The sequence below is a fragment of the Salmo salar genome, chromosome 13, assembly GCF_965601325.2.
Source record: "Salmo salar chromosome 13, fSalSal1, whole genome shotgun sequence".
Lineage (NCBI taxonomy): Eukaryota > Metazoa > Chordata > Actinopteri > Salmoniformes > Salmonidae > Salmo > Salmo salar.
In genome coordinates, this window is record NC_138303.1 from 91,479,199 (window position 1) to 91,551,287 (window position 72,089).

The window sequence follows — 72,089 nt, forward strand, 5'->3', positions numbered from 1 at the left end:
TAGATCACTCCCAGATGGTCCTAGATAAATTCTTGCATGAGAAATTTCTCTTTGCTAAGAAGCTATTTTTGTTTGTTTTTGACTATTTTAAAACAATCACTGTAAGGTTTTATTTATTTATCCTTTATTTAACTAGGCAAATCAGTTAAGAAAAAAAGTCTTATTTACAATGACATCCCAGGAACAGTGGGTTAACTACCTTGTTCAGGGGCAGAACAACAGATTTTTACCTTGTCAGCTCGGGGATTCAATCTAGCAACCCAACGCTCTAACAACTAGGCTATTAAGGTACTTAATTGTTATCCAGAAATGATTTGATATTGCGATAAAACTGCTGCAATTTACCATTAAGTAAAGTGACATAAATTTGAGGTGTTATAAAAAAGTGTATAGCACAGGATGAGTTGAGAGTATCACAAAACTTTACAATTCATAGGATCTCAAAGAAACATGGGGAAACGAGAGTTGTACAAAGTGTACCACATCCAGATAATAAGACACATTATAATAACAACTAATTGCCAAAAAACAACAATTTAAATGAAATGGAAGCAAATAAAGTTTACAGCTAACTCAAGGTTGCTGCGGCATAACAGGATTTGTTCACAGCTGTGAAAAAAGGAAGATTTGCAAGCTACAGTAAAAATTACAGCTAGTTATATTATTACATTTTTTTAATGGGTGGTTGTTCAAGTACTTTAACTAAGTACTTCCTGACTGTCAATTTAATATGCACAGTGAAAATGACATATGCCATGATGACTCGTGTAGTCTCGCAAGGCCATCCTTCCAAATCTAGTTTTGTTGACTCGATTATTAGAAATCTGGAGAACTTCAGTATGGGACTTTGCTTTCTGGGACAGGTAGCACGTCCGGTGAATAGGTCAGGGTTCCAGCAGGTCTGGGACAGCAGGTCTGCAAAGCTTCATGGAGTAGGCAATTCAAGCAGTTGGCCCTTCTGATGTCATCGGCCATCCCCTTGCTTGAGGAGCAATAGAATATAGGAGCAATAGAGAACAAACTACTGTACTGTTTGTTGCTACTTGGCTACCAGCCAAACTTAATAACTATTTAATCAAACTCTGTATTTAACAAGTTTACCAAGGTTTTAGTTTTGTCCACATACAACTATTTCACCCCGGACACTTTATCTGGACATAAATCTGCAGGACCTCCTCCAGCCCAAAAAAAGAAACTAATATTATGCCTTCTCATTGCAGTCACGGTACTCTTAATATACAGGAGAACTATTACCTTATGGTGAGGATTGCCGAGTTGCAAGCTCGGCTTCAGACGCAATCGTTAGGCAAGCATCTGTGCCACCAGTTATTACAGCTAGTAGTGTTAATCCCCTGCATTGTCTCCTCAGCCAGACAATTTTCTCATGGCTTCTGAAAAGAAATGCTTGCTCAACCGGTGTCGCGCATTCAGCCGATATAAACTTTCAATCTGTTTTCGTCGCTAAACAATGAGTCAGAGTCAGAGCCAGAGCCTTCTCAGGTCTCTCCTCCCCCCATTACAGGGTTTGAGCTGCCAAAGCCTCCCACCATTAGCTCTGACAAATTGAAAACCGCAAGTCATTGGTGACTCTATTACCTGCAATATTGGACTTAAAAAATAATCGTCCAGCAATCATACATTGTTTACCATGGGTCAGGGCTACCGACGTCAAGGTTAATCTGAAGATGCTGCTTGCTTAGGCTAAGTGAGTTGGGTACGCAATTATGCAGGTACTTTACCGAAATGGATGAAGCAAACAACTGGATTCATTATGCCTTTCATGCCCTGCCTCCAGTCCACTTACCGATATCTGAACAAGAGAGCCTCATCCAAATTGCCACAAGCGGTTCTGTGAAAATTGTATTTAATCAGAAGCCACTGCCAGATTTCTGGATTGGGCTGTGCTCAGAGTATCCGGCCTTGGCAAATCGTGCTGTTAAGACACTGGTGCCCTTTGCAACCAAGTACCTATGCGAGAGTGGATTCTTGGCCCTCACTAGCATGAAAACTAAATACAGGCACAGACTGTGTGTAGAAAATGATTTAAGACTGAGACTTTCTCCAATACAACCCAACATTGCAGAGTTATGAACATCCTTTCAAGCACACCCTTCTCATTAACATGTGGTGAGTTATTCACAATTGTTGATGAACAAATAAGGTTTTATATGTAAGACGGTTAAATAAAGAGCAACATTATTGATTATTATTATTTGTGCCCTGGTCGTATAAGAGCACTTTGTCACTTCCCACGAGCCGGGTTGTGACAAAAACTCACACTCATTCTTATGTTTTATAAAAGTATTGTATAGTGTGTATGTGGCAGGTTTACAATCATGGCAAAAAAACAACATTTGAGAGTGCACTAACCCTGGTGCTAAACGGGGTACGCAGCTGGAGGTTGAATGTTTGAAGGGGTACGGGATTATACAAAATTTGGGAACCACTGCTCTAGTGGTATGGGGGCTGTGCTTCGGCAAAGTGGGTAGGGTTATATCCTGCCTGGTTGACCCTGTACGGTGGTATCGTCGGAGACGAGTTGAGACTGGCCGGGGGCCCTAAGCAACCGCTTATGTCGCTTATGCCTGTAGCCGGCTGTGGCCCGTCCCCCCCCACTTGTGCCATGTCAGAGCACACCTGGACAACCTATTGTGCATTTTTTTAAGTAAACAGGGTGATACATGAGCTGAAAAGGAGACTTGATCAGGTTGTAAATCACAGCTCGTACATTGCTTGCTGCCTGATGTTTAAGTTTCAGTCACTCAATATTTTGGACAAATACGGGCGAAAGTAAGGCGGGAATCTCAACACAATCAAACTAGCATGGGCAATGATCATAAATCATAACGTGGCTAATAGGCTATCTTATCAACAGTTTTAATGTATTTCTTGAGTACACTAAAAAAAGAGAAACCTGTTGTAGCTAGCTAGCTAGCTGCTGGGAGGATGTAATGTCATCACTTGGACGAGTGGCTAAAGCTAATAAGTTGTAATTTGGTCATTTGTTAGCTAGCTAACAAGAAATGTGACACACCTCTTGAACTATTGTTATCCATGGTTAGCATATGTCTTAGTTGTCAATCAAATGTATTTGGCATTGATCAAATTGTCAGGCAAGAAAGCTGGTTAATCCTATTCAGTTGTCAAAAACGTGGGTTATGGTACATAAGTAGGTATTTGAGGGCAGGCTGCAGCAGGGCTAGCGAGCAGGCTACTACAGTGCAATTACTCGCTGAAAAAGTTTGACAGAGTTTATCCAAAGATACTGGTTTGCCCTTTTGTCTGTGGTTTATCCCTCACTAGATTTCATTTGAGCTGTTGCAGCTCCCTGTGAAAAAATGGTTCAAAGTGAATTGCATATCGCCATATCGCAATGGCTTATTTCCATATACACCAACTGTAGCTCTGATTGGTTATGGTGCATCGTTCTGTTTAAAGACTGGGCATGGACAAGATTGACGCGTTTTTATTCATTTTTAATCGACTGTGGTGTCTATTAATTGTCCAAACGCACGGCCGCTTTCCCATTCACATTAATATAGAAATTTAACAAATACCCAATTCAACTTAATTCCCAAACATTCTATGATTTAAAATGTAAATTATAATAATTCACCATATTCTTCCCGAGGGTGTAAATAAACATATTTTAATTAGATTTAATGATGCTAAAACGCTGTTAGTTCTTATAAGGTTTTTGTTCACAGACTTTTACCACATTGTTTTCATCAAAGGATAAATGTGTGTTGATTCAGAATGTGGTGTTGATACAAAATTATTTGGCAGGATTGGATTGACTTGTTGATTGCAGAAGGCATAAACTTGTTTTAAAAGAGCAACCTGCAGTTCAAACAATAACAAAGTGTCTCATCTCGCCACCGTTTTGGCAAACGGCTAAGGGATGGGGCTGGAGAAATGTAACAGAAAAAGGCCATTTGAACCCGTGGCCCTCACCAACCTGCCACCTGATCCACGATGATCTTCTCATTCAAGGACTATGCACTATCATCCTAAAACGGCACATTGTTCTTTTTTTATTTATTGAGTCGGATGGGAAGGATATACTCCAAACACCCAAACAGGCCCTCGTCGCCGTCATTCGCTGGAGAAGAAAAGAGAGATTTTGCAGAAAGAGATCAGGGTGACTTGTGCGGATCAGGAGATGAGTGGATAATCTGCCTTTGCCCTCTGTACTGCTAGCTAACGTTCATTCGCAGGAAAATAAATAGGACGAACTGAAAGCACGTACATCCTACCAACGGGATATTAAAAACTGTAATATCTTAAGTTTCACTTAGTCATGGCTGAACGACGACATTAATAACATACAGCTGGCGGGTTATACACTCTATCGCCAGGATAGAAAAGCAGCCTCTGGTAAGACACAGGGAGGGGGCCTATGCATATTTGTAAACAACAACTTTTGCACGATATCTAAGGAAGACTCGAGGTTTTGCTCGCCTGAGGTAGAGTATCTCATGATAAGCTGTAGACCACACTATCTATCTAGAGAGTTTTCATCTGTATTCTTCGTAGCCATCTACACACCACCACAGACCGATACTGGCACTAAAACCGCACTCAAAGAGCTGAATACCGCCATAAGCAAATCGGAAAACGCTCATCCAGAGGTGGCGCTCCTAGTGGCCGGGGACTTTAATGCAAGGAAACTTAAATCAGCATGTTAAATGTGCAACCAGAGGGAAAAAACTCCAGACCACCTTTTCCCCACACACAGAGACGAGTACAAAGCTCTCCCTCGCCCTCCATTTGGCAAATCTGACCATAATTCTATCCTCCTGATTCCTGCTTAAAAGCAAAGATTAAAGCAAGTGACTCGGTCTATAAAAAAGTGGTCAGCTGAAGCAGATGCTAAGCTACATGACCGTTTTGCAAGCACAGACTGGACTATGTTACGGAATTCTTTTGATGGCATGAGGAGTACATCACATCAGTCACTGGCTTCATTAATAAGTGCCACAACCAGAAGCCAATGATTACAGGCAACATTCCCACTGAACTAAAGGGTAGAACTGCCGCTTTTAAGGAGTGGGACTCTTACCCGGAAGCTTATAAGAAATCCTGCTATGCCCTCCAACGAACCATCAAACAGGCAAAGCGTCAATACAGGACTAAGATCGAATCGTACTACACTGGCTCCGACGCTCGACGGATGTGGCAGGGCTTGCAAACTATTGCAGACTACAAAGGTAAGCACAGCCGAGAGCTGCCCAGTGACACGAGCCTACCAGATGAGCTGAATAACTTCTATGCTCGCTTCAAGGCAAGTAACACTGAAACATGCATGATAGCATCAGCTGTTCTGGACGACTGTGTGATCATGCTCTCCGCAGCCGATGTGAGTAAGACCTTTCAACACATCAACATTCACAAGGCTGAAGGGCCAGATGGATTACATTTATATTACATTCACATTTAAGTCATTTAGCAGATGCTCTTATCCAGAGCGACTTACAAATTGGTGGATTCACCTTATGATATCCAGTGGAACAACCACTTTACAATAGTGCATCTAAATCTTTTAAGGGGGGGGGGGGGGGGGGGGGGGTAGAAGGATTACTATATCCTATCCCAGTTATTCCTTAAAGAGGTGGGGTTTCAGGTGTCTCCGGAAGGTGATGATTGACTCCGCTGTCCTGGCGTCGTGAGGGAGCTTGTTCCACCATTGGGGTGCCAGAGCAGCGAACAGTTTTGACTGGGCTGAGCGGGAACTGTGCTTCCTCAGAGGTAGGGAGGCGAGCAGGCCAGAGGTGTATGAACGCAGTGCCCTTGTTTGGGTGTAGGGCCTGATCAGAGCCTGAAGGTACGGAGGTGCCGTTCCCCTCACAGCTCCGTAGGCAAGCACCATGGTCTTGTAGCGGATGCGAGCTTCAACAGGAAGCCAGTGGAGAGAGCGTAGGAGCGGGGTGACGTGAGAGAACTTGGGAAGGTTGAACACCAGACGGGCTGCGGCGTTCTGGATGAGTTGTAGGGGTTTAATGGCACAGGCAGGGAGCCCAGCCAACAGCGAGTTGCAGTAATCCAGACGGGAGATGACAAGTGCCTGGATTAGGACCTGCGCCGCTTCCTGTGTGAGGCAGGGTCGTACTCTGCGAATGTTGTAGAGCATGAACCTACAGGATCGGGTCACCGCCTTGATGTTAGTAGAGAACAACAGGGTGTTGTCCAGGGTCACGCCAAGGTTCTTAGCACTCTGGGAGGAGGATACAATGGAGTTGTCAACCGTGATGGCGAGATCATGAAACGGGCAGTCCTTCCCCGGGAGGAAGAGCAGCTCCGTCTTGCCGAGGTTCAGCTTGAGGTGGTGATCTGTCATCCACACTGATATGTCTGCCAGACATGCAGAGATGCGATTCGCCACCTGGTTATCAGAAGGGGGAAAGGAGAAGATTAATTGTGTGTCGTCTGCATAGCAATGATAGGAGAGACCATGTGAGGATATGACAGAGCCAAGTGACTTGGTGTATAGCGAGAATAGGAGAGGGCCTAGAACAGAGCCCTGGGGGACACCAGTGGTGAGAGCACGTGGTGCGGAGACAGATTCTCGCCACGCCACCTGGTAGGAGCAACCTGTCAGGTAGGACGCAATCCAAGCGTGGGCCACGCCGGAGATGCCCAACTCGGAGAGGGTGGAGAGGGGGATCTGATGGTTCACCGTATCAAAGGCAGCAGATAGGTCTAGGAGGATGAGAGCAGAGGAGAGAGAGTTAGCTTTAGCAGTGCGGAGAGCCTCCGTGACACAGAGATGTGCAGTCTCAGTTGAATGACCAGTCTTGAAACCTGACTGATTTGGATCAAGAAGGTCATTCTGAGAGAGATAGCAGGAGAGCTGGCCAAGGACGGCACGTTCAAGAGTTTTGGAGAGAAAAGAAAGAAGGGATACTGGTCTGTAGTTGTTGACTTCGGAGGGATCGAGTGTAGGTTTTTTCAGAAGGGGTGCAACTCTCGCTCTCTTGAAGACGGAAGGGACGTAGCCAGCGGTCAAGGATGAGTTGATGAGCGGGGTGAGGTAAGGGAGAAGGTCTCCGGAAATGTTCTGGAGAAGAGAGGAGGGGATAGGGTCAAGCGGGCAGGTTGTTGGGCGTCACAAGACGCGAGATTTAATCTGGAGAGAGAGGGGAGAAAGAGGTCAAAGCACAGGGTAGGGCAGTGTGAGCAGGACCAGCGGTGTCGTTTGACTTAGCAAACGAGGATCGGATGTCTTCAACCTTCTTTTCAAAATGGTTGACGAAGTCATCAGCAGAGAGGGAGGAGGGGGGGGGAGGGGGAGGAGGATTCAGGAGGGAGGAGAAGGTGGCAAAGAGCTTCCTAGGGTTAGAGGCAGATGCTTTGAATTTAGAGTGGTAGAAAGTGGCTTTAGCAGCAGAGACAGAAGAGGAAAATGTAGAGAGGAGGGAGTGAAAGGACGCCAGGTCCGCAGGGAGGCGAGTTTTCCTCCATTTCCGTTCGGCTGCCCGGAGCCCTGTTCTGTGAGCTCGCAATGAGTCGTCGAGCCACGGAGCAGGAGGGGAGGACCGAGCCGGCCTGGAGGATAGGGGACATAGAGAATCAAAGGATGTAGAAAGTGAGGAGAGGAGGGTTGAGGTGGCAGAATCAGGGGATAGGTTGGAGAAGGTTTGAGCAGAGGGAAGAGATGATAGGATGGAAGAGGAGAGAGTAGCGGGAGAGAGAGAGCGAAGGTTGGGACGGCGCAATACCATCCGAGTAGGGGCAGAGTGAGAAGTGTTGGATGAGAGCGAGAGGGAAAAGGATACAAGGTAGTGGTCGGAGACTTGGAGGGGAGTTGCAATGAGATTAGTGGACGAACAGCATCTAGTAAAGATGAGGTCAAGCGTATTGCCTGCCTTGTGAGTAGGGGGGGGAAGGTGAGAGTGTGAGGTCAAAAGAGGAGAGGAGTGGAAAGAAGGAGGCAGAGAGGAATGAGTCAAAGGTAGATGTGGGGAGGTTAAAGTCACCCAGAACTGTGAGAGGTGAGCCATCCTCAGGAAAGGAACTTATCAAGACGTCAAGCTCATTGATGAACTCTCCAAGGGAACCTGGAGGGCGATAAATGATAAGGATGTTAAGCTTGAAAGGGCTGGTAACTGTGACAGCATGGCATTCAAATGAGGAGATAGACAGATGGGTCAGGGGAGAAAGAGAGAATGTCCACTTGGGAGAGATGAGGATTCCAGTGCCACCACCCCGCTGGCCAGATGCTCTCGGGGTATGCGAGAACACGTGGGCAGACGAGGAGAGAGCAGTTTGAGTAGCAGTGTTATCTGTGGTAATCCATGTTTCCGTCAGTGCCAAGAAGTCGAGGTGCTGGAGGGTAGCATAGGCTGAGATGAACTCTGCCTTGTTGGCCGCAGACCGGCAGTTCCAGAGGCTGCCGGAGACCTGGAACTCCACATGGGTCGTGCGCGCTGGGACCACCAGGTTAGAGTGGCAGCGACCACGCGGTGTGAAGCGTTTGTGTGTCCTGTGCAGAGGGGAGAGAACAGGGATAGACAGACACATAGTTGACAGGCTACAGAAGAGGCTACGCTAATGCAAAGGAGATTGGAATGACAAGTGGACTACACTTCTCGAATGTTCAGAAAGTTAAGCTTACGTTGCAAAAATTTGATTGACTAAAATGACGAAGATGATACAATACTGCTGGCTGATGAAGTAGGCTAGCTAGCAGTGGCTGCGTTGTTGACTTTGTTTGAACGTGTAGCTGGCTAGGTAACCTCGATAGTTTCAGTACTACACCTTATCATGATACAAAAGCAACTATGTAGCTAGCTAACATAGCACTAATCAAGACGTTCCTTTGTAATGTATTTAGTTTCTACAATTCTGCTCGTCGGTAATAGTTGGCTAGGTTTGGAAAAATGGCGTCGCGGGGGACGAAAATAGCTGGCTAGCTAACCTCGATAATTACTCTAAACTACACAATTATCAAACTATGACAAAGACAACTAACACTGCACTAGTCAAATCGTTCCGTTGTAATGTATTAGTTTTTACAGTGCTGCTAGTCAGTAAAGGTTGGCTAGCTAGCAGTGGGTTTGATGATGACTAGGTGTGTTGACTAAGTCTGGAGTCTGGACAACGGCATCGCGGCGCGGCTGGCTAGCTAACCTCGATAATTACTCTAAACTACACAATTATCTTAGATACAAAGACAGCAAAGACAGCTATGTAGCTAGCTAGCACTACACTAATCAAGTCGTTCCGTTGTAATGTAATAGTTTCTACAGTGCTGCTAGTCAGTAAAGGTTGGCTAGCTAGCAGTGGGTTTGATGATGACTAGGTGTGTTGACTAAGTCTGGAGTCTGGACAACGGCGTCGCGTCGCGGCTGGCTAGCTAACCTCGATAATTACTCTAAACTACACAATTATCTTAGATACAAAGACAGCTATGTAGCTAGCTAGCACTACACTAATCAAGTCGTTCCGTTGTAATGTAATAGTTTCTACAGTGCTGCTAGTCAGTAAAGGTTGGCTAGCTAGCAGTGGGTTTGATGATGACTAGGTGTGTTGACTAAGTCTGGAGTCTGGACAACGGCGTCGCGTCGCGGCTGGCTAGCTAACCTCGATAATTACTCTAAACTACACAATTATCTTAGATACAAAGACAGCTATGTAGCTAGCTAGCACTACACTAATCAAGTCGTTCCGTTGTAATGTAATAGTTTCTACAGTGCTGCTAGTCGGTAGAAGTTGGCTAGTTGGCTAGCTAGCAGTGTTGACTAAGTTAGGAGGACGAAAACAGCTGGCTGGCTAGCTAACCTCGATAATTACTCTAAACTACACAATTATCTTTGATACAAAGACGGCTATGTAGCTAGCTAAGAAAAAATTGCTCAGATCAAACAAATAAACCGTTGTAATGTAATGAAATGTAATATTACCTGTGGAGCGAAGCGAAGTGCGACTACCCTTCAGGACGTGTATACTGAGGTATGCGCTGACGAACTGGCAAGTGTCTTCACTGGCATTTTCAACCTCTCCCTGTCTGAGTCTATAATACCAACATGTGTCAAGCAGACCACCATAGTCCCTGTGCCCAAGAACACTAAACTAACCTGCCTAAATGACCACCAACCCGTAGCACTCACATCTGTAGCCATGAAATGCTTTGAAAGGCTGGTCATGGCTCACATCAACACCATTAACTCAGAAACCCTAGATCCACTCCAATTTGCATACTGCCCCAACAGATCCACAGATGATGCAATCTCTAGATTATAGAGATCTGAGGACCCATGCCAAATCTTTTCAGTCTCCTAAGGGGGAATAGGCATTGCCGTGCCCTCTTCATGACTGTCTTGGTGTGTTTGGACCATGTTGGTAATGTGGACACCAAGGAACTTAATTAGGGATAGGGACACCAGCCAACAACATCCGGTGAAATTGGAGGGTGCGCAATTCAAATAAATAATCGTAATATTACACATTCATGAACATACAAGTATCTTATATCATTTAAAAGCTTAAATTACTGTTAATCTAACTGTGTTGTCCGATTTACAATAGGCTCTACGGCGAAAGCATACCATGCGATTGTCTGAGGATGGCGCCCCACAACAACGTATTTTTCAAACAACACAGGCTTCATAAAATCACAAATAGCGATTAAATAAATCACTTACTTTTGAAGTACTTCCTCTGTTTGCAATCCCAAGGGTCCCAGCTACAACATGAATGGTTGTTTTGTTAGATAAAATCCTTCTTTATATCCACAAATGTCTGCTTAGTTGGCGCCATTGAATTGAGTAATCGACTCGTTCAACATGTAGACGAAGGAGTCTAAAAAGGTACAACTAAACTTCGTCCAAACAAGTCAAATTACGTTTCTATTCAATCCTCAGGTACTCTAAAATGTAAATAAACTATAATATTTCATACGGAAAGTAGTATGTTCAATAGGAAAAAAGTATTTGATCCCCTGCTGATTTTGTACGTTTGCCCACTTACAAAGAAATGATCAGTCTATAATTTTAATGGTAGGTTTATTTGAACATTGAGAGACAGAATAACAACCAAAAAATCCAGAAAAATTCATGTCAGAAATGTTATAAATTGATTTGCATTTTAATGAGGGAAATAAGTATTTGACCCCCTCTGCAAAACATGACTTAGTACTTGGTGGCAAAACCCTTGTTGGCAATCACAGAGGTCAGACGTTTCTTGTAGTTGGCCACCAGGTTTGCACACATCTCAGGAGGGATTTTGTCCCACTCCTCTTTGCAGATCTTCTCCAAGTCATTAAGGTTTCGAGGCTGACGTTTGGCAACTAGAACCTTCAGCTCCCTCCACAGATTTTCTATGGGATTAAGGTCTGGAGACTGGCTAGGCCACTCCAGGATCTTAATGTGCTTCTTCTTGAGCCACTCCTTTGTTGCCTTGGCAGTGTGTTTTGGGTCATTGTCATGCTGGAATACCCATCCACGACCCATTTTCAATGCCCTGGCTGAGGGAAGGAGGTTGTCACCCAAGATTTGACGGAACATGGCCCCGTCTGTCGTCCCTTTGATGCGGTGAAGTTGTCCTGTCCCCTTAGCAGAAAAACACCCCCAAAGCATGATGTTTCCACCTCCATGTTTGACGGTGGGAATGGTGTTCTTGGGGTCATAGGCACCATTCCTCCTCCTCCAAACACGGCGAGTTGAGTTGATGTCAAAGAGTTTCATTTTGGTCTCATCTGACCACAACACTTTCACCAGTTGTCCTCTGAGTCATTCAGATGTTCATTGGCAAACTTCAGATGGGCATGTATATGTATTCTTGAGCAGGGTGACCTTGCGGGCGCTGCAGGATTTCAGTCCTTCACAGCGTAGTGTGTTACCAATTGTTTTCTTGGATGACTATGGTCCCAGCTGCCTTAGGATCATTGACAAGATCCTCCCGTGTAGTTCTGGGCTGATTCCTCACTGTTCTCATGATCATTCCAACTCCACGAGGTGAGATCTTGCATGGAGCCCCAGGCCAAGGGATATTGACAGTTCTTTTGTGTTTCTTCCATTTGCGAATAATCGCACCAAATGTTGTCACCTTCTCACCAAGCTGCTTGGCGATGGTCTTGTAGCCCATTCCAGCCTTGTGTAGGTCTACAATCCTGTCCCTGACATCCTTGGAGAGCTCTTTGGTCTTGGCCATGGTGGAGAGTTTGGAATCTGATTGATTGATTGATTGCGTCTGTGGACAGGTGTCTTTTTTACAGGTAACAAGCTGCGGTTAGGAGCACTCCCTTTAAGAGTGTGCTCCTAATCTCAGCTCGTTACCTGTATAAAAGACACCTGGGAGCCAGAAATCTTCCTGATTGAGAGGGAGTGAAATACATATTTCCCTCATTAAAATGCAAATCAATTTATAACATTTCTGACATGCGTTTTTCTGGATATTTTTGTTGTTATTCTGTCTCTCACTGTTCAAATAAACCTACCATTAAAATTATAGACTGATCCTTTCTTTGTCAGTGGGCAAAAGTACAAAATCAGATGGGGATCAAATACTTTTCCCCCCCACTGTATATTCCGGTTGGTTTTTCTTTGGATTTTCTAATACCATATCTATTGTGTTATAGTCTCCTACATTATTTTAACATTTCTACACACTTCAGAGTGTTTTCTTCCAATGGTACCAATTATATGTATATCCTGGCTTCAGGGCCTGAGCAACAGGCAGTTTACTTTGGGCACGTCAGTCAGGCGGAAATGGAGAAAAATAGGCCCTAGCCTGAAGAAGATTTATAAACTTGAAACTCACTTTTGAGAAAATGGTCTTGGAATGTTTTGGTATCTAGTGAAAACCTCTTCTTTGTCTACAGTCGTGGCATAAAGTTTTGAGAATGACACAAATATTACATTTCACAAAGTCTGCTGCTTCAGTTCGTATGATGGCAATTTGCATATACTCCAGAATGTTATGAAGAGTGATCAGATGAATCGCAATTAATTGCAAAGTCCCTCTTTGCCATGCAAATGAACTGAATCCCCCAAAAACATTTCCACTGCATTTCAGCCCTGCCACAAAAGGACCAGCTGACATGTCAGTGATTCTCTCGTTAACCTGTTATGGCTAGGGGGCAGTATTTTCACGGCCGGATAAAAAACGTACCCGATTTAATCTGATTATTACTCCTGCCCAGAAACTAGAACATGCATATAATTATTAGCTTTGGATAGAAAACACTCAAAAGTTTCTAAAACTGTTTGAATGGTGTCTGTGAGTATAACAGAACTCATTTGGCAGGCCAAAACCTGAGAAGATTCTGTACAGGAAGTACCCTGTCTGACCATTTCTTGGCCTTCTTGATTATCTCTATCCAAAACAGGGGATCTCTGCTGTTACGTGACACTTCCTACGGCTCCCATGGGCTCTCAGAAGGCGGCAAAAACCTGAATCGTGGCTTTGCAGGACCTGGTTGAAAAACATTAGCGCGTTTGGATAGTGGCCGGTCACAGTACTATGAGACTCAGGCTCGTGCACGAGGGGATCCCATGCTTTTATTTTCTCTCTCTTTGTACGTAAACACGCTTTCCCGGTCGGAATATTATCGCTTTTTTACGAGAAAAATGGCATAAAAATAGATTTTAAACAGCGGTTGACATGCTTCGAAGTACGGTAATGGAATATTTAGAATTTTTTTGTCACGAAATGCGTCGTGCTCGTGACCCTTATTTACACTTCGGATAGTGTCTTGAACGCACGAACAAAACGCCGCTATTTGGATATAACTATGGATTATTTTGAACCAAACCAACATTTGTTATTGAAGTAGCAGTCCTGGGAGTGCATTCTGACGAAGAACACCAAAGGTAATCAAACTTTTCTAATAGTAAATCGGAGTTTTGGTCAGGGCTAAACTTGGTGGGTGTCAAAATAGCTAGCCGTGATGGCTGGGCCTATCTACTCAGAATATTGCAAAATGTGCTTTCACCGAAAAGCTATTTTAAAATCGGACATAGCGAGTGTATAGAGGAGTTCTGTATCTATAATTCTTAAAATAATTGTTATGTTTTTTGTGAACGTTTATCGTGAGTAATTTAGTAAATTCACCGGAGGTTTGCGGGGGGTATGCTAGTTCTGAACGTCACATGCTAATGTAAAAAGCTGGTTTTTGATATAAATATGAACTTGATTGAACAAAACATGCATGTATTGTATAACAATGTCCTAGGCGTGTCATCTGATGAAGATCATCAAAGGTTAGTGCTGCATTTAGCTGTGGTTTTGTTTTTGGCGACATTATATGCTAGCTTGAAAAATGGGTGTCTGATTATTTCTGGCTGGGTACTCTGCTGACATAATCTAATGTTTTGCTTTTGCTGTAAAGCCTTTTTGAAATCGGACAGTGTGGTTAGATAAAGGAGAGTCTTGTGTTTAAAATGCTGTAAAATAGTCATATATTTGAAAAATGTAAGTTTTTGTATTTTTGAGGAATTTGTAATTCACGCCACACCTATCATTGGATATTGGAGCAGGTGTTCCGCTAGCGGAATGTCTAGATGTAAGAGGTTAACACAGGTGTGAGTGTTGACAAGGACAAGGCTGGAGATTACTCTGTCATGCTGATTGAGTTCGAAGAATAGACTGGAAGCTTCAAAAGAAGGGTGGTGCTTGGAATCATTGTTCTTCCTCTGTCAACCATGGTTACCTGCAAGGAAACACGTGCCATCATCATTGCTTTGCACAAAAAGGGCTTCACAGGGAAGGATATTGCTGCCAGTAAGATTGCACCTAAATCAACCATTTATCGGATCATCAAGAACTTCAAGGAGAATGGTTAAATTGTTGTGAAGAAGGCTTCAGGGCGCCCAAGAAAGTCCAGCAAGCGCCAGGACCATCTCCTAAAGTTGATTCAGCTGCGGGATCGGGGCACCACCAGTACAGAGCTTGCTCAGGAATGGCAGCAGGCAGGTGTGAGTGCATCTGCACGCACAGTGAGGCGAAGACTTTTGGAGGATGGCCTGGTGTCAAGAAGGGCAGCAAAGAAGCCACTTTTCTCTAGGATAGAAATCAGGGACTGACTGATATTCTGCAAAAGGTACAGGGATTGGACTGCTGAGGACTGGGGTAAAGTCATTTTCTCTAATGAATCCCCTTTCCGATTGTTTGGGGCATTCAGAAAAAAAGCTTGTCCAGAGAAGACAAGGTGAGTGCTACCATCAGTCCTGTGTCATGCCAACAGTAAAGCATCCTGAGACCATTCATGTGTGGGGTTGCTTCTCAGCCAAGGGAGTGGGCTCACTCACAATTTTACCTAAGAACACAGTCATGAATAAAGAATGGTACTAACACATCCTCCGAGAGCAACTTCCCCAACCATCCAGGAACAGTTTGGTGACGAACAATGCCTTTTCCAGCATGATGGAGCACCTTGCCATAAGGCAAAAGTGATAACTAAGTGGCTTGGGGAACAAAACATCAATATTTTGGGTCCATGGCCAGGAAACTCCCGAGACCTTAATCCCATTTGGAATTTATGGTCAATCCTCAAGAGGCGGGTGGACAAACAAAAGCCCACAGATTCTGACAAACTCCAAGCATTGATTATGCAAGAATGGGCTGCCATCAGTCAGGATGTGACCCAGAAGTTAATTGACAGCATGCCAGGGCGGATTGCAGAAGTCTTGAAAAAGAAGGGTCAACACTGCAAATATTGACTCTGCATCAACTTCATGTAATTGTCAATAAAAGCCTTTGACACTTATGAAATGCTTGTAATTATACTTCAGTATTCCATAGTAATATCTGATAAAAAAATATCTAAAGACACAAGCAGTAAACTTTGTAAAAATGTATATTTGTGTCATTCTCAAAACTTTTGGCCACGACTGTACATCCATTCAGCGTCATTCACACCCTCTTAAGCTTTAGCCCCACCCATCTCGTTTCGCTCAGACCACACACTTGATGCTCTGGCGGTGATTTGTTTACCTCTGGATAACATGAAAACAGCCTAACCAGCTTTGCTGGCAACAATTTCATTACGCTTTTTTTGCCAACGTTTACTGACACCAGCCATATTCAATGGGTGTTGTACACTTAGAGCTTAAGACATGTTACAAGCTAGGTAACCAATAAACCTAGCTAGGTAAACAACGTGTAAGTTAACACACGTCACGTAGCGTTAGCGAATGAGCCAGCCAGCTTGCTAACATTAGCTAGTTATACCACAATGAACACAGTGCCAAATCATGTTGTTACTACCCTGCATGAATGTGCTGAAAGCTACCAACCAGGTTCAATGTTATCTAGCTAACATTAGGATCTAACTAGCAAAGCAAACGGCTCTCGGATACAAGTAATAACATCATACAAGTAACGTTAGCTCGGGAGCCAGCCAGCTAACGTTAGCTAGCTAGCTAACAGTACACTTTAACTTAAGACATGTAGCTGGCTAGCTAGGTAAACAATGAACTTAGCTAAGTAAACAACATGTAAGATCACACACGTTACGTAACGTTAGCTAACGTGCCAGCCAGCTAACGTTAGCTAGTTAGGGCGGCAGGTAGCTTAGTAGTTAGAGCATTGGGCCGGTAACCGACAGATTGCTAGATCGAATCCCCGAGCTGACATTGTAAAAATATGTTGTTCTGCCCCTGAGCAAGGCAGTTAACCTACTGTTCCCTGTGGATGTTGATTAAGGCATCCCCCCGCACCTCTCTGATTCAGAGGGGTTGGGTTAAATGTGGAAGACACATTTCAGTTGAAAGCATTCAGTTGTACAACTCACTAGGTATGCCCCTTTCCCCTTCCCCTAAACAACAATGAACATAATCATGTTGTTACTAACCTGCAAGAGTTAGTACACTGAACTCCTGTTGGAATGTGAACTTCAATCTGAGGTCCTGAGCACGCTGGAGCAGGTTTTCATCAAGGATCTCTCTATACTTTGCTCCGTACATCTTTTTTTTCCCTTGATCCTGACTAGTCTCCCAGTCCCTGCCACTGAAAAACATCCCCAAAAACATCCCCACTGACACAGTAGGGATGGTGCCAGGTTTCCTCCACACGCGACGCTGGGCCTTCAGGCTAAAGAGTTCAATCTTGGTTTCATCAGACCAGAGCATCTTGTTTCTAATGTTCTGAATGATCGGCTATGAAAAGCCAATTGACATTTACTCCTGAGGTGCTGACCTGTTGCACCCTCGACAACCACTGTGATTATTATTATTTGACCCTGCTGGTCATCTATGAACATTTAAACATCTTTGCCATGTTCTGTTATAACCTCCACCCGGCACAGCCAGAAGGACTGGCCACCCCTCATAGCCTGGTTCCTCTCTAGGTTTCTTCATAGGTTCTGTCTGGCCTTTCTAGGGAGTTTTTCCTAGCCACCGTGCTTCTACACCTGCATTGCTTGCTGTTTGGGGTTTTAGGCTTGTCACACCCTGACCATAGAGAGCCCTTGTTTCTCTGCCCAGTTCAGGCACGTCGTTCAGCCCGGCGCCATGGTTGGATCCGGGGTCTGGGAGGGGGCTATGACCCGCATCGGAGTCGCCACCGACACTAGTCACCCCCCCAAACCCTCCCATTTGTTTTCAGGTTTTGCGGCCGGAGTCCGCACCTTTGGGGGTGTAGTATGGAGTCCGCACCTTTGGGGGTGTAGTAGGTCAGGGCCTGACAAGGGGGTGTCCTAGTTTAAAATTTCTATGTTGATATTTTGATTTGGTTCCCAAATAGAGGCAGCTGGTAATCGTTGCCTCTAATTGGGGATCATATTTAAGTAGCTATTTTTCCCCCCTGTGTTTGTGGGATATTGTTTGTGTTTGTGCATGTGTACCACGTAGTCACGTTTCGTTGTTCGTTTATTGATTTATTTGCCTTTGCTTAAAGTTTCATATTATAATAAATATGTGGAACTCAACATCCGCTGCACCTTGGTCCCGCTCTTACGACAACCGTGACAAGGCTGTCTTTCTGTACAGCACTTTGAGATATCAGCTGATGTAAGAAGCACTTTATAAATACATTTGATTTGATGGTCTGAGAGTCCTTTAGGTGCCTTTTGGCAATCTCCAAGCGGGCTGTCATGTGCCTTTTACTGATGAGTGGTTCCGTCTGGTCAATCTACCATAAAGGCCTGATTGATGGAGTTCTGCAGAGATGGTTTTCCCATCTCCACAGAGGAACTCTGGATCTCTGTCAGTGACCATCTGGTCACCAAGGCTCTCCCTGACCAAGGCCCTTCTCCCCCAATTGCTCAGTTTGGCCAGGCGACCAGCTCTAGGAGGAGTCTTGGTGGTTCCAAACTTCTTCCATTTAAGAATGATGGAGGCCTCTGTTTTCTTGGGGACCTTCAATGCTGCAGAAATGTTTTGGTACCCTTCCCCAGATCTGTGCCTTGACACAATCCTGTCTCGGAGGTCTACGGACAATTCCCTCAAACTCATGACTTGGTTTTTACTCTGACATGGACTGTCAACTGTGGGACCTTATATAGAGAGGTGTGTGCCTTTCCAAATCATGTCCAATCAATTGAATTTCCCACAGGTGGACTCCCAAGTCATAGACAAATCTGAAGGATGATCAATGGAAACAGGATGCACCTAAGCCCAGTTTCCAGTCTCATAGCAATTTTTCTGAATACTTATTACGTGAATAAGGTATTTAAGTTTTGTATTTGTAGTAAATTTGCAGAAATTAATACAAAGCTGTTTTCGCTTTGTCATTATGGGGTATTGTGTGTAAAATGTGTTTTATCAATTTTAGAATAGGTCGGTAACGTAACAAAATGTGGAAAAAGGGAAGCGGTCTGAATACTTTCCGATTGCACTGTATATTGAATTTTCCTATAATGGCACTATTCATTTTGATTTTACGTGCTCATTAGTGCATATACCATGAGGTTATGCCATCTTATTAACATCCCTTACTGTCAACATTCCTACACACTGGCTAACTGACATGCCGTCCCGTCATGTCTTTTGAGGTTGTGAAGTAGTGTTAAGTCCAAACTGAGCACTGACATCACCCAAAACAGTCATCCTATTTCCCATGTCAAATAGCCTTTGAATCACCAAAACATAGACCATACTATTTTTTCCAGATTAAAATTGTCAGACTTGTCATACATCTATTAACCACTATATTGCTGTGTTTGATCTCATCATGGTTCCACAAAGTATTTGTTTTTCTGACCGTTTGTCATTTTTTTGTGCTCACTTATGTATGTTTTAGTGGTGTGTGTGTGTGGAGAAACTCTGAGGAGGGGGAGTGTCTCTCAGTCACACAGGGATAAATAGAGAGGCAGAGCTCATAGTCTGTCAGAAGGGTGACCTGACAGGGTCATACAAAGGATCAAACAGGAGCAGGACCTCAGCATTTTTACCCTTTCTTACAAATGGAGGAACACAAAGATGATCAACACTGTTTTCATAACTCTTCTTGCAGGAAGGCTTCGCTATCGACATCTATTTACATAACACTGTACATTTTGTTCTCATTAATTTCAGCGGTTACAGTATTTTTGAACGTACTGGTGATCATCTCGATCTATCACTTCAAGCAGCTCCACACTCCAACCAACCTGCTCATCCTTTCTCTGGCTGTGACAGATTTCCTGGTGGGACTGATTGCGATACCAGTAGTGACTGTGGCAGTAATGGAATCATGCTGGGTTTTTGGGAAATATTTCTGTGTGTTTTTTCTCTTCATCGGTTACTTAATTATTTCTTTATCTCTGGGCAATTTGGTTTTGATATCTATTGAACGTTATGTAGCTGTGTGTTATCCCTTGTTGTACCACACAAAAATAACAATACCAAGAATTATCTGTTGGATATTGATTACCTGGTGTTGGTGTAGCATATACAACACTGCTATTTCAAATAACTCTGTAACTGTACAGGTACCCAAAATGTGCTTTGAAGAATGTTTTATTTTAGAAGGATTTAACTGGAGTAAAACCATTGACTTTGTAATTATAATGGTTGTACCATGCTATATTATTATAACACTTTATTTCAAAATTTTTGTGGCTGCCAGATCACAGGCCAGAAAGATATTTTCAAAAGAGGCTGCCACCAAGTCTGGTGTTAAAATTGTACGGGCAAATAAGTCTGAGAGAAAAGCAGCAAAAACTCTATCTATTGTAGTTTTCACCTATCTCACTTGTTGGATTTCAAGTTTTTTTCTACAATTTTTTCTTCCACAATCATTAACTTACTTACTCTTGCTGCCGTTTCTTAATTCCTTAATTAATCCAATAATTTATGCTTTCTTTTATCCATGGTTCAAAGCGATAGCTAAACATATTTTAATTTTAAAGTTAAGGCGTTTATAGTTCCTACATTTTTATTCAAAAGTTTGACAAACATAGATTTGATAATGTTATTTTCAAACTATACTGTTGTTGTAATTGTTTCTTTCATAATACACTTACATTACTTATCTCAGTTAGCTGTTGTTATCATAGATACATTTGGTGTTGATTCAGAATGTGGTGTTGATACAGCATGATTTGGCTGTATTGGATTGTAATGACTTGTTAATTGCCGAAGACATAAGCTTGTTATAAAGAAATGTTAGTCATTTTGGGTTGTACATTCCAAAGACCAAAGTCTGTGTTTGTTCCATGTTATTTAATGATAAATAATATGTAAGTATTCTAAAAGTAAAGTACATTTTGAGGACGTCATGAATCAGTCCAGATGTTATTTAACACCACCCTCTAGTGGCTCAATGGCGACACAATGTCTTTAACAAGTGTAGTAAAGTTTAAATGTACAATACTGCTTGATATCATCTACTGTCCAGGTCTATATCAATGGTGTATTTTGTAAGAATTTGATGTTAAAATGTAACAATGTGAAAAAATGACAAATAATAATGCCCCAAAAGAGAGATTCGCACAATCACAGGACTTATTGCAAGGTAAGGTCGTTAGACTTACAACATAGATGTTTCTTGTGGTAAGGGTCTGGGTGCATGTACGTTGAGTAATTGATTGATTAAATCTTATGTTCCACAAAGATTAAAAAAATTCTAAACTAATCTAATCATTGTATTTGTGCACTCGTTACTGAAATGGTTGTTCCAGTTTAAATGGCGTAGGTAGTTTCCTCCCACTGTTATTAACCCTGGCAATCATTATAAATGCAGGTTGTGAGTGAATAAAACATTTAAACTGTTGGATAGCCTAAGGTTGGCTAGATTCCAATATGAATTACCCATCACTTTGTAAATCAGAATAATCTGATTTACAGTTAGTCTTGCAAAATTCTGGTAAATTTCCAAGGTCTTACAGAAATCCTTGTTGGAGGATTTTTTCAGGAAAGTTGGGGGAATTTTTCAACCCTACTTGCAGGCCTGATGTGGCCTGTAAACTATGAATTCCAGGCCATTGTATAAGGCCTTATGATATATGTAAGGGTTCAATTATAATGATAATATTCACCTAGGCACTCTGAAGGAATTCAACAACCATGTCTCTGTCACTAACTAATACATTATGGGTGGTAACTCTACATTTCAATCGAAAAGTCAAGGCACACTGGGAAATTATTTGGAGAAGTGGCTTAGTGTTGGTGTTGAATTTAATTTAAGTATACCTTACTCAAAGAAAATGCATTTGTATTACTCATATGAAGGTAGTACTGCTAACTTCAGCTATTTAAGATTATTAACTTATTATTATAATTTGTTTTCAATAATCAGTTTCCTCAAAATGTTTGAGTAGCCATAATTTATCCGGTTTTACTGTGCAGTCAAAAACTATGAGGTTGGAATAATACTGTGAAATTGTGTAAATTATGATAATGCCCTTTTAGTGTAAGAGTTGTTTGAAAATAATGAAAAAATGACAGCTTGTTTTGGTGGAATGGAGTTCTGGCCTGCCTGGTGACATCACCAGGCAATAAATTAGTTAATAGATCAATAAAATCGAGAGTTCCAAACCTCTCTGCCAATAACAGTTTGTTTTCGGTTTTCCCCTCCCCACTCAGACAACACACAGACAGTCTTAGCTAAATTTGTGCTTGAGAAATTGCTTTTTTGTTTATTTTATGTAAAACAATCACAGTAAGGCACTTATTTTGAGGTGTTATAAAACAGCTATGAATGTGCTTATACCACAGGATGAGTTGAAAAGATCACAAAACTTCACCAATCTAAGGATCTCCAAAAAACATGGGCAAATGGGAGCACAGATGTTTTTAGGATTTTTTTTATTTTGACAATGAGACAATTAACTGGTCTGAGTTGTACAAATTGGATCATGTCCAGATATAAAAATAACAACAAAAAAACACAAAAATGTTCAAACAAAATGGAAGAAAATATAATTTTACAACAAAACTAAGGTTGCTGGGGCACAACAGGATTAGTGACAGCTGTGAAAAAAGCAAGGTGTGCAGACTACGGTAACAGCGAGCTATATTATTATTATTATTATGTTTTTTTGATTGGTAGTTGGTCAGGTAACTAAGTAGTTGATGTTGCAATTGCAACATGTAGCTCTCCAGGAACAGGGTTGGAGAACCCTGCTTTTTACAGTCCAAACAATGTGTTTTGATGACCTTATACTTGACAATACTGCCACTAGCTAGCTAGCCATTGACACCTTTAGTGACGTAACATGGAGGATATGAACCCGGTTTGAGGGCAGACACTGGTTTTGAAGTTTGCAGGCAGGGCTATCTCATCACGTGATAATGACCGACTCATGTCCGCTGTATTTACCCCCCCTTTGACCTCCTCCCCAATGAAAGAGTGCCCAACGTGGGGTGCCATTGTAATAGGCGGGATATGAACCCGGGTCTCCCATGGGAGCAACTAACATCTTTAGACCCTAAGACCAAGAGGAAATACCCCCTTGGACTGAGGGCAGACACTGGTTTTGAAGTTCGCAGGCGAGGCTACCTCATCACGTGATCATGAACGGCTCATGTCTGCTACATAGGCATGACATGAGCTCACTGTACCCCCAGCTAGCTACAGGAGGAATTCACAATTATAAAACTTACTTTGCAGCACATCATTCACTGGCTGGTGTGTACATACCACTGCAAGCCTGTGCTCAGATGACACGACAGCTTCTGGATGACAAAGTTACAGAGGAGGAAAGGAAATACCTGAATTCTGCATTCATCATTCTAGGGGTTTTCAACCACACAAGTCTGAGCTAAGATCTGCCCAGATTAAAAAAATTGGCAAAATGCCCCACAAGAGAATGGGAAAGTCTGGACCATTGTTACAGCATTGTTAAAGGGGCATACCACGCCCCTCTGGGGAACTATGAGTATGTGATTATCCAACTCATTCCCTCATACAGACAGGAACGAAAAACCTGCAAGCCTGTCAAACATACAGTGAAGAAATGGACCAGTGAGGCCTTTGGGGAGTTAAACATCTTGAACTGGCAAAAATGAATAGGCTGTTTAAACAAAACAAAAAGTCTGACAAGTTTCCGTATAGTCCACATAATTAATTTGTAGCTCCTTCCGCTGCTGCTTGGTCCGTTTGTGGTGGGAGGTTCTGTAACGGTCGTCGTAGGAAGTGGACCAAGGCGCAGCGGGATGAGTGCTCATTCTAACTTTATTTAGAACACTTACTAAACAAAACAAGAAAAACAAACGGACGACAAACAGTAATGCAGGCTACACATAGCTTTGCAATAACAACCTCCCACAATTCCCATAACAAACACACCCCTATACATAGGACCTTCAATCAGAGGCAACGAGGAACAGCTGCCTCCAATTGAAGGCCCAATCCCAATAAACTAAACATAGAACTAAACACCCTAGATCTAACATAGAAATACACAACATAGAACCTAAACAAACACCCCTCTTCAAAACACATATACCAACGAACCCCGAACCACATAAAACAAACACCCCCTGCCACTTACTGACAAATAACCCCTTTACTGGTCAGGACGTGACAGTACCCCCCCTCCCCAAAGGTGCAGACCCCGGATGCACCTCACAAAAAAAAAATCTACAAAAATAAACCCCTCAAACTAAAGGGAGGGAAGGGAGGGTGGCTGCCGTCTCTGACGGTTCCCGTGCTACACCCCCCCCCAAACCTCCTACTGTGGAGGTGGCTCAGGCTCTGGCCTTAGTCCTCCACCTAACCAGTCCACCCCTGCTGAATACCTCGGCCTAAAGCGCGTCACTGTAGACCTTGGACTGTAGGGCGACTCTGGGAGCTCCGGACTGTAGGCCGTTTCACTCGGGTCCGGACTGTGGGCCGTCTCACTCGGGTCCGGACTGTGGGCCGTCTCACTCGGGTCCGGACTGTGGGCCGTCTCACTCGGGTCCGGACTGTGGGCCGTCTCACTCGGGTCCGGACTGTGGGCCGTCTCACTCGGGTCCGGACTGTGGGCCGTCTCACTCGGGTCCGGACTGTGGGCCGTCTCACTCGGGTCCGGACTGTGGGCCGTCTCACTCGGTTCCGGACTGTGGGCCGTGTCTCTCGGTTCCGGACTGTGGGCCGTCTCTCTCGGTTCCGGACTGTGAGCCGTCTCTCTTTCTTCCGGACTGTGGGCCGTCTCCAGACTAAGGACACGCACCACAGGGCTAGTACGAGGAGCAGGAACAGGACGAGTTGGACTGGGCTGCCGCACTGGAGGCCTGGTGCGTGGTGCTGGTACTGTCTTCACCAGCCGGCTAGCACGCACCTCAGGACAAGTATGGAGAGCTGACTCAGGTGACATCAATTTAAGGACACGCTCCGTAGGGCGAATGTCGTGCCTAAAACAGCAGCTCTCTCATATCTTTCTCCTCCAATTTTCCCATCAACTCCTTTACTGTCTCTGCTTCGCTCACCTCCCATTTCACACCGACTGGCTCTGGTTCCATCCTCGGCTCCGCCGATCTGTCCGTGTGCATCACCCCATAGTACGGAGCCTGACCAATAACAGGTTGCCTCCGATAAGCACGGGGAGTTGGCTTGGAGCTTAACCCTGGCCCAGCCAAACTACCCGTGTGCCCCCCCAATTTTTTTTATTGGGGCTGCCTCTCAGGCTTAAATGCCACCCGTGTGTATAGAGCCTCATACCGGCGCCGCTCCGCCTTGGCTGCCTCGATCTCCTCCGGTGGGCGACGATATTCCCCAGCCTGGTGCCATGGTCCAGCCCCATCCAGGATCTCCTCCCATGTCCAAGTTTCCGTATAGTCCACATAATTAATTTGTAGCTCCTTCCGCTGCTGCTTGGTCCGTTTGTGGTGGGAGGTTCTGTAACGGTCGTCGTAGGAAGTGGACCAAGGCGCAGCGGGTTGAGTGCACATTATAACTTTATTTAGAACACTTACTAAACAAAACAAGACACACGAACGGCCGACAAACAGTAATGCAGGCTACACATAGCTATGCAATAACAACCTCCCACAATTCCCATAACAAACACACCCCTATACATAGGACCTTCAATCAGAAGCAACGAGGAACAGCTGCCTCCAATTTAAGGCCCAATCCCAATAAACTAAACATAGAACTAAACACCCTAGATCTAACATAGAAATACACAACATAGAACCTAACCAAAAACCCCGGACTAATCTAAACAAACACCCCTCTACAAAACACATATACCAACAAACCCCAAACCACATAAAACAAACGCCACGTCCTGACCAAACTATAATAACAAATAACCCCTTTACTGGTCAGGACGTGACAGAAACTAGTGCCTGAAAATACAAGGATGTTGTTTTTTATTTTACAATTGCTCTACATAACTTCATAAGACAAATAACCCTGAACCCTCTGTTCGAAAAAATATTTTTAAAGGATTCAAAGGGGTGAACAGCCAGATGAAAAAACAATAACAGATGTGTATGATGTATTTGAGCCTGTGCTGTGACAAATCAGTAAGTATCACACAAATATGGACCAGTCCACTATATTCTACAATTCTCCACCTTTACGTGGATATAAAGGTTTACTAGCCTAATCTTCATGGCCCTCATTATACTGTCTTTTAGCTGGGCATAGCAAATACAGTTTAGGTGAAAATCCCTACAAGGATGTCAGCCACAAGGTTTTGGAGGACTGCCTGGACTCCAACGATTAGGACGTTTTCAAAGACAATACCAACATACATGACTACACAGACAGGGAAACATCTTATATCAGTGTCTGCGAGGAAAACTGCATTCCAACCAGCACTCAACCAGGTGAGAGGCCTTCACTCTGCCAAGTAAGGGGCACATACGAGCAGCAACATTGACCAATCCATGGTGGCAAAACACCTACTGAACAAACATAATGGAAGCCAAACGACAATATAAGGAGCTGCTAGAAAAACAATTCTCCACCAACAATTGCTCATCTGTGTGGAAGTGACTTCAGAAGATCACAAATTACAAACAAGACCCCCCCCCCCATGCATCTGACGACCCAATTCACTAATATATTTAAAACATAATTTTTTTTACAGTGGTGTAAAGTACTTAAGTAAAAATAGTTTAAAGTACTACTTAAGTAGTTTGTTGGGTTATCTGTATTTTACCGTGCCGTTTGGTTTTCGTTAATATAGGGAATTTGAAAATGTTTATACTTTTATTTCAGTATATTTGTGCAATTCCATTTACTTTTGATACTTAAGTATATTTAAAACCAAATATATAATTTTTATTTTACTCAAGTAGTATTTTACCGGGTGACTTTCAATTTTAGGTGAGTCATTTTTATCAAGGTATCTTTACTTTAACCCAAGTATGGCAATTGAGTACTTTTTTCAACACCATTTATTTTACCTTTATTTAACAAGACACGTCAGTTAAGAACAAATTCTTATTTATAATGACGGCCTACCAAGACCAAAAACGAACAAGTAAGATGCTGGGCCATTGTGTGCCGCCCTATGTGACTCCCAATCACAACCGATTGTGATACAGCCTGGAATCTAACCAAGGTCTGTAGTGACGCCTCTAGCACTGAGACTCAGTGCCTTAGACCGCTGCGCCACTCAAGAGCTCAAATATACACTGTCGTTCAAAAGTTTGGGGTCACTAATAAATGTCCTTGTTTTTAAAAGAAAATCACATTGTCCATTAAAATAACAAATTGATCAGAAATACAGTGTAGACATTGTTAATGTTGTAAATGACTATTGTAGCTGGAAATGACTGATTTTTTAATGGAATATCTACATAGGTGTACAGAGGCCCATTATCAGCAACCATCTCGCCTGTGTTCCAATGGCACGGTTGTCAAAAGGAGAAGCGGACCAAAGTGCAGTGTGTGTCGTTCCACATTTTATTTACACTGTGAAACTATGCAATACATAAATAAACTTAATGACAAAAACAACAAACCGTGACGCAGCGGTGAAACATACACAACTCAAAATTAATCTCTCACAAACTCAGGTGGGACAAACACCAACTTAAATATGACCTCCAATTAGAGACAACGATAACCAGCTGCCTCTAATTGGAGATCATCTCAAACAAAGCCCAACATAGAAATACAAAACTAGAACATAACATAGTGTCACAGGTGTCGTTGGGTAGAGAGGACTAAGGCGCAGCAGGTTGCATGTTCATCATTATATTTTATTAAATAAATGTGAACACAGAAAAACAAGACACAAAGAACGACAGCTTCACAGGCTAATACTCACAACAGTGCGAAATACAACTACCCACAAACTACAAACAAAACACATACCTATATATAGGACTCTCAATCAGAAGCAACTAAAAACACCTGCCTCCAATTGAGAGTCCAACACCCAATTACCTAAACATAGAAATACAAAGAACTAGAATGAACCTAGAAATACAAAACATAAAACATAAATAAAACACCCCTCTACAATACACATAACCCCCGAACCACATGAAACAAATACCCTCTGCCACGTCCTGACCAACATACAAATACAAATAACCCCTATACTGGTCAGGACGTGACACATAGAAAAACAATCCTAGAAATCCCCCCTGTCATACCCTGACCTACTCTACCAGGTGACAGGGGGTGTTTTTCTATGTTTTGTATTTCTATGTTCATGTTCTAGTTTTGTATTTCTATGTTGGTTTTGTTTGGGATGATCTCCAATTAGAGGCAGCTGGTCCTCGTTGTCTGTAATTGGAGTTCATACTTAAGTAGGCGTTTTTTCCACCTGGGTTTGTGGGAGATTATCTTTGAGTAGTGTATGTTTCACCTCGCCATCACGGTTTGATGTTTTTGTTAGTTCAGTTTATTGTTTTGGATTGCATAGTTTCACAGTGTTATAAAATGTGGAATGACACACACGCTGCACTTTGGTCCGCTTCTCCTTTCGACAACCATGACAGTGGTCATCTCTATCTCTCACTTCAAGCAACTCCACACTCCAACCAACCTGCTCATCCTTTCTCTGGCAGATCTCCTGGTGGGACTGATTGTGATACCAGTAGGGACCGTAGCAATAATGGAATCATGTTGATTTTGGGGAAATATTTCTGTGTTTTATGTGTTCATCAGTTATTTAATTTTATCCATATCTCTTGGCAATTTGGTATTGATATCTATTGACTGCTATGTTGCTGTGTCTGATCGCTTATTTTACCATTCTACAATAACAACAATTACCTGTATATTCATTTTATGGTTTTGTTGTATCATATACAATGATGCTTTTATAAAAATAAATGTAAATGTACAAGTACCTAGAAGGTGTTTTGAAGAATATTTTATTGTTGAAGTATTTGACTGGAGTAGCATCATTGACCTTGTAATTACAATGGTTGTCCCGTGCTCTATTATTATAACACTTTATTTGAAAATATTTTTGGTCGCCAGATCACAGGCCAGGAAGGTATTTTCAAAAGAGGCTGCCACCCAGTCTGGTGTTAAAACTGTACAGGCAAATAAGTCTGAGAGAAAAGTAGCAAAAACTCTATCTATTGTAGTTTTCACCTATCTCACTTGTTGGATTCCAATTTTTTTTATCCAGTATGTTTCTCACCAATCATCAGTTTACTTAAGCTTTCTGCCATTTCTTAATTCCTTATCCAATAATGTGTGCTTTATTTTATCCATGGTTCAAATTGACAGCTAAACATATTTTCACTCTAAAGTTAAGGTGTTGATAATTCTGTTTAATTCCTAAATTTGACAAATAGATTGAATATTATTTGAAACTATTATTGTTTTAATTGCTTATTTCATGTAACAATACAATTACATAACTTTTCTCCGTTTTTTGTCATCATAGACACGTTTGTTGATTCTGCTTGTTGTTGATACAGAATGATTTGGCAGGATTGGATAGGAATGAGTTTATTGTAGAAGGCATAAACTTGTTATAAAGACAGTAATTTTGGGTTGTACATTCAGAAGACCAAAGCCTGTGGTTGTTCCATGTTATTTAATGATACGTAGTATGTCACTACTGTAAAAGTTATGTACATTTTGAGGACTTCATTAATCATTCTAAATGTTGTATAACACCACCATCTAGTGGCTCATTGGCAACACAATGTCTTCAACAAGTGTAGTGAAGTTGAAATGCAAACTGCCCAAGTAAATATTAATTACATATCAATAGGCATCTTAATAGGCCGTTTGGACACCACTAACCACAACTTCAATTCACCTTGGCACTCTTGTAGAATCTGGAAATCTATACCTCATTTACTGGAGTGTTTCCATTCTTTTGTCAGTTACCTGTACAATCCTGCATGATATAAGATAACATCCAGGTCTAACTCAATGGGGTATTGTGTAAGAATTTGATGGTAAAATGTAACTACATGCAAATATGACAATGCCCCAAAGTAAAGTTTTACACAATGACAGAATTTTGTGCATGGTATGTTAAATGTCACAGTACAGTAGTTATAAATGTTCCTAGTGCCAAGGGTTTGGGAGCTACTGTTGACGCTGTTGAGGAGGGCTAACTTGATTAAATGGGTTATAGTGAACTATTCAAAATATATATACTGCTCATAAAAATAAAGGGAACACTTAAACACATCCTAGATCTGAATGAAAGAAATAGTCTTAAATACTTTTTTCTTTACATAGTTGAATGTGCTGACAACAAAATCACACAAACATAATCAATGGAAATCCAATTTATCAACCCATGGAGGTCTGGATTTGAAGTCAAACTCAAAATTAAAGTGGAAAACCACACTACAGGCTGATCCAACTTTGATGTAATGTCCTTAAAATAAGTCAAAATGAGGCTCAGTAGTGTGTGTGGCCTCCACGTGCCTGTATGACCTCCCTACAACGCCTGGGCATGCTCCTGATGAGGTGGCGGATGGTCTCCTGAGGGATCTCCTCCCAGACCTGGACTAAAGCATCCGCCAACTCCTGGACAGTCTGTGGTGCAACGTGGCGTTGGTGGATGGAGCGAAACATGATGTCCCAGATGTGCTCAATTGGATTCAGGTCTGGGGAACGGGCGGGCCAGTCCATAGCATCAATGCCTTCCTCTTGCAGGAACTGCTGACACACTCCAGCCACATGAGGTCTAGCATTGTCTTGCATTAGGAGGAACCCAGGGCCAACCGCACCAGCATATGGTCTCACAAGGGGTCTGAGGATCTCATCTCGGTACCTATTGGCAGTCAGGCTACCTCTGGCGAGCACATGGAGGGCTGTGCGGCCCCCCAAAGAAATGCCATCCCACACTATGACTGACCCACCGCCAAACCGGTCATGCTGGAGGATGTTGCAGGTAGCAGAACGTTCTCCACGGCGTCTCCAGACTCTGTCACATGTGCTCAGTGTGAACCTGCTTTCATCTGTGAAGAGCACAGGGCGCCAGTGGCGAATTTGCCAATCTTGGCAAATGTCCTGCACGGTGTTGGGCTGTAAGCACAACCCCCACCTGTGGACGTCGGGCCCTGATACCACCCTCATGGAGTCTGTTTCTGACCGTTTGAGCAGACACATGCACATTTGTGGCCTGCTGGAGGTCATTTTGCAGGGCTCTGGCAGTGCTTCTCCTGCTCCTCCTTGCACAAAGGCGGAGATAGCGGTCCTGCTGCTGGGTTGTTGCCCTCCTACGGCCTCCTCCACATCTCCTCATGTACCGGCCTGTCTCCTGGTAGCGCCTCCATGCTCTGGACACTACGATGACAGACACAGCAAACCTTCTTGCCACAGCTCGCATTGATGTGCCATCCGGATGAGCTGCACTACCTGAGCCACCTGTGTGGGTTGTAGACTCCGTCTCATGCTACCACTAGAGTGAAAGCACCGCCAGCATGCTTATCTCTCTCTTGTTTTACTTTGTAAAACAATGCTTTTAGCTCAATAGCCCGATTTGGAAGTAAATAACTTTGTAGCCTGCAGAAAGATTAGTATTCTCTTTTCAAGGGGATCCATTTGCTTTCTAATATTGCAAAAGGCCTTTAGGCATGACCTGTGGTTGGGCTACAGACAATCCACAGCTAGTCTAATTTAAAAAAAAAAAGCTCTTGATCTGTGGCTAAATTATATGCCACTTGCTGGTGTAGTATTGGGAATGATTGAAATTATTTCTGAACAGGAAGCAGAAATTATACAGTACAACTGTCAAATGTAGCCTATTTCAATTCATCAGCGAATTCTTTAAGGATTCTATAAGGAAATACGTGATGAAGTGCAACACTGGAGAGATGAGAGTTGCAGTTTCATGTCTATCAGAGCAAAGAGGGAGAGATGTCATATAAAGTGAATTTCATTCTAGTTACAGTGCATTCGGAAAAGTATTTGGACCCCTTGACTTTTCCAACATATTGCTTAGTCACAGCCTTGTCCTAAAATGTATTAAAACGTGTTTTCCCTCATCAATCTACACACAATACCCCATAATAGCAAAGGAAAAATAGGTTTTTAAAAACGCTTGCAAAAAAAAAATCACATTAGCATTCAGACTCTTGATTCAGTACTTTGTTGAAGCACCTTTGGCAGCGATTACAGCCTCGAGTCATCATGGGTATGAAGCTACAAGCTTGGCACACCTGTATTTGGTGGGATTTTCACATTCTTCTTGCAGATCCTCTCAAGCTCTGTCAGGTTGGATGGGGAGTGTCGCTGCACAGCTATTTTCAGGTCTCTCCAGAGATGTTCGATCGGGTTCAAGTCCGCGCTATGGCTAGGCCACTCAAGGCCATTCAGAGACAAGTCCCGAAGCCATTCCTTTGTTGTTTTGTCTGTGTACTTATGGTCGTTCTCCTTTTGGATGGTGAACCTCGACCCCATCTGAGGTCCTGAGTGCTCTGGAGCAGGTGTTCATCAAGTATCTCTCTGTACTTTGCTCCGTTTATCTTTCCCTCGATCCTGACTAGTCTCCCAGTCCCTGACAGTGAAAACATCCCCACTGCATGATGTTACCACCACCATGCTTCACCATAGGGATGGTGCCAGGTTTCCTCCAGACGTGACGCTTGGCATTCAGGCCAATGAGTTCAATCTTGGTTTCATCAGATCAGATACTTTTGTTTTTCATGGTCTGAGGGTCCTTTAGGTGCCTTTTGGCAATCTCCAAGTGGGCTGTCATGTGCCATTTACTGAGGAGCGCTTTCCGTCTGGCCACTCTACCATAAAGGCTTGATTGGTGGAGTGCTGCAGAGATGGTTGTCCTTCTGGAAGGTTCTCCCATCTCCACAGAGGAACTCTAGAGCTCTGTCAGAGTGACCATCGGGTTCTTGGTCACCTCCCTGACCAAGGCCCTTCTTCCTCATTTGCTCAGTTTTGCCAGGCAGCCAGCTCTAGTTAGAGCATTGGTGGTTCCAAACTTTTTCCATTTAAGAATGATGGAGGCCACTGTGTTTTTGGGGACCTTCAATGCTGCAGAAATGTTTTGGTACCTTTCCCCAGATCTGTGCCTCGACACAATGCTGGCTCGGCACACTAGGACAATTCCTTCGACCTCATGGCTTGGTTTTTGCTCTGACATGCACTGTCAACTGTTGGACTTTATATAGATAGGTGTGTGCCTTTCCAAATCATGTCCAATCACTTGAATTTACCACAAGTGGACTTCAATCAAGTTGTAGAAACATCTGAAGGATGATCAATGGAAACAGGGTGCACCTGAGCTAGATTTCAAGCAAACCTTATTTAAAAATAAATATTTAATACTTTGGAAACATTTCTAAAAACCTGCTTTTGCTTTGTCATTATTGAATATTGTGTGTAGATTGATGAGGAAAAACATTTATTTAATCCATTTTAGAATAAGGCTGTAACGTAACAAAATGTAAAAAAAATTCAAGGGGTCTGAATACTTTCTGAATGCACTGTATGTGAGAGTTAAAGACCTGCTACTCTCTCTCACCACAACAATGGCCACATGTTAGTCTATATAGGCTACAATGTTGCGCAAACCATGAACCTGATCCTGCCCAACTCAAATCAATTCCTTGAACTATGATTGCTTTTTCCATTGTAAACAGTGACAATTATCTTTCATGCCTGCGAGGTACCGGATCCTGGTAAATGGTTTTATGAACGAAACGGTCCAAAACTGAGAGGCGCGAACTCCTGTCCAGACCTGTATCAGCTGATGTACGAAGGGCTATATAAAAATAAATTTGATTGATTTGATTTGTAAGATATTTAAGTACCGTAAAAGTAAAGTTCATTTTGGGGACTTCATGAATCATTTCATATATTGTTTAATGTCACCCCTTTAGTGGCCCAATGGGGACACAACGCTTTTACAAATGTAGTAAAGTTACTCAATTATATCAGATAACCTCTAGGTCTAACTCAATGGTGTAGTGCAAGAAGTTGAGTGTAAAGTGTAAGAATAAGAAATTATGGGAAAAACGTTATAATAACTTTTAGTTATAAACCATTTATTAGGTATTTACAGACATTTCGTTAACCGTTTAGGACTCATTAGTCCCACATTTGTAAATGTTACTAAAGTTATATAACTATTATGTATTTATGATTCATAAAATGACCTGGAATATATAAATGGAAGAATAAGCACACAACACAGAGGTAATACTGTAAAATTGAGGTTGGAATAGTACTGTGAAATTGTGAAAATTATGAAAATGCAACATTTTAGTGTAAGAACTGTTTGAAAAGACCACCTGAAATTTCAGCCTGTTTTGGTGGGATAGACGGTAAATTAGTTAATAGACCAATAAGGAAGCCAATAACAGCTCGTTTTCAGGTTTCCACTCCCCACTTAGATCACTCCCAGATGGTCCTAGATAAATTCTTGCTTGAGAAATTTCTCTTTGCTAAGAAGCTATTTTTGTTTATTTTTGACCATTTTAATTGAAAACAATCACTGTAAGGTGTTATTTTTATTTATTTATCCTTTATTTAACTAGGCAAGTCAGTTAATAAAAAAGTCTTATTTACAATGACAGCCTAGGAACAGTGGGTTAACTACCTTGTTCAGGGGCAGAACGACAGATTTTTACCTTGTCAGCTCGGGGATTCAATCTAAAAACCTTTCGGTTACTGGCCCAATGCTCTAACCACTAGGATAGAGCGTTGGACCGATAACCACTAGGCTATTAAGGTACTTAATTGTTTTCCAGAAATGATTTGATATTGCAATAAAACTGCTGCAATTTACCTTTAAGTAAAGTGACATGAATTTGAGGTGTTATAAAAAAGTGTATAGCACAGGATGAGTTGAGAGTATCACAAAACTTTACAATTCATAGGATCTCAAAGAAACATGGGCAAACGAGAGTTGTACAAAGTGTACCACATCCAGATAAAAAGACACATTATAATAACAACAACTTGCCAAAAAACAACAATTTAAATGAAATGGAAGCAAATAGAAGTTTACAGTTAACTCAAGGTTGCTACGGCATAACAGGATTTGTGACAGCTGTGAAAAAAGGAAGATTTGCAAGCTACAGTAGAAATTACAGCTATATATATTAATACATATTTTTTAATGGGTAGTTGTTCAGGTACTTTAACTAAGTAGTTGTTGCAAATTGCAACATGTAGCTCTCCAGGAACAGGGTTGGAGAGCCCTGCTCTACACAGTCCAAACAATGTGTTTTTGACAGTATACTTAACAGTATTTCCAATTGCTACCTAGCCATTCAAACCTGTAGTGGCACGACATAAGCCCCAGATTTTTTTTCATTTTTTTCACCTTTATTTAACCAGGTAAGCTAGTTTAGAACAAGTTCTCATTTACAACTGTGACCTGGCCAAGATAAAGCAAAGCAGTGCGACACAAACAACAACGCAGAGTTACACATGGAATAAACAAGCATACAGTCAATAACACAATAGAAAAAAAAGAAAGTCTATATACTGTACAGTGTGTGCAAATGGCGTGAGGAGGTAAGGCAATAAATAGGCCATTGTAGCGAAGTAATTACAATTTAGCAAATGAACACTGGAGTGATAGTTGAGCAGAAGGTGATGTGCAAGTACAAATACTGGTGTGTAAAAGAGCAGAAAAGTAAATAAAAACAATGGCGGCGTGAGTGAAGGAGGCTTTGTTGCGAAATAGGAAGCCGGTTCTAGATTTAATTTTGGATTGGAGATGTTTAATATGAGTCTGGAAGGAGAGAATACAGTCTAGCCAGACACCTAGGTATTTGTAGTTGTCCACATACTCTAATTCAGAATCGTCCAGAGCAGTGATGCTAGCCGTGCGGGCGGGTATGGGCAGTGAAAGGTTGAAAAGCATACATTTGGTTTTACTAGCGTTTAAGAGCAGTTGGAGGCCACAGAAGGAGTGTTGTATGGCATTGAAGCTCGTTTGAAGGTTAGTTAACACAGTGTCAAAAGAAAGGCCAGATGTATACAGAATGGTGTCGTCTGCGTAGAGGTGGATCAGGGAATCACCCGCAGCAAGAGCGACATTGTTGACATATACAGAGAAAAGAGTCGGCCCGAGAATTGATCCCTGTGGTACACCCATAGAGACTGCCAGAGGTCCGAACAACAGGCCCTCTGATTTGACACACTGAACTCTGTCTGAGAAGTAGTTGGTGAACCAGGCGAGGCAGTCATTTGAGAAACCAAGGCTGTTGAGTCTGCCGATAAGAATACGATGATTGACAGAGTCGAAAGCCTTGGCCAGGTCGATGAAGACGGCTGCACAGTACTGTCTTTTATCGATGGCGGTTATTATATCGTTTAGTACCTTGAGCTTTGCTGAGGTGCACCCGTGACCAGCACGAGAACTGGACTGCACAGCGGAGAAGGTACGGTGGGTATTCGAAATGGTCAGTGATCTGTTTATTAACTTGGCATTGGAAGACTTTAGAAAGGCAGGGCAGGATGGATATAGGTCTGTAACAGTTTGGGTCTAGAGTGTCACCCCCTTTGAAGAGGGGGATGACCGCGGCAGCTTTCCAATCTTTAGGGATCTCAGATGATACGAAAGAGACGTTGAACAGACTGGTAATAGGGGTTGCAACAATGGCGGTGGAAATTTTAGAAACAGATTGTCTAGCCCAGCTGATTTGTACGGGTCCAGGTTTTGCAGCTCTTTCAGAACATCTGCTATCTGGATTTGGTTGAAGAAGAAGCTGGGGTGTGGAGCTGTTGACCGGTGTTCGGGTAGCCAGGAGGAAAGCATGGCCAGCCGTAGATAAATGCTTATTGAAATTCTCAATTATCGTGGATTTATCGGTGGTGGCAGTGTTACCTAGCCTCAGTGCAGTGGACAGCTTGGAGGAGGTGCTATTATTCTCCATGGACTTTACAGTGTCCCAAAACTTTCTGTAGTTAGAGCTACAGGTTGCAAATGTCTGTTTGAAAAAGCTTTCCTGACTGACTGCGTGTATTGGTTCCTGACTTTGCTGAAAAGTTGCATATCGCGGGGACTATTCGATGCTATTGCAGTCCACCACAGGATGCTTTTCTCTCTCTCTCCCAAGGGTGGATCAGACATGTGGAGGTCTACAATTTTTTTTCTGAGGTCTTGGCTGATTTCTTTTGATTTTCCCATGATGTCAAGCAAAGAGCCACTGAGTTTGAAGGTAGGCCTTGAAATACATCCACAGGTACACCTCCAATTGACTCAAATTATGTCAATTAGCCTATAAGAAGCTTCTAAAGCCATGACATAATTTTGGGGAATTTTCCAAGCTGTTTAACCTCTATGGGCTAGGTGGGACGCCTGCGTCCCCCCCGTGGTGCACTCCATCAACAGCAGGTGCATTTCAAGAGCGGCAAATTTGAATCCAAATAAATGTCAAAATTCAAATTTTTAAAACATACAACTATTTTACACCCTTTGAAAGATAAACATATCCTTAATCTAACCACGTTTTACGATTTCAAAAAGGTTTTACGGCGAAAGCATAAATTTAGAGTATGTTATGACAGTACATTTACAAGAGTTGTGTGTAATGTTTTGTCAATTCAAAGACAGGGTCACCAAAACCATAAAACCAGCTAAAATGATGCACTAACCTTTTACAATCTCCATCAGATGACACTCCTAGGACATTATGTTAGACAATGCATGCATTTTTAGTTCTATCAAGTTCATATTTATATCCAAAAACAGCGTTTTACTATGGCATTGATGTTGAGGAAATCGTTTCCCTCCAATAACCGGCAGTCAAGTCAACACCACAAATTAAATAATTAAAATTAGAAAACATTGGTAAAATATTATATTGTCATTTAAAGAATTATAGATTTACATCTCTTGAACGCAATCAACTTGCCAGATTTAAAAATAACCTTACTGGGAAATCACACTTTGCAATAATCTGAGCACTGCGCCCTGAAAAATACGCGTTGCGATACAGACTAGCCGTCATGTTGGGGAGATCTAAAATCGAAAATACTATGTAAATAATCCATTACCTTTGATTCTCTTCATCAGATGTCACTTCCAGGTATCACAGGTCCATAACGAATGTAGTTTTGTTCAAAAAAGCTCATCATTTATGTCCAAAAATCTCCGTCTTGTTAGCACATGATCTAAGCCCGCCGGACTTCACTTCATGAACGAGGGGAAAAAATATATTTACGTTCGTTCAAACATGTCAAACGTTGTATAGCATAAATCATTAGGGCCTTTTTTAACCAGAACATGAATAATATTCAAGGTGGACGAATGCATACTCTTTTATAACGTATTGGAACGAGGGTACCCAACATGAACTCGCGCGCCAGGTGTCTAATGGGCCATCATCGTTCCATGGCTCTTGTTCGGTCAGATCTCCCTCCAGAAGACTCAAAACACTTTGTAAAGGCTGGTGACATCTAGTGGAAGCAATAGGAAGTGCCAAAATATTCCTCAGCCCCTGTGTTTTTCAATGGCATAGGTTTAAAGGTAATACAACACATCAGGTATCCACTTCCTGTCAGAAAATGTCTCAGGGTTTTGCCTGCCAAATGAGTTCTGTTATACTCACAGACACCATTCAAACAGTTTTAGAAACTTTAGAGTGTTTTCTATCCATATATAATAAGTATATGCATATTCTAGTTACTGGGTAGGATTAGTAACCAGATTAAATCGGGTACATTTTTTTTATCCAGCCGTGCAAATACTGCCCCCTAGCCCTAACAGGTTAAAGGCACAGTCAACTTAGTGTATGTAAACTTCTGACCCACTGGAATTGTGATACAGTAAATTATAAGTGAAATAATCTGTCTGTAAACAATTGTTGGAAAAATGACTTGTGTCATGCCCAAAGTAGATGTCCTAACCGCCTTGGCAAAACTTGTTTGTTACCAAGAAATGTGTGGAGTGGTTGAAAGAGAGTTTTAATGATTCCAGCCTAAGTGTATGTAAACTTCCGACTTCAACTGTATATCGATAACAGTCACTTATTAATCAATTACCTCTTATCAGTCTCATTCTGAACATCGCATACTTTTTGAAGCTGCACAAACCCGAGTCTTACTGATCGTTCCATACCACACAAATTGATTTTGATTATTCATTTACGAACAAACTAAATGATAACACAGGATACACACACACGGTATAGGTTATTGGTTAGAAACTTAATACGATGACAACAGATCCCTAGCGGGCTAACACAATATGACACTTGTTACACAAGATGGAGAGTTCAAGAGAGAGAGAGAAAGAGAAGTAACACTTGGATACTTTTGGGAACTACTTTCACAGTAACCCTAATACCTTGCCCAAAACTGCCGCTCTTTTGGGTAAGAAGTAATACATCTATTTACGTGTTGAAGGTCTTCTTCTAGTATCTCTGTTAGACCCAGGCCTTTGTGAAAAGGGTGAGATTCAGCTACTGTCTAATTTACAACCAAGTATTAAGGTGTCAACCCCCCCCCCCTCTTCTGTGGGTAAGAGGGTCTGGCTGTTGTCAGCTATTTACCAAGCTGATATGGGCCTTTGATCCTCAGCAAGGAGAGTCATGACACTAGTCTTTCAAAGCACTTCCTGTTGACAGAAATGAGTGCTACGGGGCGATAGTCATTTAGTTCAGTTACCTTTGCTTTTTTGGGTAGAGGAACAATGGTGGCCATCTTGAAGCATGTTGGTACAGCAGACTGGAATAGGGAGAGATTAAATATGTCTGTAAACACACCAGCCAACTGGTCTGCACATGCTCTGATGACGCAGCTAGGGATGTCGTCTGGGCCGGCAGCCTTGCGGGGGTTAACATGCTTAAATGTCTTATTCACATCGGCCACGGAGAAGGAGATCCCACAGTCCTTGGTAGCGGGCCCCATCGGTGGTATTGTGTTATCCTCAAAGTGGGCGAAGACGGTGTTTAGCTTGTCTGGAAGCAAGACGTCAGCGACGTGGCTAGTTTTCCTTTTGTAGACTGTGATTGTATGTAGACCCTGCCACATACGTCTCGTGATAGAACCATTGAATTGCGACTCCACTTTGTCTCTGTACTGATGTTTTGCCTGTTTGATTGCCTTGCGGAGGGAATATCTACACTGTTTGTATTCTGCCATACTCCCAGTCACCTTGCCATGGTTAAATGCGGTGGTTCACACTTTCAGTTTTGTGCGAATTCTGCCATCTATCCACGGTTTTTGGTTAGGGTAGGTTTTAATAGTCACAGTGGGTACAACCACTCCTATATCTTCACCATTCTAAATAAGGCTACACAGCACATAATCCACTAGAGTTTGGGCTGTTCTTGCATACAATTTAATTATTGTTGTAATGTGTATGTTACTGATATTGTTTTTATATGTTGTTAACATTTTGCCAAGCAGACAGTTATTTCTCCAGCACAGTCTAGCTGCTTCTGTTGAGGTAATAGAAACAGGCGCATTTTGTTTTGTAGGGGGGACGACTGTAGCTCTTCTTTTGCAATAAGATGCCTATGTTTTGTAATCAGAAATGTATGATTTGTAATCTGTGACTTTTATTATGGCGACGCCATAGAGATCTTGTTGGGCCATTTTTTCGGAGACTACTGTTCCCATAATCACCTACACGTGAGGAGGGATTCACGTGAGAGATGACTGAGTGACAGAGAAGTAAAGGGATGGAGATGGAACGTGTTGTGCCACTAAAGTTTGTGCCGCTGCTACTTGGACGGATTAAACTATTGAACATTTACTTGTTGCCCAACTATTTATCATAGAAACAATGGTCCCTTCGGAGAAGGTGATAGATAAATAAGTTGCTATTGTATAGTGCCATAACACCTCTTAGGAAGGTCTTATCAGAGGCCTGATTTGAATTTTAAATTCAATGCAACATTTCTGAAACAAGCAGTTAGCATATAAGATGTGTCTATTTTGATAGTGGATTGTAATTTAGCTGTGTTGAGCCTGGTTCATCATTTAGTTGTGTTGATTCTGTATGGTAATATGTCTGTGTTGACCCTGGATAATAATTTAGCAGTGATGATCCTGGATCATAGTTTAGCTGTGTTGATAAACAATGATCCATGAAATGAAAATAACTTATTATTAAATAAAGTAACTATAGAGAGGCGTGTATGATTGAGACTTGAGTGAGGTAAGGGTAGGGTTGCAAAAATGTGTTAACTTTCACAAAATTCCCTGGTTTTCCAGAAAACCTGGTAGGAAAATTCCCGAAATCAGGAGGGAATAAGCAGGATCTTCCACAATTATCCAAACAGGATTGCTGGAAAACCTGGAATTCCCGGGAAAGTTACCTGATTTTGTAAACCTCTTTAAGGGGGAGGTTAAGCAGAGTTGAGTCAGACTCACACTCTCGTGATGGTGATGAGGTATCCCTGCATGTGGTTTCAAAATCAGTGGCACCTTCGGTCCAAGAGGAAATTTCCTCTAGGCCTAATGGCTAAGATGTTCATTTTCCATGCAGGAGACCAAGGTTCAGATCCCAGCTGTGACAGAGGCATGATTCAGAGGTGGGATTCTTGACCTATGCCAACTTTTGTTCGGGGTAAGGGTTGTACTGAGCCAGACTGAGAGTGTCCTAATGAAGGTTGTACTCTTGTGCATGCACACAAATTACACTAGAAAGGTGCACTGGGGTTCATTGTCAGGTTAACTCTGAATGTTTATGCCTTGGAGTATAGCATTTGTGTTTGTCTCCAACACCTTTAATTGGAATAATTCCTGTGAGTTTTGGACCTCATTATGCCAGAGCCTTCCATACAGATTATACCATTATCCTCTGGTGTGAGAAACTTAAAGTCAAGCGAACATCATTAAGGAGTTGTTCATTTACCCAGTAGAGATGCTATGGTCATAGTGTCATCAGTCACAGAGAAAAGGTTGTTGGTGTAGTATGCTCTTTGGGATTCATGAGGTCTACAGAGGTGAAAGTGTGTGTGTGTGTGTGTGTGTGTGTGTGTGTGTGTGTGTGTGTGTGTGTGGTGTGTGTGTGTGTGTGTGTGTGTGTGTGTGTGTGTGTGTGTGTGTGTGTGTGTGTGTGTGTGTGTGTGTGTGTGTGTGTGTGTGCGTGCATGCTTGACACGTTTAATTGGTTGAATGCAATGTGTTATTATTACATAGTCTTGCAGGACCCTCTGGAATCTGAGAGAACAGCAACAAACCAGAAAATTATGATTGGGTTAGAATATTGCAGGATGATGTCTGTCAAATAGTATTTGTTCCTATGATGTAACTGTCTCCCTCAACTTGAGTAATTATTTCATCATTTAGTTCAAATGGACAATTTTACAAGTCTATGGAATGTTCTTATGGAATGCCATAAGAGCACACACCATAACGTTATACCATCTTATCAACTTCCTGACTTTCAATTTCCCTTTGCACATATTCCATGACATATTGACATGTTCATGAAGACTCCTGTAGTCTTGCAGGGCCATCTTTCCAAATCTTTTTTGGTTAATTCTATTATTGAAAGTCTGGAGAACTTCAGTGTGGTATTTTATGGGAGGGCTGGCTGTTATCATTCACTGTTAATTTTGTATCCTATGACCGCTAGCTTGTTGCCCCCTCTGGTTTCTGGAACTCAGGTGTCTGAGCTGATTATCAAGGTGGATAGAGGGCCGTCTTGGCCCAAAGCATGTTTTAGCATCGGTAGCACCATTCAGGATGTTAACCATTTTTAAGTAGTCAACTGGGTGGGACTTGATAAGGGTTAAAGAAGATTCATAGAAGTCCATTCAGGTCAGCTGGAGGAGTCAGCCAATTAATTATACTCTTGAGCAAACATTTCATAACTGCAGGTGGAACTAAATCCCCTACCTTGGCTTTAAGGCATGGACAGATCTGTAGGATAAAAAATATGCTGAACGCATAACAAAATAACGTTTTAAAATAAGGAAATAATTACTATTACATTATTCGTTGATTATTACATTATAAAGTGGTTAAAAAAGGTATCAATGGTGTAATAGCTTAAACCAATAATGTACTAACAACCTATACTCACTCTTACTTTAATGGCATGAATTGAGGAACATTGCATTTGCATCCATTGCCACAACATAATTGCACTTCCATTCTGACCTTGGAAACATCCAGTGACATAGAAAATAAAGAAAAACACACTCCTCAATTTGGTGACACATCTTGCAGTCATTTGACTAGATAAATTATAAATTCTACTGATCACAAAAATATTTAACAGGAGTTTCACTCCACCTTATCACAGGATTGACCAGACCACTTTGCTTTACAGAGTGGAGATGGAACCAGACTCATGTCAACCCCTAACCCCCCCCCCCCCTTGCAGCCTGTGGCGATACAGCACGTAGCACTGCCCTTACCGCCTGACGTATCCCCACCAACACCACCCATATGACTGTCAGAGAGGGTAAAAGATTATCTAACAATGGAAATACATGTCCTCAAATATGGAAGGTAAGACCATTCTAGCCAATGAGAGGGAAGATACAGTATGTGTATGAACAAAAGGGACAACTCCAAAATTGAATATTCGATGTGGTGTATTGTCATCAACTGCCTGAATTCTATGGAGAAGGTATAGAAATATGCATAGCCCGTCTTGAACTCCAAAATAAAGTATTTTTTTCTCAAAGTGCATCACACTTACAGTACCAGTCAAAAGTTTGGACACACCTACTCATTCCAGGGTTTTCCTAAGACGAGCTTGCCTCTACTTCCTATACATATACAGTACCAGTCAAAAGTTTGGAGACACATACTCATTCAAGGGTTTTTCTTTCCTTTTACTATTTTCTACATTGTAGAATAATAATGAAGACATCAAAACTATGAAATAACACATATGGAAACATGTAGTAACCAAAAAAGTGTTAAAAAAAATCAAAATATATTTTTCATTTTTCAAAGTAGCCACAGATGAATGAATTCTGCACACAATGTGCTTATTATAATTGTATTTATTTTACCCCCTTTTTCTCCGGAATTTCAATCTTGTCTCATCGCTGCAACTCCCCAACAGGCTCGGGAGGTGCATGTCAAGTCATGCATCCTCCTAACCCGCGCTTCTTAACCTGTTAGGGGGCAGTATTGACACGGCTGGATAAAAAACGTACCCGATTTAATCTGGTTACTACTCCTGCCCAGTAACTAGAATATGCATATAATTATTGGCTTTGGATAGAAAACACCCTAAAGTTTCTAAAACTGTTTGAATGGTGTCTGTGAGTATAACAGAACTCCTATGGCAGGCCAAAACCTGAGAAGATTTCAAGCAGGAAGTGGCCTGTCTGAGAAGTAGTGTTTCATCTTGGCTCTTTTTATTGAAGACTCAGGATCTGTGCAATAACGTGACACTTCCTACGTCTTCCATAGGGTCTCAGAGCCCGGGAAAAAGTTGAACGATATCGAGGCAGGCTCTGGCTGAAACACTTTATCGCTTTTGGCAAGTGGCCACTCAGAGTACTATGGGCTTAGGCGCGTGCCCGCTTCGACCGAATGCTTTGTTTTCCTTTGTCTGTTTATCTAAACGCAGATTCCCGGTCGGAATATTATCGCTTTTTTATGAGAAAAATTGCATAAAAATTGATTTTAAACAGCGGTTGATATGCTTCGAAGTACGGTAATGGAATATTTAGACTTCTTTTGTCACGAATTGCGCCATGCTCGTCACCCTTATTTAGCCTTTAGGATAGTGTCTAGAACGCACGAACAAAACGCCGCTGCGTCCCACCTAGCCCATAGAGGTTATCACCCGCCCGCTTAACTCAGAAGCCAGCCGCACCAATGTGTTGGAGGAAACACCGTTCAACTGACGACCGAGGTCAGCCTGCAAGCTCCCAGCCCCCCACAAGGAGTCGCTAGAGCTCGATGAGCCAACTAAAGCCCCACCACCCCCCGGCCAAACCCTCCACTAACCCGGACGACATTGGGCCAATTGTGCGCTGCCCGATCACGGCCGGTTGTGATACAGCTCGGGATCGAACCCATGTCTGTAGTTACAGCCTCTAGCACCTCTAGCCTTAGACCGCTGTGCCACTTGTTAGGCCCCTTTCCATTTTATTTTTGACCAGGAACAATATTTGGTTTGATGTGTATGACATTTTTGGTGAAATATTCATAACATGATAATAAGTGGCCAGAATTCTGCACCTTTTTATAGTTGACTTTCCAATTTTTACAGATACCTCTAGCTTCAACAGACAGATTTTGATGGGGATTTTTTTATTACCCTAATTAGGTTTACACGCGGCCAGTTAGTCAAGAACTTCGTCATAACCGTAACATGTCATTTGCAGATGCGACCAAGGAGAGCCTTGGAAGGAGGTGGTCGGACATCCATGGGGAGGCCCAGTGTGCTGGGGCTGTATAGCATCCACCCCAGAGAGGGGCAACCCCCATGCCCACTGACATGGAGTAATGGAAGAAGGAACTACAAGCATAATTGATGACTGAGATGCAAGGTGAGATGAAAGCCTCTATTATGCACGGAATCTCAAGTAACACTGTTCAGTGTATCTTTCTTTCAGAAGTGGACCCAAAACTTTGGGTTACTTGCGCAGCCCGTTTCTATGCGAATATAAGTGAGATGTTACACTTATCGGAGAATCACAAGCTCTAAGTATCCAATCACACAGCGTCAGTTGGAGACCAACAGGTCGAGTGGCGAATGAGATGATCCCCTCTCCTCCAAAAAGGGATCCATTCACCCGCCAACTGGTCATTCTCGAGCATGCCTCTCTTCCTTGCGCTCTTGTGAGCAGGGAAAAGCGGTGACACATCTGTCGTGGAAATTCAGTACTGAGAGAGACTTTGTCATTTCTTCAAACACTCATCTTATTTAATTTGGATTAATTATTGCAGTAATGAAACCAGTCAGCCCAACAGTCTTGACTGTTGAGATGAGCAGCCTAGCCTTTACAAACAATGCACAGTTTTTATATAGCTGATACCAAGATTGCTTAGTCAGTCATTTCTAACCTTCCCATAAGCCACCTTGGTTATCTACACAGGATGGTGTTTTACTTAGTTTCCCAGATGCCGGGGCCTCCACTTGCAGGGAGGTATCCAAAAACAGAGTTAGTTTCCGCTCTAGCGCAATACTCTCGCTTTCATCAAAGCAAATGGGCCAGACACATGCTGGACATAAACAGTAGACACGCTCTACTTCCATCAACGGGACGAGCGGTGGGTGTAACCACAAGCTCCAAGTCGTGACAATATACAGTACCAGGCAAAAGTTTGGACACACCTACTCATTCCAGGGTTTTTCTTTATTTGTACTATTTTCTACATTGTAGAATAATAGTGAAGACATCAAAACTATGAAATAACACATATGGAATCATGTAGTAACCAAAAAAGGGTTAAATCAAAATATATTTAACATTTGAGATTCTTCAAAGTAGCCACCCTTTACCTTGATGACAGCTTTGCACACTCTTGGCATTCTCTCAACCAGCTTCACCTGGAATGCTCTTCCAACAGTCTTGAAGGAGTTCCCACATATGTTGAGCACTTGGTGGCTGCTTTTCCATCACTCTGCGGTCCAACTTATCCCAAACCATCTCAATTGGGTTGAGGTCGGGTGACTGTGGCCAGGTCATCTGATGCAGCACTCCATCACTCTCCTTCTTGGTAAAATAGCCCTTACACAGCCTGGAGGTGTGTTGGGTCATTGTCCGGTTGAATAACAAATGATAGTCCCAAGCGCAAACCAGATGGGGTGGTGTATTGCTGCAGAATGCTGTGCCTTGAACACCATCACACTTCCTCCTCCATGCTTCCCGGTGGGAACCACACATGTGGGGATCATCTGTTCTCCTACTATGCGTCTCACAAGACATGGTGGTTGGAACCAGAAATCTCAAATTTGGACTCATCAGACCATAGGACAGATTTCCACTGGTCTAATGTCCATTGCTCGTTTTTCTTCGCCCAAGCAAGTCTCTTCTTCTTATTGTTGTACTTTAGCAGTACTTTCTTTGCAGCAATTCGACCATGAAGGCCTGATTCATGCAGTCTCTTCTGAACAGTTGATGTTGAGATGTGTCTGTTACTTGAACTCTGTGACGCATTTATTTGGGCTGCAATTTCTGAGGCTGGTAACTTTAATTAACTTATTCTCTGCAGCAGAGGTAACTCTGGGTCTTCCTTTCCTGTGGCGGTCATCATGAGTGCCAGTTCCATCATAGCACTTGATGGTTTTTGCAACTGCACTTGAAGAAACTTTAAAAGTTCTTGACATTTTCTGGATTGACTGACCTTCATGTCTTAAATTAATGATGGACTGTCATTTCTCTTTGCTTATTTGAGCTGTTCTTGCCATAATTTGTGCGTACAGTATATTCTGAAAGTATTGAAACCACATAGACAGCTGTACCAGGCTGTGATGCAGTATGCCGTCGTTGGTGCTCCTGTAGAAAACTGTGAGGGCCTTCGGGACAGGCCAAATTTCTTCAAATCAAATCAAATGTATTTATATAGCCCTTCGTACATCAGCTGATATCTCAAAGTGCTGTACAGAAACCCAGCCTAAAAGCCCAAACCGCAAGCAATGCATGTGAAAGAAGCACGGTGGCTAGGAAAAACTCCCTAGGAAAAACTCCCTAGAAAGGCCAAAAACCTAGGCAGAAACCTAGAGAGGAACCAGGCTATGAGGGGTGGCCAGTCCTCTTCTGGCTGTGCAGGGTGGATATTATAACAGAACATGGTCAAGATGTTAAAATGTTCATAAATGACCAGCATGGTCAAATAATAATAATCATAGTAGTTGTCGAGGGTGCAACAAGCACGTCCGATGAACAGGTCAGGGTTCCATAGCCGCAGGCAGAACAGTTGAAACTGGAGCAGCAGCACGGCCAGGTGGACTGGGGACAGCAAGGAGTCATCATACCAGGTAGTCCTGAGGCATGGTCCTAGGGCTCAGGTCCTCCGAGAGAAAGACAGAAAGAGAGAATTAGAGAGAGCATATTTAAATTCACACAGGACACCGGATAAGACAAAATAAATACTCCAGATGTAACAGACTGACCCTAGCCCCCCGACACATAAACTACTGCAGCATAAATACTGGAGGCTGAGACAGGAGGGATCAGAAGATTCCTGAGGTTGAAGAATTGCTGTTGTGTCTTCTTCAGCAAGTGCACTACAGGCGATACAGACGATGGTACACTCAGCCAAATGCACAATTGGGTGCACACTGCCTTCCATCCAAGACACCTACAACACCAGGTGTCGCAGGAAGCCCAAGAAGATCACCAGGGACTCCAGCCACCCGAGCCATGGCCTGTTCACCCTGTTTCCATCAATCAGACACTGGCAGTATAGGAGTACCATGCAGAAACTGTAAGACTGGCAAAAATCTTCTAAACACAGACCATCAGGCTGCTGAATAGCCGCCACTAGTCAGCTACGTTCTCCCCCTGTCTCTCCCCTCTGCTCCCCAGTCTTCCTCCTCCACCCCCTCTGCTGCTTCTCCATGGACATTTACCATGCCCCCACCCCAGTCTTCCTCCACCCCCTCTGCTGTTCCCCTCGCCATCAACAGACATTTTACCATGCCCCCATCCCAGTGGACATGTATCATCGCTACAGTTGTTAATAAGTACTGTTAATATATATCAAATGTTATTTTTTTATTATTATATTTTATCAATTACATTGTTTTACTTAACTTTGTCCTGCATTGTTGGAGCTCGGAGCTCAATAATTTCACTGTACTCTGTACATGTGACAATTAAACTCTTTAATCTAAACTAATCAGTAAGGCTGAAGGACAGGCTGTGTGGACACAGCAACATCCAATCCTGTCATGCATCACATCATGGATTCACAAATTATCCTGTTATGGCTAGGGGGCAGTATTTTCACGGCTGGATAAAAAACATACCCGATTTAATCTGGTTACCACTCCTACCCAGTAACTAGAATATGCATATACTTATTACATATGGATAGAAAACACCCTAAAGTTTCTAAAACTGTTTGAATGGTGTCTGTGAGTATAACAGAACTCAAATGGCAGGTCAAAACCTGAGAGATTCCTTTACAGGAAGTGGCCTGTCTGACCATTTCTTGAACTTCTTTTCCATCTCTATCTTTTACTAAGGATCTCTGCTCTAACGTGACACTTCCTACGTCGTCCATAGGCGCTCAGAGCCCGGGAAAAAACAGAATGTCGTCATCCCAGCCCCAGGCTGAAACGACCCTTCTTTACCATTTCGGATAGTGTCTGGAACGCACGAACAAAACGCCGCTATTCGGATATAACGATGGATTATTTTGGACCAAACCAACATTTGTTATTGAAGTAGCAGTCCTGGGAGTGCATTCTGACGAAGACAACAAAAGGTAATCAAACTTTTATAATAGTAAAGCTGATATTGGTGAGTGCTAAACTTGCCGGGTGTCTAAATAGCTAGCCCGTGATACCTGGGCTATGTACTTAGAATATTGCAAAATGTGCTTTCACCAAAAAGCTATTTTAAAATCGGACATATCGAGTGCATAGAGGAGGTCTGTATCTATAATTCTTAAAATAATTGTTATGCTTTTTGTGAACGTTTATCGTGAGTAATTTAGTAAAATGTTAGCGAATTCCCCGGAAGTTTGCGGGGGGTATGCTAGTTCTGAACGTCACATGCTAATGTAAAAAGCTGGTTTTTGATATAAATATGAACTTGATTGAACAAAACATGCATGTATTGTATAACATAATGTTCTAGGGTTGTCATCTGATGAAGATCATAAAAGGTTAGTGCTGCATTTAGCTGTCTTCTGGGTTTTTGTGACATTATATGCTAGCTTGAAAAATGGGTGTGTGATTATTTCTGGCTTGGTACTCTGCTGACATAATCTAATGTTTTGCTTTCGTTGTAAAGCCTTTTTGAAATCGGACAGTGTGGTTAGATAAAGGAGAGTCTTATCTTTAAAATGCTGTGAAATAGTCATATGTTTGAAAAATTGAAGTTTTTGTATTTTAGAGGAGTTTGTATTTCGCGCCACGCCCATCATTGGATATTGGAGCAGGTGTTCCGCTAGCGGAACGTCTAGATGTAAGAGGATAATTATTTGCTAAACAGACCGTTCGAGCATTGGTGTGCTCACGTGTTAATGTTTTCGTGTTGTGTGTGCAGAGAGACTCTGAGGAGGGGAGTGTCTGTCAGTCACTCTGGGATAAATAGAGAGACAGAGCTAAGAGTTTGTCAGAAAGTTGCTCTGACAGTGTCGAACACAGGACCAAGCAGGAACTCGCCCATTTTTACAATTTTTACCCATTACAAATGGAGGAACACGAAGATGCTCAATACTGTTTTCCAGACCAAAACTCTTCTTGCAGAAAGGCTTTGCTATCGACATCTATTTACATAACACTGTACATCTTCATCTTATTGATTGCAGCGGTTACAGTATTTTTGAACGTACTGGTGATCATCTCTGTCTCTCACTTCAAGAAGCTCCACACTCCAACCAACCTGCTCATCCTTTCTCTGGCGGTGGCAGATTTCCTGGTGGGACTGATTGTGATACCAGTAGGGACTGTAGCAATAATGGAATCATGCTGGTTTTATGGGAAATATTTCTGTGTGATTTGTCTCTATATCAATTATTTATGTCTCTCTTTATCTCTGGGCAATTTGGTCTTGATATCAGTTGACCGCTATGTTGCTGTGTGTGATCCCTTGATGTACCACTCAAAAATAACAATAACAAGAATAATTGGTTGTATATCAATTACCTGGTGTTGTTGTATCACATACAATGCTGTTATTTTAAATAACTATGTTAATATAAAGGTACCCAGACAGTGTTTGGAAGAATGTTTTGTTGTTGAAGGATTTATCTGGAGGAGCATCATTGACCTTCTATTTACAATTGTTATCCCGTGCTCAATTATTATAACACTTTATTTGAAAATATTTGTGGTCGCCAGATCACAGGCCAGAAAGGTATTTATAAAAGAGCCTGCCACCAAGTCTGGTGTTAAAACTGTACAGTCAAGTAAGTCTGAGAGAAAAGCAGCAAAAACTCTAGCTATTGTTGTTTTCACCTATCTCACTTGTTGGATTCCATTTTTTTTTATCCTGTTTTTTTCTCGACAATCATCAGTTTACTTAAGCTTTCTGCCATTTGTTAATTCCTTAATTAATCCAATCATTTATGCTTTATTTTATCCATGGTTCAAAGTGACAGCTAAACATATTTTAACTCTGAAGTTATAGCGATCATAGTTCCTGCAATTTTATTCCTAAGTTTGACAAATATTGATTACTTATTTCATGTAACAATACACTGACATAGAATTTCATTCTGAGATAGGTTCAGTTAACAGTTGTCATTATAGATAAATGTGGTGTTGATACAGTTTGATTTGGAAGGATTGGAATGACTGATTGATTGCAGAATGCATAAGCTTGTTATTAATTGACTGTAGTTCCATGTTATGTAATGATAAATAGTATCTAAGTACTGTAAAAGTAAAGTGCAATGAGGACTTCATGAATCATTTTAGATGTTGTTTAGCAAGTGTAGTTAAATTACTCCATAATATCAGATTATGTCCAGGTCTAACTTAATGGTGTATAGTGTAATAAGTTGAGGGTTAATGTAAGAATGTGCAGTTATGGGTAACACCTCTTAAGGATTAGCCCCTTTTTTCCCAGTTTTTGCCTAAAATGACATACCCAAATCTAACTGCCTGTAGCTCAGGCCCTGAAGCAAGGCTATTTATATTATTGGTACCAATTGAAAGGAAACACTTTGAAGTTTATGGAAATGTGAAAGGAATGTAGTAGAATATAGCGCAATAGATCAGGTAAAAGATAATAAAGAAAAAAACATCAGTTCTTTTGTATTTTTTTACCATCATCTTTGAAATGCAAGAGAAAAGCCATGATGTATTATTCCAGCCCAGGTGCAATTTAGATTTTGGCCACTAGATGGCATCAAAGTATGTGAAAAGTTTTAGACTGATCCAATGAACCATTGCATTTCTGTTCAAACGTTTGTATCAAGACTGACCAAATGTGCCTAATTTGTTTATTAATAACTTTTCATGTTCAAAATTGTGCACTCTCCTCAAACAATAGCATAGTATTATTTCACTGTAATGGCTACTGTAAATTGGACAGTGCAGTTAGATTAAGAAGAATTTAAGCTTTCTGCCAATATCAGATATGTCTATGTCCTGGGAAATGTTCTTGTTACTTAAAACCTCATGCTAATTGCATTAGCCTACGTTAGCTCAACTGTCCCGTGGAAGGGACACCTATCCCGAAGAAGAGTATGTCAGTACTGTAAAAGTATAGTGCATTTTGAGGACCTCATAAATCATTTTATATGTTGTTTAACATTACCCTCTAGTGGCTCAATGGCAACACAACGTCTTCAACAAGTGTAGTAAAGTTGAAAATGTACAATACTGCGAGATATCATATAATGTCCAGGTCTAACGCAATGGTGTATTGTGTAAGAATTTGATGATGAAAGGTAACATCAAAATGATGACATAAATAATATCGCCCCAAAAGAGAGATTCACACAATCATAGCATTTTGTGCAAGGTATGGTTACTGTCACAATACAGTAGTTAGTCTTGCATTATAGATGTTCATAGTGCCCAGGGTTTGGGAGCTACCGTTGAAGCTGTTGAGGAAGGCAAACTTGAGGAAATGTCTTATTCCAAAACAGTTGTCATTTTTGCGTGAAATGTTATTTTAGAAGGTAATCATGTGAAGTGCTTTTTAGATCGTTGATTGATATAAATTAACTTAGTTGGAAATCACATTTCTTTGTCACTTTTTTATCGTAGACAACAACAACAAATAAAAAATTAAGAAAACATCAAAGGGGTGATTGGGTCAGAGGACACTGTGGTTGTTCTGATGTGTGACAATAGTATTTGTCGACCCGATATAAGTAAGCAAAGTGTGTTTCATAATTCAATTCAGATGGACATTTTCCAAGTCGATACAATGTTCCTATGGAATGCCACATACAGTAAATGTTGATTGCATGTGCTATAAGCACATACACCATAAAAGTATGCCATCTTGTCAACTTCCCTACAGTCAACTTCCCTACAAACTGGCCAACTGATGTGCTGTGCAGTCCTGTCTCCTGTGTCTGTGAATCATGGTCCAAACTGAGCACTGATATCAAATCAAATCAAATTGTATTTGTCTATTGCACCGAATACAACAGGTTTTGACCTTACAGTGAAATGCTTACTTACAAGCCCTAAACCAACAATGCACATTTAAGAAAGATAAGTGTTAAGAAAGTATTTACTAAAATAAACTGAAGTAAAAAGAAAATAGAAAAATAAATAATTAAAGAGCTACAATAAAATAACAGTAGCAAGGCTATATACAGGGGGTACCGGTACAGAGTCAATGTGCGGGAGCACAGGTTAGTTAAAGTAATTGAGGTAATATGTACAGGTAGGTAGAGGTGAAGTGACTATGCATAGATAATAAACAAAGAGTAGAGGAAGTTTAAAAATGGAGGTGGGGGGACAATGCAAATAGTCTGGGTAGCCATTTGATTAGCTGTTCAGGAGACTTTTTGGGTTGGGTTAAGAAGCTGTTAAGAAGACTTTTGGACCTAAACTTGGCGCTCCGGTACCGCTTGCCATGCGGTAGCAGAGACAGCAATCTATGACTTGGGTGGCAATTTTTAGGGCCTTCTTCTGACACCTCCTGATATAGCGGTCCTGGATGGCAGGAAGCTTGGCCCCAGTGATGTACTGGGCTGTATGCACTACCCTCTGTAGTGCCTTGTGGTCGGAGGCCGAGCAGTTGCGATACCAGGCGGTGATGCAACCAGTCAGGATGCTCTCGATGGTGCAGCAGTAGAACTTCTTGAGGATCTGAGGACCCATGCCAAACCTTTTCAGTCTCCTGAGTGTGAATAGGCATTGTCGTATCCTCTTCACCTCTGTCTTGGTGTTTTTGGACCATGATAGTTTGTTGATGATGTGGACACCAAGGAACTTGAAGCTCTCAACCTGCTCCACTACAGCCCCGTCGATGAGAATGGGGGCATGCTCTGTCCTCCTTTTCCTGGAGTCCACAATAATCTCCTTTGTCTTGATCACATTGAGGGAGAGGTTGTTATCCTGGCACCACACTGCCAGGTCTCTGACCTCCTCCCTATAGGATGTCTTATTGTTGTCAGTGAACAGGCCTACTACTGTTGTGTCGTCTGGAAACTTGATTGAGTTGGAGGTGTACGTGGCCACGCAGTCGTGGGTGAACAGGGAGTACAGGAGTAGGCTGAGCACACGCCCTTGTGGGGCCCCAGTGTTAAGGATTAGCGAAGTGGAGATGTTGTTTCCTAACTTTACCTCCTGGGGTCGGCCCGTCAGGAAGTTCAGGAACCAGTTGCACAGGGCAGGGTTCAGACCAAGGGCCTCAAGCTTAATAATGATGAGCTTGTAGGGTACTATGGTGTTGAATGCTGAGCTATAGTCAATGAACAGCATTCTTACATAGTCAATGAACAGCATTCTGGGATAGGGCAGTGTGCAGTGCGATGGCGATTGCATCGGTCTGTGGATCTATTGGGGCGGTAAGCAAATTTAAGTGGGTCTAAGATAACAGGTAAGGTAGAGGTGATATGATCCTTTACTAGTCTCTCAAAGCGCTTCATGATGTCTGAAGTGAGTGCTATGGGGCGATAATCATTTAGTTCAGTTACCTTTGCTCTCTTGGGTACAGGAACAATGGTGGACATCTTGAAGCATGTGGGGACAGCAGACTGGGATATGGAGAGAATTGAATATGTCCGTAAACACACCACCCAGATGGTCTGCGCATGCTCTGAGGACGTGGCTAGGGATGCTGTCTGGGCCGGCAGCCATGCGAGGGTTAACCCACTTAAATGTCTTACTCACGTCGGCCACGGAGAAGGAGAGCCCACAGTCCATGGTAGCCTGCCGCGTCGGTGGCACTGTGTTATCTTCAAAGCGGGTGAAGAAGGTGTTTAGCTTGTCCGTAAGCAAGACGTCAGTGTCAGCGACTTGGCTGGTTTTCCATGATTGTCTGTAGTGCCTGCCAGATACGTCTCGTGTCTGAGCCGTTGAATTGCGACTCCCCTTCATCTATATACTGACGTTTTTCCTGTTTGATTGCCTTGTTGAGGGAATAACTATACTGTTGTATTCTGCCATATTCCCAGTCAACTTGCCATGGTTAAATGCAAGTGGTTCGCACTTTCAGTTTTGCTTGAATGCTTCCATCTATCCACGGTTTCTGGTTATGGTAGGTTTTAATCGACGGCTCTGTAAATGGCTCTGTTAATAAATGGCTCTGTAAATAATCAAAAGGTACCTCGTATTTGTTATGAAGATTGTTTTATAGGATTGTGGGTCAATGGTGACCTTGTAATTACAATGGTTCTTCTGTGCTCTATTATTATAACACTTTATTTGAAAATATTTGTGATGGCCATATCACAGGCCAGAAAAGTATTCTCAAAAGACACTGTCACCAATATTTTTAAAACTGTACAGGCAAATAAGACTGAGAGAAAAGCAACAACGACTCTAGCTATTGTTTTTTTCACCTATCTAAATTGTTAGATTCCATTTTGTTTTTGTTCTTTAGCAAAATTTTGATTAATCATATTTCTTAAGCTTTCTGCCAGTTGTCATTTCCTTTAGCAAACCAATTATTTCTGCCTTCTTTTATCCATGATTCAAAGTGACAGCTAAACATATTTTAACTCTGAGGTTGAGGCGTTCATAGTTCCTACATTTTTATTCCTAAATTTGACAAACACGGGTTTGTCATTGTTATGTTAAACTACAGTATATTGTTGATGTAATTGCTTCTTTCATGTAACAATACACTGACAATACCTCAGTTAACTGTTGTCATCGTAGATACATGTTGTATTAATTCAGAATGTGGTGTTGATACAGAACAATTTGGCAGGCAAGGTCACCAAAGATATTTTTTATAATTTATTTTCAAAATTACACATTCAACTTGAGTTGAGTCACACAGACTACTTTATTTTCAATGATCAAATCCTCTGATAATTCCGTGAGAAACAACTGTGTAATGAACAGTATTCAAATAGTACATTTTGAGGACAAAGTTGAATCTAACTCAATGATATGTGTTAGTATTTGATGGCTATCTGTAGTGTATGAAATAATGACAGATATATTCATGCCCCAAAAGAGATATATAAACAATCACAGGATTGATCTGGTTATTGTCACTTAAGTTGTATTATAGATGTTCCTTGTGACAAAGTTGGATAGAATATCTTGCTGATATCTAGATGGTGAAAAAGGCCATCCAGTTATTACCTAAAGTGGTTTGGGGGCTGCAGTTGAAGCTGTTGAGGATGGCTAACTTGATTGAAATGTTATTTTATAATGGAATCACCTAAAGGGCTTTTTCGATCAAACTAAATTTGGTTAAACAGCACTGAACAGGAATCACATTTCTTGGCCACTTAAGGAGTGAAAGGACTGGGATATTGATGTTCATTAAAGTCATTGTCAAGGGCCAGCTGATAGTTGTGCCAGTTTGCCAGGCAGGACTGGGTTAGATAATAGACAGTACAGCACTCTATTAGGCGCTGACCTGAAACCTGGTCCTCTCTCCAGGCCTGTGCTGATGTCCTGACTCTGTCTCACGCTTGGATGGAACCCAGGGAGAGTGACATTTCAGTGAGGGCCTCAGGCACCCGGGTCAGCGAGAGGACCCCTCACACCAGGAGTGATGACAGAACAAACAGAGAGGGAAATGTCAGGGAGAATTGCACCACGAAGAGCCCCACTGCCTTGTGGGATACATACTCTCTGGGACTCTCCTGTCAGTCCACCCAGACAGCTTCAATGGTTCCACAGATATGCTGTACTGTGCTGTCCCTGTGCTATGTTGTAGTGTGGTTGAGTACCAATGATGGAACACATGAGTCAAGGCAGTGGTTTCAAAGTATCACTAAATCTTGCTTTATATTTTAGGATCATGTTGAGAAACTTGTAAAGTAAGTGCTTTCTGTCATTTATGGTTAATGGTGTTTCTCCATTTCTGCATGGGAAGTGTCATTAGCCTCGTTTACACCAGGTGCTAACATACATCCTTTGTCCTGATCTTGTCCATATTCTGATTGTGCCCACACTGTAGCGGTTGCATCTACCCATGGTAGTAAAATGTGTCTCTTATCTGTCCACTGTGTCCAAATTGTGACCAGATTTCCTGGTGCCTCCCAGTGCCTCCATGTATGCAAAAAAATATATTCTTTCAAAATAATATGAATTGATTGATTTTAAGGCAATTATTGACACCATAGGTCAATGGTGCTACCTGTCCATGATTTTAGAGACCGGTATAATTATGATTTAAATGGTTTGACTGTCCAGATCTGTTTACACTTGATTTATATCCAGATACAATGGGTCCCTGACTACCTCCAGAGGGGGTCAGGAAGATCTGATCATAATCAGATCGCAATGCGTCTTTTAAACATCTAGACCTGTAATCATCTAAATCTGTCTAAAAATGTGGGCACAATCAGAATGTGTACAAGATCAAGACAAAGGACGTATGTCAGAACCAGGTTTAAATGGGGCTATTAACTCACAAAGTGGCGTATAGTTGGTCCACCCAGATAGTACATAACTGGTTTCTACTCCAACCAGCAGCTGAAAACACCAACCCCACATGACCTTTTCCCTCATCTCGCTCAACCCCCAAAGCAGTTGGATTCTGACATTTTCAGAGCCACCTAGTCAAGAAGCATGTTCAGCACTTTATTTAATTGGCAGGCTTTGTGATATTTAAGTAAGAATTTCGAAGGCCTGGATCTTTGACATGGAGACACACACACACATACATGAGTGCACACACACACATTTTGAATAATAAGGTCCTTAAACATTTTGTTGAACATCATCTCATTGGCATATCAATAGACTCCTGCATCAGATCATTACTGTGAATGCAGTGCACAATAGATGAGTAGCTAATAATATGTTTGTAAACAGGCTCTCCAATCTTCTTCTTCTAGGGTAAGCGTTGGGAGCTGGCAAGGTTATTCTGGCCACTAGATGGCAGTCCAAGATAGGCCAGTGCTAGAGTGTCTGGCTAGCTGCCAGCATCCCTGCTCTAATTTTATGGGAATAAGACCATGGACAAGACTTTGCTTATCAAGCTCATTACAAAGCACAGTTAAACACATTCAGCTGTTGTGAAGTACTGACAGAGGGGGTGAATTCATCCAGTTGGGCTAACGTCAAAACAAAAGCAATCAGCAAGCAGCCTTCACAAGAAACAACATGAAAAACAATTATGTTTTTGCATCCAAGTTCTCAACCAAAACACAACACGGTCATTTATCCACTGACTGTGGAATGGATTGGATTTTTACCAACTGAGGTACTCAAAGTGCATTACACAGTAAGGGAGAAACTCACCTCATCCACAACCATTGAGACTCTGACGACACAGGCCATGTTGAGGTTTTGAGGCGTTCACTCTGACATCATTAGAACACTCAATATATCCATTGATGAGTGTCGAGCTGGCAGTGGAGAAGTCAGAATCAGCTGTAGCCTTCGGGCATCCATGTGAGGTAGAAAGAGCATTGGTAAAGGAGCTCTGATGAATACAGCTCAACAGATGTAGTGGTGGTGAAGGGGTTATTCTCAGAGATTCCCCTATATACAGTAGTATGCTCTGAATGTACCATTACACTTTGTACCTTTAAAACAATGTCAGATTTTCAACGTTATATAACGTTGAATGATTGTTGAGAGATTCACTGTTGCTATTGAAGTCAGTCCAAAGGGTAGGTTTAACAGAGCAAATTTAATGTGGCCATACTTTATCAGTCATCAATGATGCTATTTAGGCCTCAACACAATTCAATATAACTAAATACCATTACATTTTAAATCAACCAGAGCTTGAAACCCTAGGCCTATTCCATCAACAGCAATTGTTTGAATTCAACCCAGAATTCAACTAAAAATAGACAATATAATAGTACTAGGGTTTCAAGCCCTGGTTGATTTCAAATATAATGTTATTTAGTGATATTGAATTGTGTTTAGTTGTCAGATCAACAAATATCAACATTTGAAGGAGATGCATCTTCTGCTTTGATATTTCCATCTGTGCCACTGACTTAGTCTGGCTTTAATTCCAGTTTGTCTACAAATAAAAACATTTTATGTTGGATTCACGTCTTCATATGAAGCGAAAATCAAAGTTAAAGATTAGGACTAAATCAAATCAAAATGTATTTAAAGTTTGATTTGATTTAGTACTTTTCAATGACTTAGCTTTTTGAGTGAGATAGAGATGTGAATCCAACATATAACTTCATTTGCAGACAAAGTGGAATTAAAACCAGATTAAGTCAGTGGCACAGATGGAATTATCCAAGCAGAAGATAACTAAGTCAGAGCAGAAGATAAATCTCCATCAAATGTTGATACGTGGTTGCGTTGACAACTAAACCCAATTCAATATCACTTTTGAAATACAGTAGATAGCCTAAAGTTCAGTTATCTCACAAACTAATGTAACATTCAACCTTAAAATGAGTAACACATCCATGGCCAATGTATAGTTGTAGTAACTATACATTTCTTCTTATGTAATCATATAAAGTGTGCATGTTCAAGATAGCATGCATAGGTCATCGCAGGTCTGTGTAGATCTTCACAATTGCTTTAATAATCTGCTGAATCTCGTACGGCATGTACTTTTAATGTAATGCCAACTGCAATCCAGGTCATTTGGTTCTGCTATTAGATAAAGCACAGTGATATCACATGAATCTGTTGTATAAATAAATAACACATCTGACATTGTATTCCCATTTGAACTTTGCTGGGCTTTTAAATGGTTGAAAGCTCATTAATATCACCCTTAGGTGACTAGCTAAACAACAAATAAGACATAGATTTTCCATTGGAATTTGGTTTTGCTTTTAGATGGTTGAAAGCATAGGGATAACACATATTTTTGAGTGGGTGGATATACTGTAGGTTGTAATCTCATTGATCAATGTCTCAACCAAATATTACCCCATTATCCACGTTGAAATGACGTAGTGGGCTCTGTGGGTAGGTATGTGAATGAATGCCTTGTAGGAGGAAAGATTCTGAAATAAATTATACAGTACAGAGTTGGCACCACAGGTTCAAATATGTTGTGGCAAAAGTTGTACATGTCTTTTCTGGGGCCTGGAGTTTTTCCTGATCTCATGACAAAGTCTGGGTCCTATTCGTAGACTATGACAAAATATTATTATAATAGATAGCTTCCCTTTTAATCTGTACTATGACTATAGGGCTGTTTTTTTTTAGTATATCAGAGAGGCGTATATAGTGAAATCAGGCTGTAGGGTAGAGATACAGTTGAGAAAACAACTCTGTATGGTGGAGATATCAGGAGGGAAATGCCACCACCATGGGGCCTGGAGAAAGTGTGGGATCCGTTCTAGAGAGCTTGTCAGTTCTGTGTGCGTGCAAGGTTTGATTCCCCATAACACTGTGGTGTTTTGTCCCTCCTTCACCCCTCTTTATGCCCACATCAGGCAATTTGTAGCAGTTACATTTTTTTGTCCATGATACCACTTACCTCTCTCATGGGGAATCCATCAATCTCTCATTCTTGATGATTTAAGAGAAAACAAATAATCAACAAATTACACAGAGTAGCATTAATGCTCACAAAGGCTTCCCTTTCAGCGCTTTCCTTACCCATAGATTTATTTAATAAAATGCGTTGGCCCTCTGAACAAACAGGATAATTATGGCCTACGGTCTATCTGTCGTGCCGGACAAGCGGAAAGAAACACGTTATTATCACTCAAAGGTTTCTGCTGGAAGAATTAGGATAAATAAATGTTTCATGAAGTAACACGATTTTACAGTTGAATCCCTATCCAAAACCAACACATTATGTCCAACCCGTTACACGTTTTCATTTTTTCCCCTGTAAGAAATTCTCACACTAACACACACTTTATTTGTTTTAAATACTTTTTGGTTTCCTGTACTTTGCAATGATGAGAAATATCAGTGAATGTGATGAAAAATAAACACATTCAAATGTTTTGCTTCCACTGACCAATCAAGTTTGCACACACATGGTATGCCTGCATTCAGCAGAGCTGTAAACAGCCGGGCCTGAGAAGTCTGAACACCCAGTGAGCAGAAGGCCACCAGTGCCTCAGCCTACACAGACCGGTCTATTCTCAACACAGAATCATTCAGTCTGGGCTATCAGATCTCTGAGGTGTACAGTAAGTGGTTCAATCAGGCCTTTAGAGAGCAGAGGGATTGAAACCTTTCTGTCTGGTCTTCAGCTCTCCCTCCAACAGATGAACCTGCCAGCAGCATTGTTCAGTGGAGCAGATGGTGTCTAAAAGGACAGGCCCAGTCTCCATCAGACTGCTCTGCCTCTCTGTTACGCCAGCCAGTGACTGCAGCCACTGGAACCATATTGCCACACTTTCCAAGAACAGAGGCAGTGGCAGCACCATATGCCCTTTTCCTAATGGCCTGAGCATCTGCTTTCCCTGCCCTGTGTTTGGATAGCATCACAAAGACCTTTTACCTGGTGCATCACTTTCAACATGCTGAAACCCATGGATTTTTTTCAGACAATGCCCCATTGTTTTCATATCAGCGTCTTCTCTTCATAGGTCAAAGACATATGTGAAGTGCAATGGTTCAAATTCAAATAATTTCAGCCCTCTAATCCCTACCGTTTGAACAGAATTTTAACAAAGCAATTTTCTCCAAGTCTGATATTAAAACATATATTTTTAATTCAAAATTTGTGAACTAGGCTTTTATTACTCCTCTATGAGCATCAAGTTTTTTGACAGCACCCCAAACCTAATGCATCTTCCCACGGCCATGGATATAATGTGAAGGTGGATGAAGATAGTTTGAACCATCTAGGTGTACACCAACCAGGTGGGAAAAGACAGCTATGTAATTTTAAAGGTCATTATTATTGTTTGGAGAATGCAGGACTGCCAGATGAGGCAAGAGTAAATACTCTGAGGTGAGAAGTGGCAACCTCGTGATGGGGATGAAGTGCTAGAAGCATACCAAAAGCAAAAGCACTTCCAAAGGGCATTTGGCCCTTCACATTCTGCTATAGGCTTTGCAGATATATTGTGTTAGGCCCTTACTTTGAAATTAAATGAATATTGCATGCTCTGTTTCAAATGTCATCTTCTGTGAATGCCAGGTTTACATTTTCTATTCCGTATTTAGCCAGGGGAATGCATAAGGACCTTTCAATCAAAAAAGGCACCTTCTTCTAGACTTTGTATTAATTATGAAAATGTATTCAGGGCAAGGCCATCCAGATGTCTAGTAGCAATTGGAATTTAAAAGCTTTTTTTTGCTTGTTATTTTTAACTTCATACTGTTGGAAATCCCCAATGCATTTCAGGGGATTGCTTCCACAGTCCAATTAGCATTTGGAGCAATTACAGTGAAGAGGAAGGCTACGGTAATTTACCAAGCAAGAAATTTAACTGAAGGAGGGTCAGGGTGTTTGGTTGTGTAACGAAGGGGTTGAATAGAAACTTGGCAAAACAGGGGATTTCAGGAATAAGGAACACAGGTTAGGGTGAGGACAATTAGCTATGTTTGCAATATCTTTATTGTAGCCCTATCCTGTTCTTTTAAAACTATTTTAGCAGGTGTTGCTAAATGGTGGCTGGTATGGTGAAGTGTGTGTATAATGCGTAGTTTATATTACTTTCAAGGGAGAATGACTGCCCCCTCTCATTGAAGCAATGAAGTTCAAGGCCGACCGTGGTACTGCAGGCTGTTGTTTCCAGAAAGCAAGGTCCCCCATTATAGTGACTGGGAAATGCCAATCTTCGTCGTGGATATTAGTGTAAATAAAAACACATTTTGAAGACAATCATGGTACCAATAATTGCTCCTATTACACCAGTACAGTATATACTGTAGCAGTTTAATAGGATTATGTAGTTAAATGGCTATTTGGTGACATTATAATCATTGTTGTTCAGCTAGCCAATGATTGGCTTTGTTAATTGTATGTTGTCAGAGTGGACCCTGTCTAGATCTGTTGACTGTGGGTTGGGGTAGAGGTCGCCAATCGCTTAGCCTCCTTGTAGTCTGCAATTACAGGCAACGCATGCGCCACTGAGAAGTGAGAATGTAACGCCACCTCAATGTGTAATGAGCAATTATCTCAACTAATGCCCACACTGTGTCTCAGCTGTCAGCAATCTCTCAGACTTTTTAAATGTGAGTCTGGTGTAAACTTCATAATTGTCCTCAATGTGGAGCCATGAATATTTTACATTTACATTACATTTGAGTCATTTAGCATACACTCTTATCCAGTGACGTACAATTACTGCATTCATCTTAAGATAGCTAGGTGAGACAACAACACATCGCAATCATATAAAGTACATTTTTCCTCAACAAAGTTTTTATCAGAAAAGTCAGTGCTAGTAGGAAAAGACAAGTGCCGTTTGGGGGGATGTTGTAGAGCATGAACCTGCAGGAGCGAGTCACTGCTTTGATGTTTGTAGAGAACGACAGGGTGTTATCCAGGGTCACGCCAAGGTTCTTTGCTCTCTGGGAGGGGGACACTGTGGAGTTGTCAACCGTGATGGAGAGGTCTTGGAGCAGGCATTTAATCAATGTATTTACATTTCAAAAACAAGAGTAAGCAATGTCATATGATTTACTTGCTTAACATAGGTATTAATGACATTTAGTATACGTTTTTATCCAAACTGACTTACAATGAATGTGTGCATAAATGTTCCATACACGTGTGCCCAGGAATCAAACCAACAATCCTGGCATTGCAAATGCAATGCCCTACCAACTGAGCTAAACAGGAGCAACTCTTAGACAGACATGGAACTCACTACATAATTAATCAAATAGTCATTGGAAGATGTAGCATTTGGGGTTTTCTGTGTGCAGGGTTGGGTAGGTTACTTTCTAAATGTAATCCGTTACAGTTTTTATTCCCACGGCTCATCCCACTGTAGCTCAGTTGGTAGAGCATGGTGCTTGCAACGCCAGGGTTGTGGGTTCGATTCCCACGGGGTACCAGTATGTAAAGATGTAATGAAAAAGTATGCACTCTACTGGATAAGAGTGTCTGCTAAATGAGGTAAATGTTTATTTATTTATTTTATTTCGCCTTTATTTTGCCAGGTAAGCTAGTTGAGAACAAGTTCTCATTTACAACTGTGACCTGGCCAAGATAAAGCAAAGCAGTGCAACACAAACAACAACACAGAGTTACACATGGAATAAACAAGCGTACAGTTAATAACACAAAAGAAAGTCTTTATACAGTGTGTGCAAATAGCGTGAGGAGGTAAGACAATAAATAGGCCATAGTAGTGAAGTAATTACAGTTTAGCAAATTAACACTCGATTGAAAGATGAGCAGATGATGATGTGCAAGTAGAAATACTGGTGTGCAAAAGAGCAGAAAAGTAAATAAAAACAATATGGGAATGAGGTAGGTAGATTGGGTGGGCTATTTACAGATGGGCTATGTACAGCTGCAGCGATCGGTTAGCTGCTCTGACAGCTGATGTTTAAAGTTAGTGAGGGAAATATAAGTCTCCAGCTTCAGCGATTTTTGCAATTAGTTCCAGTCATTGGCAGCAGAGAACTGGAAGGAAAGGCGGCCAAAGGAGGTGTTTGCTTTGGGGATGAACAGTGAGATATACCTGCTGGAGCACGTGCTAGTGTTGTTCTCGTGACCAGTGAGCTGAGATAAGGCAGAGCTTTACCTAGCATCGACTTATAGATGACCTGGAGCCAGTGGGTCTGGCGACGAATATGTAGCGACGGCCAGCCGACTAGAGCATGCAGGTCGCAGTGGTGGGTGCTATCAGGGGATTTGGTGACAAAACGGCTGGCACTGTGATAGACTGCATCCAGTTTGCTGAGTAGAGTATTGGAAGCTATTCTGTAAATGACATCGCCGAAGTCGAGGATCGGTAGGATAGTCAGTTTTACGAGGGTATGTTTGGCGGTGTGAGTGAAGGAGGCTTTGTTGCGAAATAGGAAGCCGATTCTAGATTTAATTTTGGATTGGAGATGTTTAATATGAGTCTGGAAGGAAAGTTTTACAGTCTAGCCAGACACCAAGGGATTTGTAGTTGTCCACATATTCTAAGTTATAACCGTCCAGAGTAGTGATGCTAGTTGGGTGGGCGGGTGTGGGCAGCGAACGGTTGAAAAGCATGCATTTGGTTTTACTAGCATTTAAGAGCAGTTGGAGGCCATGGAAGGAGTGTTGTATGGCATTGAAGCTCGCTTGGTGGTTAGTTAACCTCTTGGGGCTATGTGGGACGCTAGCGTGCCACCCGTGGTGCACCCTATCAACAGCAGGTGCATTTCAAGAGTGGCAAATTTGAAACCAAATAAATGTCAAAATTCAAAATTTTCAAACACACAACTATCTTACACCCTTTGAAAGATAAACATCTCCTTAACCTCTATGGGCTAGGTGGGACGCATGCGTCCCACCCGTGGTGCACTCCATCAACAGCAGGTGCATTTCAAGAGCGGCAAATTTGAATCCAAATAAATGTCAAAATTCAAATTTTTCAAACATACAACTATTTTACACCCTTTGAAAGATAAACATCTCCTTAATCTAACCACGTTTTACGATTTCAAAAAGGTTTTACGGCGAAAGCATACATTTAGAGTATGTTAGGACAGTACATTTACAAGAGTTGTGTGTAATGTTGTGCCAATTCAAAGACAGGCGTCACCAAAACCATAAATCAGCTAAAATGATGCACTAACCTTTTACAATCTCCAACAGATGACACTCCTAGGACATTGTGTTAGACAATGCATGCATTTTTAGTTCTATCAAGTTCATATTTATATCCAAAAACAGCGTTTTACTGTGGCGTTGATGTTCAGGAAATCGTTTCCCTCCAATAACCGGCATTCAAGTCAGCACCACAAATTAAATAATTAAAATTAGAAAACATTGGTAAAATATTATATTGTCATTTAAAGAATTATAGATTTACATCTCTTGAACGCAATCAACTTGCCAGATTTAAAAATAACCTTACTGGGAAATAACACTTTGCAATAATCTGAGCACTGCGCCCAGAAAAATACGCGTTGCGATACAGACTAGCCGTCATGTTGGGGAGATCTAAAATCGAAAATACTATGTAAATAATCCATTACCTTTGATTCTCTTCATCAGATGTCACTTCCAGGTATCACAGGTCCATAACGAATGTAGTTTTGTTCAAAAAAGCTCATCATTTATGTCCAAAAATCTCCGTCTTGTTAGCACATGATCTAAGCCCGCCGGACTTCACTTCATGAACGAGGGGAAAAAATATATTTACGTTCGTTCAAACATGTCAAACGTTGTATAGCATAAATCATTAGGGCCTTTTTTAACCAGAACATGAATAATATTCAAGGTGGACGAATGCATACTCTTTTATAACGTATTGGAACGAGGGTACCCAACATGAACTCGCGCGCCAGGTGTCTAATGGGCCATCATCGTTCCATGGCTCTTGTTCGGTCAGATCTCCCTCCAGAAGACTCAAAACACTTTGTAAAGGCTGGTGACATCTAGTGGAAGCAATAGGAAGTGCCAAAATATTCCTCAGCCCCTGTGTTTTTCAATGGCATAGGTTTAAAGGTAATACAACACATCAGGTATCCACTTCCTGTCAGAAAATGTCTCAGGGTTTTGCCTGCCAAATGAGTTCTGTTATACTCACAGACACCATTCAAACACTTTTAGAAACTTTAGGGTTTTTCTATCCATATATAATAAGTATATGCATATTCTAGTTACTGGGTAGGATTAGTAACCAGATTAAATCGGGTACATTTTTTTATCCAGCCGTGCAAATACTGCCCCCTAGCCCCAACAGGTTAATCTAACCACGTTGTCCGATTTCAAAAAGGTTTTACGGCGAAAGCATAAAGTTAGATTATGTTAGGAGAGTACATTGACAATAGCTGTGTGTAATGTTTTGTCAATTCAAAGACAGGCGTCACCAAAACCATAAAACCAGCTAAAATGATGCACTAACCTTTGACAATCTCCATCAGATGACACTCCTAGGACATTATGTTAGACAATACATGCATTTTTAGTTCTATCAAGTTCATATTTATATCCAAAAACAGCGTTTTACTATGGCATTGATGTTCAGGAAATCGTTTCCCTCCAATAACCGGCAGTCAAGTCAGCACAACAAATTAAATAATTAATATTAGAAAACATTGGTAAAATATTATATTGTCATTTAAAGAATTATAGATTTACATCTCTTGAACGCAATCGACTTGCCAGATTTAAAAATAACCTTACTGGGAAATCACACTTTGCAATAATCTGAGCACTGCGCCCAGAAAAATACGCTTTGCGATACAGACTAACGGCCATGTTGGAGAGATCTAAAATCGAAAATACTATGTAAATAATCCATTACCTTTGATTCTCTTCATCAGATATCACTTCCAGGAATCCCAGGTCCATAACGAATGTAGTTTTGTTCAAAAAAGCTCCGTGTTGTTAGCACATGATCTAAGCCAGCTGGACTTCTCGTCATGAACGAGGGGAAAAAATATATTTACGTTCGTTCAAACATGTCAAACGTTGTATAGCATAAATCATTAGTGCCTTTTTTAACCAGAACATGAATAATATTCAAGGTGGACGAATGCATTCTCTTTTAAAACGTATTGGAACGAGGGTACCCAACATGACCTCGCGCGCCAGAGTCTAATCGGCCATCACCGTTCCAAGGCTCTTGTTCGGTCAGATCTCACAGTAGAAGACTCAAAACACGTTGTAAAGGCTGGTGACATCTAGTGGAAGCAATAGGAAGTGCCAAAACATTAATAAGATCCTGTGTGTTTCAATGGCATAGGCTTAAAGGTAATTCAACACATCAGGTATCCACTTCCTGTCAGAATCTGTCTCAGGGTTTTGCCTGCCAAATGAGTTCTGTTATACTCACAGACACCATTCAAACAGTTTTAGAAACTTTAGGGTGTTTTCTATCCATATATAATAAGTATATGCATATTCTAGTTACTGGGTAGGATTAGTAACCAGATTAAATCGGGTATGTTTTTTTATCCAGCCGTGAAAATACTGCCCCCTAGCCCCAACAGGTTAACCTCTTACATCTAGACGTTCCGCTAGCGGAACACCTGCTCCAATATCCAATGATAGGCGTGGCGCGAATTACAAATTCCTCAAAAATACAAAAACTTCAATTTTTCAAACATATGACTATTTTACAGCATTTTAAAGACAAGACTCTCCTTTATCTAACCACACTGTCCGATTTCAAAAATGCTTTACAGCGAAAGCAAAACATTAGATTATGTCAGCAGAGTACCCAGCCAGAAATAATCAGACACCCATTTTTCAAGCTAGCATATAATGTCACATAAACCCAAACCACAGCTAAATGTAGCACTAACCTTTGATGATCTTCATCAGATGACAACCCTAGGACATTATGTTATACAATACATGCATGTTTTGTTCAATCAAGTTCATATTTATATCAAAAACCAGCTTTTTACATTAGCATGTGACTAGCATGTGACTAGCATTCCCACCGAACACTGCCGGTGAATTTACTAAATTACTCACGATAAACGTTCACAAAAAGCATAACAATTATTTTAAGAATTATAGATACAGAACTCCTCTATGCACTCGATATGTCCGATTTTAAAATAGCTTTTCGGTGAAAGCACATTTTGCAATATTCTCAGTAGATAGCCCGGCATCACAGGGCTAGCTATTTAGACACCCAGCAAGTTTAGCACTCACCAAAGTCAGATTTACTATAAGAAAAATGTTATTACCTTTGATGTCTTCGTCAGAATGCACTCCCAGGACTTCTACTTCAATAACAAATGTTGGTTTGGTTCAAAATAATCCATTGTTATATCCAAATAGCGGCGTTTTGTTCGTGCGTTCAAGACACTATCCGAAAGGGTAAATAAGGGTGACGAGCATGGCGCAATTCGTGACAAAAAAAATCTAAATATTCCATTACCGTACTTCGAAGCATGTCAACCGCTGTTTAAAATCAATTTTTATGGCATTTTTCTCATAAAAAAGCGATAATATTCCGACCGGGAATCTGCGTTTAGGTAAACAGATGAAAGAAAATAAAGCATGGGGTCGACTCGGGCACGCGCCTAAGCCCATAGTACTCTGATCGGCCACTTGCCAAACGCGATAAAGTGTTTCAGCCAGAGGCTGCCTCGATATCGTTCAGCTTTTTCCCGGGCTCTGAGAGCCTATGGGAGCCGAAAGAAGTGTCACGTTATAGCAAAGATACTCAGTCTTCAATAAAAAGAGCCAAGATGAAACACTTGTCAGACAGGCCACTTCCTGCATGGAATCTTCTCAGGTTTTGGCCTGCCATATGAGTTCTGTTATACTCACAGACACCATTCAAACAGTTTTAGAAACGTTAGGGTGTTTTCTATCCAAAGCCAATAATTATATGCATATTCTAGTTACTGGGCAGGAGTAGTAACCAGATTAAATCGTGTACGTTTTTTATCCGGCCGTGTCAATACTGCCCCCTAGCCCTAACAGGTTAAGCAAAAGGTTAAAACCATTTCATCCATGAGGGAAATGTTCTCCCCATGAATGTATTTGTACTCTGGCTGTTATGCCATTTTTAGGAGTCCCCACAGTACAGATTGCTCAGCCGGCTGCTGCCCTCCCCTCCCCCCTCCACACCTACCCCCTTCGACCTGGATGGAGCTGCCTGGACTGGTGAGCATATATCGCTGGTCTCAGAGCACTTTACCATCCACCTGGGGAGGGACACCCTCAGAAAAACACCTACATGGAAATGCAATTAAAACCATATTTCCCTGAATAGAGAGAGCGGGGTATTTTTGGGACAGTGGCTGCGAGAGAGAGAGACATGCTGTTCGATGGCCTGGGGAATGGAACCTAAGGGGGATAGAGAGAGGAGTGGGGTGCACCTCTCACACCTTACTCAACACTTAGCAAATCAACACCGCTCGTCTCCACCAAACCACGTTCAACTCACACATAGCATTCAGACCCCACATCTGCAGTACATAAAATGCATTTCCGCTGAAATAATCATAGACTATCAAAACAAAATGGATGGGGCCCTCGGTGACGTCACCCCATCGTTTCGTGTGTGAAATCTCAGTGGCGCATTTGAAGACCAGGAAGTGTTGTTTAAATGTGTCGCCATCTTGCTTCATGGAGGAGTTTTTGGAAATATCGCATGTGCAGTTTGAGCTACTCTAGGAAGTAATGTTGTAGGCTTGATCAGTGCTGCTGACTCTCATTGAATATCTCAATTTGAAGGCTGACCATGGTACTGCAGACTGGAGGTAGCAACTAAATTATCCTTATAACTCCTTCTGTGTGCCATTTTCAAATATTCGGTTCAAGGGGAGATGTATAGTTGTTACGAATGTTGAGAAATAATAGATACTGAAATAAACTCATAATAGCCTAATGATTGTGACAGTAGTGAGATGGCAGTCGATATTTGTTGTTAGCCTCCTACCTGAGCCTTTTCTTTTACTTCATTGTACATGCCTACGCTAGTCTAGCACTAATTTCACCTAACCAGTAAAGTCATTACAAGGCAGCTTTCTATGCCTTTATTGGACATTGGCAAGACTCAATCATCTCCTAGTCATGTGTTCTGTAAATGGCAAGAGTTAAAGGGGAACTGTACTTGCTGATTTGGCCTTGTTTTTGGCTTGCTTCTCAAGAAATGCTGGCGGCCCTGACAGAAGCCAAAGGTGAATTGGCTTGGGGGTGTGGTTTGATGTGGGTGTTTCCTGGGTGCAGGGTCGGGGAGTAACATGTAATCCGTGACATGTAAGGGATTACAAAAAAATTGTAACGTAATCTGTTAAATTACAAGCAAAATTATTGTAATCAGATTACATATACTTAAAAAAAAGCTAGATGATTACTTTGAGGATTACAGCCCTCCAGGCTGTGTAAGGGCTATTTGACCAAGAAGGAGAGTGATGGAGTGCTGCATCAGATGACCTGGCCACAAGCACCTGACCTCAACCCAATTGAGATGGTTTGGGATAAATTGGACCGCAGAGTGAAGGAAAAGCAGCCACCAAGTGCTCAACATATGTGGGAACTCCTTCAAGACTTGGAAAAGCATTCCAAGTGAAGCTGTTTGAGCGAATGCCAAGATTGTGCAAAGCTGTCATCAAGGCAAAGGATGGCTACTTTGTAGAAAAATGGTGAAGACATCAAAACTATGGAATCACGTAGTAACCAAAAAAGTGTTAAATAAATCATGATATATTTTAGATTCTTCAAAGTATAAAATAGTAAAAATAAAGAGTGAGTAGCTGTGTACAAACTTGGACTGGTACTGTAAATAAACACACACACACACACACACACACACACACACACACACACACACACACACACACACACACACACACACACACACACACACACACAACACAGAACAGGAAGGTCAGGGTTTCATATGTGTATTTGAGATATGAATTGGCTTCCCAAAACTAACACCCAGGCTTTTGCTCAGTGGGCTAACACAGTGTTATTGGTTAAACCCAGTGGGTGGACACCAGACTACCGTAGCACTCGGTGAAGGGCCCATTTTTGTGAATGCAGCCAAAGTCTCGAATCCTGATCCAAGGCAAGGTGGAACTGGTTTCTACTAGAACGTTCTCTGTGTTGATGTCACGATGGAGAACATCTCGGGAGTGGACCTCTCTCATCGCCTCAACTAGCTACCTCAGAATGACCTAGAGAGAGAGGAGGGGAGAGAGAGTGAGAGATCATGATGTGAAGTGAAATAGAATGGTAAATGCAGCGATCATGCTGGTTCCGCCAGACTAGGTTATGAAGGTCAATTGCATGTTTGGCTTCAAACTGGAAATCTCTTGAACAACTGCAGCAGGCAATCCTCATGAACAACGTACTTCCTTATCTTATGAAGATGTGTTGAGTGGAAGGGCCTGTGACAGGGTGATACAATAGACAGCCAAGTGGTAAATTGCATTATGTTATAAAGAAAGGACAAAGTTTTTTGGTAATGCACTTCACAACCAAAATGACTCTACAGTCTTAGAAAAAAGGGTTTCAAAAGGGTTGTGCAGCTGTCCCCATATGTGGACCCTTTTTGGTTCCAGGTAGAACTTTTTGGGGTTCAATGTAGAACCCTATTTGAAAAGGGTTCTACCTGGAACCAAAATGGGTTCTTTAACCTCTTACATCTAGACGTTCCGCTAGCGGAACACCTGCTCCAATATCCAATGATAGGCGTGGCGCGAATTACAAATTCCTCAAAAATACAAAAACTTCAATTTTTCAAACATA

General features: G+C 41.7%; 2 protein-coding genes across 2 annotated transcripts; both read left to right on the forward strand.

The window, feature by feature from the left end:
* The first annotated feature begins 18,919 nt into the window (after window positions 1-18,919).
* LOC106568111 (trace amine-associated receptor 13c-like) lies at window positions 18,920-48,281 on the forward strand. The gene is made up of 3 exons (XM_082959749.1): window positions 18,920-18,934; window positions 19,349-20,050; window positions 48,114-48,281. The coding sequence occupies exons 1-3, from the start codon at window positions 18,920-18,922 to the stop codon at window positions 48,279-48,281; spliced, it is 885 nt and encodes a 294-aa protein (XP_082815875.1).
* Window positions 48,282-49,949: 1,668 nt separating this feature from the next.
* On the forward strand, window positions 49,950-50,888 carry LOC106568112 (trace amine-associated receptor 13c-like). The gene is made up of 3 exons (XM_082959750.1): window positions 49,950-50,009; window positions 50,124-50,462; window positions 50,664-50,888. The coding sequence occupies exons 1-3, from the start codon at window positions 49,950-49,952 to the stop codon at window positions 50,886-50,888; spliced, it is 624 nt and encodes a 207-aa protein (XP_082815876.1).
* The last annotated feature ends 21,201 nt before the right edge of the window (window positions 50,889-72,089 follow it).

Bases quoted from the DNA above. Each gene is read 5' to 3' on its own strand.
- LOC106568111 (XM_082959749.1), top strand. The intron at 20,051-48,113 runs GCAAATAAGTCT...TCTGCTCCCCAG, and splicing joins CTGGTGTTAAAATTGTACGG to TCTTCCTCCTCCACCCCCTC.
- LOC106568112 (XM_082959750.1), top strand. From the start codon at position 49,950: ATGGAGGAACACGAAGATGCTCAATACTGTTTTCCAGACCAAAACTCT. The intron at 50,010-50,123 runs GCTTTGCTATCG...CACTTCAAGAAG, and splicing joins AAAACTCTTCTTGCAGAAAG to CTCCACACTCCAACCAACCT. The intron at 50,463-50,663 runs GTACCCAGACAG...AAAACTGTACAG, and splicing joins ATAACTATGTTAATATAAAG to TCAAGTAAGTCTGAGAGAAA.